The following is a 71653-nucleotide window of genomic DNA, read 5'->3' on the forward strand; positions in this document are numbered from 1 at the left end:
ATCAAGCCCTTCCCTGAAAAAGACGTCGTCTGGATGGCAGCATATTTTACTCCAAATCCCGTAAATATGGTTCAGCATTAATGGGGCCTTCACAGATGTGTGATTCACCAATGTCAAGTGCACTAATGTCCCCCTAAACCATCATGAATACTGGCTTTTAAACTGTGCCCTGACAACAAGCCTCAGAGGACACAGTGTCCATGATTTCCAAGAATAATTTCAAATTTTTATTCATCGAACAACAGGACACTTTTCCACTTCCCCCCAGTCCAGTTTAAATGGGCTCAGGCCCAGAGAAGGTGGCAGCGTTTCTGGATCCTGTTTATATTTGGTTTCTTCTCTGCGTTTTAGAGTTTTACAGCATTTGTGGATGCAGTGACGAACTGTGTTCACAGACAGTGGTTTTCAGAAGTGTTTCTGAGCCCATGCAGTGATTTCCACTACAGAATCATGTCTCTTTTTAACACAGTGCTCTCTGAGGGCTCAGCAAATACTGGATTTTGGCCTTGTGCTTTCCATAAAGAGATTTCTCTGAATTCTCTGCATCTTTTTGTGTTATGTACTGCATGATGAAATCCCCAAGATCTTCGGTTTTGAACACTGAGAAACATTCTTAAATTGTTGTATTATTTTCCTATGCAGTCATTCACACAGTGGTGAATTCCTCCTTTTTACTTCTGAAAGACTGCCTCGCTGAGATGCTCTTTTATATTCATTCATGTTATTGACTTCTTGTCGATTGATCTAATTAGTTGTGAGATGTTCCATCAGGTGTTTTTTTTTAATAAACTTTATTTTATTAAATATTAGCTGTAAAGTAAACTGAGTCTGTTCTACAGTTTCTCATTAGGCTGAATGAATAACCGACTCTAAATGTAGGTATTGTGATATAAACCGAGTCTGTTCTACAGTTTCTTGTTAGGCTGAATGAATAACCGACTCTAAATGTAGGTATTGTGATATAAACCGAGTCTGATCTACAGTTTCTCATTAGACTGAATGAATAACCGGCTCTAAATGTAGGTATTGTGATATAAACCGAGTCTGTTCTACAGTTTCTCATTAGACTGAATGAATAACCGACTCTAAATGTAGGTATTGTGATATAAACCGAGTCTGTTCTACAGTTTCTCGTTAGGCTGAATGAATAACCGACTCTAAATGTAGGTATTGTGATATAAACCGAGTCCGTTCTACAGTTTCTCATTAGACTGAATGAATAACCGACTCTAAATGTAGGTATTGTGATATAAACCGAGTCAGTTCTACAGTTTCTCATTAGGCGGAATGAATAACCGACTCTAAATGTAGGTATTTTGATATAAACCGAGTCTGTTCTACAGTTTCTCATTAGGCTGAATGAATAACCGGCTCTAAATGTAGGTGTTGTGATATAAACCGAGTCCGTTCTACAGTTTCTCGTAAGGCTGAATGAATAACCGACTCTAAATGTAGGTATTGTGATATAAACCGAGTCAGTTCTACAGTTTCTCATTAGGCTGAATGAATAACCGACTCTAAATGTAGGTATTGTGATATAAACTGAGTCTGTTCTACAGTTTCTCATTAGGCTGAATGAATAACCGACTCTAAATGTAGGTATTGTGATATAAACCGAGTCTGTTCTACAGTTTCTCATTAGGCTGAATGAATAACCGGCTCTAAATGTAGGTGTTGTGATATAAACCGAGTCCGTTCTACAGTTTCTCGTAAGGCTGAATGAATAACCGACTCTAAATGTAGGTATTTTGATATAAACCGAGTCCGTTCTACAGTTTCTCATTAGGCTGAATGAATAACCGACTCTAAATGTAGGTATTGTGATATAAACTGAGTCTGTTCTACAGTTTCTCATTAGGCTGAATGAATAACCGACTCTAAATGTAGGTATTGTGATATAAACTGAGTCTGTTCTACAGTTTCTCATTAGGCTGAATGAATAACCGACTCTAAATGTAGGTATTGTGATATAAACTGAGTCTGTTCTACAGTTTCTCGTTAGGCTGAATGAATAACCGACTCTAAATGTAGGTATTGTGATATAAACCGAGTCCATTCTACAGTTTCTCGTTAGGCTGAATGAATAACCGGCTCTAAATGTAGGTATTGTGATATAAACCGAGTCCGTTCTACAGTTTCTCATTAGGCTGAATGAATAACTGGCTCTAAATGTAGGTATTGTGATATAAACCGAGTCTGTTCTACAGTTTCTCATTAGGCTGAATGAATAACTGGCTCTAAATGTAGGTATTGTGATATAAACCGAGTCTGTTCTACAGTTTCTCGTTAGGCTGAATGAATAACCGACTCTAAATGTAGGTATTGTGATATAAACCGAGTCTGTTCTACAGTTTCTCATTAGGCTGAATGAATAACCGACTCTAAATGTAGGTATTTTGATATAAACCGAGTCTGTTCTACAGTTTCTCGTTAGGCTGAATGAATCACTGACTCTAAATGTAGGTATTGTGATATAAACCGAGTCTGTTCTACAGTTTCTCGTTAGGCTGAATGAATCACCGACTCTAAATGTAGGTATTGTGATATAAACCGAGTCCGTTCTACAGTTTCTCATTAGACTGAATGAATAACCGACTCTAAATGTAGGTATTGTGATATAAACCGAGTCAGTTCTACAGTTTCTCATTAGACTGAATGAACCTAATGAACCGACTCTAAAACTTTTGTGGGCGGTGTGAAGGCCGGTCACGCCCATCGACTTCAACAGGCCACGCCCACAGTGACATCCCGTCTAGAGCCGGTCTGTCCGGTCGCTGCAGTGGAGCGGACTGAGCGGTGCGCGCGAGCTGCGGTGATGTCGGGCTGTCGGCTGTGGAACCGCGAGCACGAGCTGCCGGTTTATCTGGCTAATCCCGTCACCTCCCACCAGCACAAATCCGCCGGCACGCGCTGCGCCGCCGAGGGGGCGCGAGACTCCAGCAACTGCAGCTCGAGCTCAGCCAGCAGAGACAGGAGCCGCGAGCGCGAGCCGAGCGGGGATGAGTCCACACGCGCGCGCAGTCACCATGCCTGCACAGAGGAGGCGCGCGACAACAACGGGCAGGTACCTAAACCCATTATCGTTTACTGTTTATGAGCTGATCCATAAAAATATTAATATAGAGATCAGACTGAGTATTAAAGCTATAACAACATTAATGTATAGATCAGACTGAGTATTAAATCTATAACAACATTAATATAGAGATCAGACCGAGTATTAAAGCTATAACAACAATAATATAGAGATCAGACCGAGTATTAAAGCTATAACAACAATAATATAGAGATCAGACTGAGTATTAAAGCTATAACAATATTAATATAGAGATCAGACCGAGTATTAAAGCTATAACAACATTACTATACAGATCAGACTGAGTAATAAAGCTATAACAACATTAATATAGAGATCAGACCGAGTAATAAAGTTATAACAACATTAGAGATCAGACTGAGTATTATACCTAAAATAACATTAATATAGAGATCAGACTGAGTATTAAAGCTATAACAACATTAATATATAGAGATCAGACCGAGTATTAAAGCTATAACAACATTAATATAGAGATCAGACCGAGTATTAAAGCTATAACAACATTAATATAGAGATCAGACCGAGTAATAAAGTTATAACAACATTAATATAGAGATCCGACCGAGTATTAAAGCTATAACAACATTAATATAGAGATCAGATTGAGTATTAAAGCTATAACAATATTAATATAGAGATCAGACCGAGTATTAAAGCTATAACAACATTAATATAGAGATCAGACCGAGTATTAAAGCTATAACAACATTAATATAGAGATCAGACCGAGTAATAAAGTTATAACAACATTAGAGATCAGACTGAGTAATAAAGCTATAAGAACATTAATATAGAGATCAGACCGAGTATTAAAGCTATAACAACATTAATATAGAGATCAGACCGAGTATTAAATCTATAACAACATTACTATACAGATCAGACCGAGTATTAAAGCTATAAGAACATTAATATAGAGATCAGACCGAGTATTAAAGCTATAACAACATTAATATAGAGATCAGACCGAGTATTAAATCTATAACAACATTACTATACAGATCAGACCGAGTATTAAAGCTATAACAACATTAATATAGAGATCAGACCGAGTATTAAAGCTATAACAACATTACTATACAGATCAGACCGAGTATTAAAGTTATAACAACATTAATATAGAGATCAGACTGAGTATTAAAGCTATAACAACATTAATATAGAGACCAGACTGAGTATTAAAGCTATAACAACATTAATATAGAGATTAGACTGAGTATTAAAGCTATAACAACATTAATATAGAGATCAGACCGAGTATTAAAGCTATAACAACATTACTATACAGATCAGACTGAGTATTAAACCTATAAGAACATTACTATACAGATCAGACTCAATATTGAACCTATAAAAAAACATTAATATAGAGATCAGATTGAGTATTAAAGCTATAACAACATTAATATAGAGATCAGACCGAGTATTAAAGCTATAACAACATTAATATAGAGATCAGACTGAGTATTAAAGCTATAACATTACTATACAGATCAGACAGAGTATTAAAGCTATAACAACATTAATATAGAGATCAGACTGAGTATTAAAGCTATAACAACATTAATATAGAGATCAGACTGAGTATTAAAGCTATAACATCATTAATATAGAGATCAGACCAAGTATTAAAGCTATAACTACATTACTATACAGATCAGACCGAGTATTAAAGCTATAAAAACATTAATATAGAGATCAGACTGAGTATTAAACCTATAAGAACATTACTCTACAGATCAGACTCAATATTGAACCTATAAAAAACATTAATATACAGATCAGACCGATAATATTGAAACTATAGAAAATATTAGTATGCAGATCAGACAGAGTATTGAACCTACAAAAAACATTAATATGCACATTACCCTGAATATTAAAAGAATGAAAACATTAATGTGCAGTTTGGACTGAATAATACACCAAAAATTACAGTAGTATGCAGATCGGACTGAATAATAAACCTATAAAAATATTAATATACAGATCTGGGGGCTTTTTCACTGTTTCTTCCTCTCAGAGCTCTTCGTTCTGACACTTCATTCTCATAATAATCTTCATTCAACACAACTCTTCTAACATCGAGATGATGCCAAGCCTGTAACAATAGCACAACTCTTTCTGTTCCTACACAGCACCCCTTACAACACATTCTCCACCAATCAGAAGAACCATTTTAACACGAAACAGGAACAGAACCCCTCCCTTTGCTAGAGAACCCTTTAAAGAACCACGTCTTAAGACTGTACAGAGAGGTATGATACAGTACGGCCATCATAACACTCATTACTGCTGAAGGTTGATACGTTTAGCTAATACTATCAATAATAGTAAGTCTACTTATTACCAAAGGCATGTGTATGCGTAATATTATCAACAGTAATAATAATAATGATGATAATTATAATGATAGTACTAATAATGTTGCTGTTTTTTATCTGCACTGTACTGTCTTCCTGTGTTTTGATCCACACTGATGTTCTGACCTACTTAAGCTCCTTGCTACTGCATTCACTGTTAATATTTAAAAAGCTCTAAAGTCAGTCACTGCGTAGGGATAAGAGATAAAAACAGCTGCCGTGAATGTGGTGGCGCGCTTAAATAATATATATGTTATTTATTTATTTGTTTGTTTATAAGAACCAGATGTTTCTAGGCGGAGGATGGATGCCACGTTGCATAACCCTCACAAATAAGACAAAGACATTTATAAAACGGATAGTTCTGGTCTTAAAATCTGATTGGCCGAGCTGCGTTCAAAGCCACTGTAAAACCCACAGTACACTTTACGTAACAACAGACCTGAATGTGTTTATATCGCTGCGCCACGGCACGAAAACCCCTTGTGCTGTTAATGGATAATCTTTGACTCTAAAGCTGCTGGCATGGGGCACCGACTGCCCCGATGAAGCAAGAGCCCGTTACTTATGTTTAAACTGAGGGGCTGACGACTTATTTTCTTACCTAGAACCAGGCTGGTCAGCTTTCGAACAGGCCAAAAGTCCCAAATGGCTCTGTATTCTCTAAATAGTGTTCTAGCTATAAAGGTTTAGAAGTTCTAGCCTCTGCAGCCAAACAGTGCCTCATTTATGGAGTGTGGACGTGTCCGAGTCCCAAATGACTGTCTCTTAGCTGTATTTCGCTCTGCTGGGCTGCAGGATCCAGTATTTAAACTCCTACGTAGTGCACTATGTAGGGAGCAGGGAGCCGTTTGAGAGAAGATTGGTGCTAAATAAAACTGGCGGTGGTGATGTGGAGACCAAGAAGAGCTCATAAAGTGAAGGTATTGCGTTAAACCGTGCTGCAACATCACATGTTTATTGTTATATGACAAAAAGTTCCGACATTCATGAAATGCCCACAGTGGACAACGATGGGTGACCAGACGTTCTCCTTATTCAGTGGTCCATGGTTGCTTGGTAATGACACCATGATCTAAAGGAACTGCATTTTTTGGTGGAACACTTGTTTAGATTGTTAGTAATAACGTTTCTCAATAAATAATTAAAATAATTATATTTTATGTTGGCCGCTGTTTTATAACAGCAGTTATCCACTCGAGGCCGTGCGTTACAGTGATTTAACTACAGGGAGGCGAGTTTCACTCCGCTTCACGTCGTGCCTAACACCACCCTTCCCCGTGGTTAAACCGCGGTAACGCACAGCCTCCAGGGGTTTATTGAAGTTATTAAATAGAAGTTATTATGAAATATTTAACAGAAAAATATATTTATCAGAAAAATGCACAATAATTAAATCTATTATCAGATGTCTGAGGGTCAGTGAGTCACTCGTCACCTTCATTCCAGCTTCCATTCTTTTCAGGAGACCCACTTTCAGCTCCTCAAAGAACCTGCAGACACACCTCCAAAGCTCAGTCTTAGAAGCTGGTTGATGATTTTCTGAAGTGATCAAACCCATTCAGCAGTGTTGAGGTCTGGACTCTGGGACGGTCAGTCCATCGTTCAGCTTCTTTGTGTGGTCAGTCTTGATCTTCTCAGCCATGTGTTTGGGGTCATTATCCTGCCGTAGGCTAAGAAGGTCCTGCATGATGATGGACTTCAATCCGAAACTGATCTCCAGCTCCAGATGTTGTTCTCCATCCTCAGACCTGCTCTGGTCCTCCTCCGATGTCGACTGAGGATCTGAAGACTCTTTCATGGCTTCGGCGGCGTCCGTGCTGCCTTCTGTTCCCTCCACAGATCTCAGATCTTCAGTCCATAAAGCCTTCTCCACATCTCAGACGGTCAGCCTGGTGTTCCACTGCAGATGTTCTCGTCTCCTTTTCTCAGTGAGGTTCTTCTTGATCAGCTACATGTCCTTTCTGACCCACAGCGCTGAGTGGTCTTCTCACAGTTGAAGGATGGACAGAAACACCTGTGGATGTTTTCAGATCTGAAGCAGCTTGATGTTCTCCTCTCTTTCAGAGATCAAAGCTTTCCGTGCTGTTTATCTGATGGGGGGCAGTTCTGGGGTCGACCAGGTCTTCCAGGTGGTTGTTAGGAGTCACGGTTTCTCTGGAGCTTTTAATCGGTTCCTTCATTCTGCGAGTGGAGTATCTGATATATGATCATCTCACAGAAATCTCCTAAAAAAGATTTTCAGTTGCCTGAAATTTTGAATGGAAATTAAACAAATAGGGGTCTCTCATTTTTTCAAGTGCTATAATAATAATAATAATAATAATAATAATAATACACTACTGCCTAAAACTAAAGTGCCACTGGTTCTGGTATGTGTGTGTATATACATTTTATATATGTTTGTATGTAAATGGAATGAGGGCGCGTGCGCTGCCTTTAAATCCCCAGATTTTTGTTTAAGGCGCGCGTGGGGGGCGGGATTAATCACTCAGACAGACCCTTTATCCGGCAGATGGCGCCGCAGAGAACCCCCCCCCCCCCCCCCCCCCCCCCCCACCTCCCCACCTCCCCACCCAATCAGCGCGTGCACGCGCGCCTCTGCTGTAATCCTCTCGCGCTGCCGCGGCTCATCATTGTTCCTCAGCATTTCGGCGTTCGGAGCGGAGCAGCATGTCCGGCGCGAGCTTCCAGGGCACGAGGAGCATTCCGCACCTCACGGTGAGACACGCACGCGCACTCCGCGTGGATTAAAGCCCCGAGCGTTAGCATAGCGCAGATTATCTCACATAATCCCGCCTTCGGCATAAAAACGGCGAAGAGCGGAGGCGCGAGCGCGCGCGAGGGAACCGAGCAGATCGCACGCGCCCGATAGGCTGAATGAATGTCTATAAAAGCCTTTAGCGCGCGCTTGACGCGTCACCGCGCAAGAATCTGTAAAAAAGGGGGCGGGGCAACGAAAGACAGGTGCAGGTACAATTAAAAAGGGGGAGGGGCAGAAACGATGACGCAAATCAGGGTTCATTCATTCACTCCTGTAATAATGACCAAGGGGTCCAGTTGCCATGGAAACATAACAGCGTGCAAGGCCACGACCACAGCAGCGTGGAGGAGCGCGTGCGTTTGGTTTCAGGCAGATTGATATCATTTAGGAAACATCGATGATGGAATATCGTTACAGTCACATCAAAGCTTCATAACCATCTATTCCCCTCAATCTCTCCCTCTCTCTCTCTCCCTCTCTCTCTCTCTCTCTCTCTCTCTCTAGCTGTCTGGCTATCACTCTCTCTCTCTCTCTATCTCTCTCGCTCTCTCTCTCTCTCTCCTTCTCTCTCTCCTTCTCTCTCTCTCTCTCACTCTCATTCTCTCTCCTTCTCTCTCTCCTTCTCTCTCTCTCTCTCCCTCTCTCTCTCTCTCCTTCTCTCTCTCTCTCTCTCCTTCTCTCTCTCCTTCTCTCTCTCTCTCTCACTCTCTCATTCTCTCTGTCTCTCTCTCTCACTCTCTCCATTCCTCCCTCCCTCTCTCTCTCACTGTCTCTCTGTCTCTCTCTCTCTCTCTCTCTCTCTCTCTCTCTCTCTCTCTCTCTATTCCTCTCTCTCTCTCTCTCTCTCTATTCCTCCCTCTCTCTCTCCCTCTCTCTCTCCCTCTCTCTCCCTCTCTCTCCCTCTCTCATTCTCTCTGTCTCTCTCTCTCACTCTCTCCATTCCTCCCTCCCTCTCTCTCTCACTCTCTCTCTGTCTCTCTCTCTCTCTCTATTCCTCCCTCCCTCTTGCTGTCTCTCTCTCTCTGTCTGTCTGTCTCTCACTCTCACTATTCCTCTCTCTCTCTCTGTATCTCTTTCTCTCTATTCCTCCCTCCCTCTCACTCTGTCTCTCTCTCTCTCTGTCTGTCTCTCTCTCACTCTCACTATTCCTCCCTCCCTCTCGCTCTGTCTCTCTCTCTCTCTCACTATTCCTCTCTCTCTCTCTGTCTCTCTCACTATTCCTCTCTCTCTCTGTATCTCTCTCTGTATCTCTCTCTCTCTCTCTCTCTCTCTCTCTCTCTCTCTCTCAGAGTGAGCGGCTGCTGATTAAAGGAGGACGAGTGGTGAACGATGACCAGTCGTTTTATGCTGATGTTTATGTGGAGGACGGAGTCATCAAGTAAGATTGTCACTGAGAGGCGGAACTTAGACGCTGCTAATTATTCATCTCATATAAATATGATTGAACACAGTTTATTCACTGACCATAAAAGCAGTATTTCACTGCACAGTGCTGGAGGTGGTGTTTATTAACTGCTCTGTGTGCTAATAGAGTTTTGCTTCATTAGCTGCTCTGTGTGCTAATATAGGTGATGTTATTTAACAGCTCTGTGTGCTAATATAGGTGGTGTTCTTTAACTGCTCTGTGTGCTAATATAGGCGGCGTTCTTTAACTGCTCTGTGTGCTAATGTAGGCGTTGTTCTTTAACTGCTCTGTGTGCTAATATAGGCAGCGTTCTTTAACTGGTCTGTGTGCTAATATAGGTGATGTTCTTTAACTGTTCTGTGCGCTAATATAGGTGGCGTTCTTTAACTGGTCTGTGTGCTAATATAGGTGGTGTTCTTTAACTGCTCTGTGCGCTAATATAGGTGGCGTTCTTTAACTGCTCTGTGCGCTAATATAGGTGGCGTTCTTTAACTGGTCTGTGTGCTAATATAGGTGGTGTTCTTTAACTGCTCTGTGTGCTAATATAGGTGGCGTTCTTTAACTGCTCTTTGTGCTAATATAGGTGGCGTTCTTTAACTGCTCTGTGTGCTAATATAGGTGATGTTCTTTAACTGCTCTGTGTGCTAATATAGGCAGCGTTCTTTAACTGCTCTGTGTGCTAATATAGGTGATGTTCTTTAACTGCTCTGTGTGCTAATATAGGTGATGTTCTTTAACTGCTCTGTGTGCTAATATAGGTGGCGTTCTTTAACTGCTCTGTGTGCTAATATAGGTGGCGTTCTTTAACTGCTCTGTGCGCTAATATAGGTGGCGTTCTTTAACTGGTCTGTGTGCTAATATAGGTGGCGTTCTTTAACTGGTCTGTGTGCTAATATAGGCGGCGTTCTTTAACTGCTCTGTGTGGTAATATAGGCGGCGTTCTTTAACTGCTCTGTGTGCTAATAGAGTTTTGCTTCATTAGCTGCTCTGTGTGCTAATATAGGTGGCGTTCTTTAACTGCTCTGTGTGCTAATATAGGTGATGTTCTTTAACTGCTCTGTGTGCTAATATAGGCGTTGTTCTTTAACTGCTCTGTGTGCTAATATAGGCGGCGTTCTTTAACTGCTCTGTGTGCTAATATAGGCGGCGTTCTTTAACTGCTCTGTGTGCTAATATAGGCGGCGTTCTTTAACTGCTCTGTGTGCTAATATAGGCGTTGTTCTTTAACTGCTCTGTGTGCTAATATAGGCGGCGTTCTTTAACTGCTCTGTGTGCTAATATAGGCGTTGTTCTTTAACTGCTCTGTGTGCTAATATAGGTGGCGTTCTTTAACTGCTCTTTTTGCTAATATAGGTGGCGTTCTTTAACTGCTCTGTGTGCTAATATAGGTGGTGTTCTTTAACTGCTCTGTGTGCTAATATAGGTGGCGTTCTTTAACTGCTCTGTGTGCTAATATAGGCGGCGTTCTTTAACTGCTCTGTGTGCTAATATAGGTGGCGTTCTTTAACTGCTCTTTGTGCTAATATAGGTGGCGTTCTTTAACTGCTCTGTGTGCTAATATAGGTGGCGTTCTTTAACTGCTCTGTGTGCTAATATAGGTGGCGCTCTTTAACTGCTCTGTGTGCTAATATAGGTGGCGTTCTTTAACTGCTCTGTGTGCTAATATAGGCGGCGTTCTTTAACTGCTCTGTGTGCTAATGTAGGCGGCGTTCTTTAACTGCTCTGTGTGCTAATGTAGGCGTTGTTCTTTAACTGCTCTGTGTGCTAATATAGGCGTTGTTCTTTAACTGCTCTGTGTGCTAATATAGGCGTTGTTCTTTAACTGCTCTGTGTGCTAATATAGGCGTTGTTCTTTAACTGCTCTGTGTGCTAATATAGGCGTTGTTCTTTAACTGCTCTGTGTGCTAATAGAGTTTTGCTTCATTAGCTGCTCTTTGTGCTAATATAGTTGGCGTTCTTTAACTGCTCTGTGTGCTAATATAGGTGGCGTTCTTTAACTGCTCTGTGTGCTAATATAGGTGGCGTTCTTTAACTGCTCTGTGTGCTAATATAGGTGGCGTTCTTTAACTGCTCTGTGTGCTAATATAGGTGGCGTTCTTTAACTGCTCTGTGTGCTAATATAGGTGCCGTTCTTTAACTGCTCTGTGTGCTAATTTAGGCGTTGTTCTTTAACTGCTCTGTGTGCTAATATAGGTGGCGTTCTTTAACTGCTCTGTGTGCTAATATAGGTGGCGTTCTTTAACTGCTCTGTGTGCTAATATAGGTGGCGTTCTTTAACTGCTCTGTGTGCTAATATAGGTGGCGTTCTTTAACTGCTCTGTGTGCTAATATAGGCGGCGTTCTTTAACTGCTCTGTGTGCTAATATAGGCGGCGTTCTTTAACTGCTCTGTGTGCTAATATAGGTGATGTTTTCCATCTCCCTTTTGGGCTAATAGAGAGAGTGCTCCTTAACGACTATCCAGTTGTAGGGAGAGGTAGAGTCAGTGTATTGTTGGGTTTCTCAGTTTAAGTTGTGTAAATAGTTTTTGGCTCACCTCATCTTCAAAATAGTTTTCTTCAGGTTCCTGTTGTGCTGATGTTACTTGAACATCCTTTGCAGACAGGTTGGAGAGAACCTTGTCGTCCCTGGTGGGGTGAGGGTGGTGGAGGCAGAGGGTCGCATGGTCATCCCCGGCGGCATCGACACCAACACCTGCCTGAACAAGGCTTACCTGGATAGCCCACCTGTGGATGACTTTTACCAGGGAACCAAAGCAGCACTGGCTGGAGGAACCACGATGATCAGTGAGTCAACACCAACACTATTACAATCCAATCACAATCCAGCACCCTAGTATAGCATGGCTTGTGCTGCACCGGGCTTAAGAAGGACGCCAGACTTTTTTAAAATCCTTTTCTCAGTTGAGCTTTTCAGCTGGACTCCTTAGTCTCTCGGGCTGCTGCTCATCCCTCTCTGCTCTTTTTAAAAGGCCCTCACACTGCCAGCCAGATCAGCATCAGCTGCCACTCATTAGGTGTAGTATGAGCATCTGAGTCGACAGGGAACCAGAGCTCGTTGCTTCGCCTCCCTGTCACCGCCCCCGCTCGGCAGCTTGGCCGCCCATGTCAAACATAAGGCAAATTAAAGTGGCCTCACTGCGGGACTGGAGGTGGTACCCAGGACCGGGGACTCCCTCCCTCACTCACTGTTCTCTCCAGGGTTTGTCCTCACTCTAAGTGCTCCGCCATCCTGCCGGCTCTCACGGCTGTCATCGGGGCCTGGGGATTGGCACCTGACACCCATTAAAATCCAAACTCCATCAATATCAGTATTATAATTCAGTTACAGTCCACATCACCAGTATAATTCACCAGTTTTAAGTAGGTCTTTGTAGCTGCAACTCTTTCATGTGTGCATGCTGTTTTATTAAGATGTGTGGTCTCAATCATTGAAGCCAATAATCCATTATGAGAAATTTCTTGGTGAAAACAGATCTTCTGTAGACATGTGGTATCTCTGTATCTCTATAATGTCCAGTGTTGCACTTCTTTTCACTCTGCAGTTGATCATGTGACCCCTCAGCCTGGAACCAGTCTTCTGCAGGTGTTCGAGCAGTGGCAAGAAGTAGCGGACAGGAAGTGCTGCTGTGATTACTCTCTGCATGTGGACATCCCTCAGTGGGACGAGGGTGTGAAGGATGAGCTGGAGGTGCTGGTCCAGGAAAAAGGTACTCATGCATTTAGTTTGAGTTAGTGTGCTGTTTTAAATTCAGCTGTGTCCTAATTCAAGAGCTGTATCCTTTGAAGGACGTGGTCTACAAAGGCGTGTGCTTCGAAGGCCGTGTAGACCCATGACTGAACTGAGATGCTTCTCTCTGGCTGCTCTTTGCTCCCTAAAACAAAACAAAATATTAGCATCAGTTTTGCTTCAGAGCACATTGGCTTTTTTTTAACACTTGCATCAATAGCTGGTTGATTCTCTTTAAACCCAATGCTTACATTTAAAGTGTCTCCTCAGCCATTGTTGCCTACTCTTCTGACTTTGCCATGTTCTTGAATCCTTGCCAGCATGCAATGAACCTCTGGATGTGTTGGATCCACCTGTTGGATCCTTCGTTGCCATGGAAACAAAAGACACATGTCTCGCCCCGCTATGAAGGAGCCATTGAAATGGAATAGGCTAGTCGTGCCACTGTGACACATTCGGCCTTTAAATGCAGTCTCTGAAGGAAGCAGCCCCTGATTTGGGATGCAGCATTCATCTAAATATCTCCCTAAGCATTTGTCCAATCTAGCTGTTTATTATTTAGTTACATTTATCTGAGTACACAAATTCAAAGTGGTCCATTTTTCACCAATCTGACTCTTTTTCCTGACCAGAGAATGAAATGCCTTCAAGCCAGGAATTTTGCACGCTAAGTTGTCCCGCCATTTTTGAGATAACAACAGCATTCTGGAAGGTTCGGTCTGATCGGGAATTGTGTGCTTGTATATAGCTTTTTGATCTAAAATACAGTTTTCGTACAATCTTCATTAAACTTTTCCCGTGGGGCCACGACTGTCTACTGTACTTCAGTTCAACTGAATGACAGCGTTTCGCATATACTATCTCAGAGCAGGCCCCTGAGCACAAATTCAGTGTTGTTCTGACCCACACTCCTCTGTGTGTCGTTTTCTCATCCCTCTTTGCTCCCTTAGAGTCCCATTCATTTTGGCCCAGCCCTATTATTTCCTTTGCCTAACAGGTACCAAAATGCATGTACTCACTCAGGGCAGATCAGCCAAGCTTTGATCCATGTCCACACTGATCTGCACTCCTCTATGTGTCGTTTTTCCAGCCCTCCTTCCTCATACAGACTCCCATAGATTTTCAATATGTAGCTAACATTTGGTAACTCCCTAAGAATGACCCAATAAACACCCTATACACCATGGCAACTGCCTAGCAACACGTTACTGACCACCTTGGATGCAATGGCAACTGCCTTGGAATCACTTGGAATTTCATAGCAGCCACCTAGCAACACTCTACCAACCACTTCAGATATCATAGCAACTGCCTAGCAAAACCTTAGCAAACAGTTGGAATATCATAGCAACCATGTACCAACCCCTGTAATACCATAGCAACCACCTAGCAAAACTCTAGCAATCACCATGGGTACCATAGCAACCACCTAGCAACACCTTTGCAACAATCTGTAATACCATAGCAACAACCTAGCAACACCTAAGCAAACACCTGGGATGCCATAGCAACCACCTAACAATACATTAGCAGTGATCTCAGATACTATAGCAACCGCCGAACAACACCTTAGCAGTCGCTGGGCATATCATCACAACCACTCAGCAACACCTTTGCAACAATCTGTAATATCATAGCAATAACCTAGCAACACCTAAGCAAAGCAACTGCCTAGCAACACCTTAGCTATGACCTCAGATACTATATCAACCACCTAGCAACACCTTAGCAATTACCTGGGATTCCATCAGAACTACCTGGGATACTATAACAACTGCCTAGCATTCACCTGGAATCCCACAGCAACTACCTATTAATACTCCTGGCAACACCTTAGCAACCATTCTCAAATCCCTTAAGCTGCTTAATCACTCCGGATTTTCTTTAGTAATGCACTATTCTAGTTAATTAAGTGCAGCCAGTTCTCACATTTTCACGGCTGATATACTAAACCATGCGCTGAACCACAGGATCAAGCTATCAGGTATATTATCTATAGATAACGTCAGATATAGCACCTTCTGTTCACACACAGATTTTTCCCCAAACATTTACGGAAAGAAAAACAGCTGGATGGAGAGTTTCTGTGGAGTCGGTCTGAAGGACGTTTTGTGCAGAGTGATCTGATGAGCGGTCAGCACTCTTCTGTGAACAGGCACAGCCAAGCTGATGCTGCAGGAGGAGTTTATGAAGCACCATCATTTGGTTGGAGAAATGTCTGAATTTAACTCCTTTTGGCGACGCTGAAACGGCCTTTAACCTTTTCTCCTCCCACATTTTCAGGAATCAACTCATTCCAGGTGTACATGGCCTACAAAGACTTATTCCAAATGACGGACACTCAGGTTAGCATGGCACACACTACAGATGCCACAGTCCACTCACCCTGCAATCTCAAAACAAACCGACTTTAAAATCGTCTCTCATTCTTTCTCTTCCTATGTCTCTCTCTCTCTCTCTCTCTCTCTCTCTCTCTCTCTCTCTCTCTCTCTCTCTCTCTCTCAGCTCTATGAGGCTTTTTCTTTCCTGAGCAATTTGGGTGCGGTGGTGTTGGTACATGCGGAGAATGGAGACCTAATAGCACAGGTGACAGCATGATTGAGTGAGTGGGTGAGTGAGTGATCAAGTAAGCGAGAGATTGAGTAAGTGAGTGATTGAGTGAGTGAACGAATGAATGGCTAATTGAGTGAGGTGAATAAACAAGTGATCAAGTGAAGAAATTAGTGATCAAGTGACCTAGTGAGTGTGAGTGAGTGAACAAATGAGTGATCAAGTGTTTGAGTGAGTGTGAACAAATTAGGGATCGGGTGGTTGAGTGAGTGATCGAGTGAGAGAGAGATCGAGTGAGTGAGTCAGTGAGTGAGTGAGTGAGTGATCAAGTGAGGGAATAAATAAGTGATCAGGTGAATGAATGAGTGATCAAGCAAGCGAGTGATTGAGTAAGTCTGTGAACGAGTGGTCGAGTGAGCGAACTAATGAATGTGTGAGTGAGTGATCAAATAAGTGTGTGGACTTTGAGTGAGTGAATGAGGGATCGAGTGAGTGAATGATCACGGGAGTGTGAGTGAATGGGTGAGTGAACAAATGAACGAGTGAACAAGTAAGTGGATAGGTGAATGAATGTGTGCGCTCAACTGATTGAGTGATCGAGTGAGTGATCGAGTGAGTGAGTGAATGTGTGCTTGAGTGAGTGAACAAATGAGTGAGTGAGTGATCGAGTGAGTGGGTGAATTAATGAGTGAGTGAGTGAGTGAGTCGAGAGATGATTTGTTCCAAGTCATTTTAGGTCATTTTTATTGATCCAATCATCATGAAAGTTGGAAACAATGTAAACTGGTGATATGATGTTTTGTTCTGACAGCAGCGATTCGTTCGTGACCGTAATTACGATGATATTAGATCATATAACTAAAGAAATGTTTGTGTTTCAGGAGCAAAAGAAGATTTTGGAGATGGGCATCACTGGGCCAGAGGGTCACCCACTTAGCCGCCCAGAGGAAGTAAGATTCACTGTCCATTTAGCTAATGAATCAATCACCTAGTCACCAGATGTGCCAATTAACATACTAATAATTGTTGAACACACTTGGCGTTTCTCCAGCTGCACAGACAGCTGTGATGAATCTAACGCTGCTCTGATTGGCTCTGATAGCTGGAGGCAGAGGCTGTGTTTCGGGCCATCACCATCGGCAACCGGGTCAACTGCCCTGTCTACATCACCCGTGTGATGAGCAAGAGTGCAGCCGACACACTAACCCAGGCACGCAGGAAAGGTGTGTGTGTGTGTGTGTGTGTGTGTGTGTGTGTGTGTGTGTGTGTGTGTGCTTGTGTTGCTAACAAGCAATGGAAGGTTATACCCACCAACTAGCATGATGCACACTGCATGCGTTTTCTTCAGATGCGTTCTGCCTTAAGTGGTGCCGGAGTTACTAGCTCCCTCTCTCTCCTGACTGGTTGTCCTCCTGACCGTCTCTCTCTCCAGGCTGTGTGGTGTTTGGAGAGCCGCTTACGGCAAGTTTGGCCACTGATGGCTCGCATTACTGGAACCGGAACTGGGCAAAGGCGGCGGCATGTGTGACCTCACCGCCTCTCAGCCCGGACCCCACCACCCCCCAACACCTGCACACACTGCTCGCATGGTGAGATGAAACACCTACACACACACACACCTAGACACAAACACCTTCACACACACTGGCACACCTAGACACACCAACACACACACTAACACACCCAACACCTACACACATACTAAAACACATACATACAGGAGCAACACCTACTCACAACAACCTACGCACACTCACCAACAAACCTACACACACTAACATCTACACACACACACACACCAACACCTACACACACATCAACAACACCTACAAACACACCAACCTACACATACACCAACACAAATACACACACTAACAACATACCTACACACACCCCAACACCTATACATCTACAAACACCAGCACACCTACAAACCTACATACAACCCCAATTCCAGTGAAGTTGGGACGTTGTGTAAAACGTAAATAAAAACAGAATACGATGATTTGCAAATCCTTTTCAACCTATATTCAGTTGAATACACTACAAAGACAAGATATTTAATGTTCAAACAGATAAACTTTATTGTTTTTTGCAAATATTCACTCATTTTGAATTTGATGCCTGCAACATGTTCCAAAGAAGTTGGGACAGGGGCAACAAAAGACTGGGAAAGTTGAGGAATGCTCAAAAAACACCTGTTTGGAACATTCCACAGGTGAACAGGTTCATTGGAAACAGGTGAGGGTCATGATTGGGTATAAAGGGAGCATCCCTGAAAGGCTCAGTTGTTCACAAGCAAGGACGGGCGAGGTTCACCACTTTGTGAACAACTGCGTGAGCAAATAGTCCAACAGTTTAAGAACAACGTTTCTCAACGTGCAACTGCAAGGAATTTAGGGATTTCGTCACCTACAGTCCATAATATCATCAAAAGATTCAGAGAATCTGGAGAAATCTCTGCAAGTAAGCAGCAAGGCAGAAAACCAGCACTGAATGCCCGTGACCTTCGAACCCTCAGGCGGCACTGCATTAAAAACCGGCATCATTCTGTAACGGATATTATCACATGGGCTCAGGAACACTCCAGAAAACCATCGTCAGTGAACACAGTTCGTCGCTCCATCTACAAGTGCAAGTTAAAACTCTGCCATGCAAAGCGAAAGCCAGATATCAACACCACCCAGAAACGCAGCCGGCTTCTCTGGGCCTGAGCTCATCTGAGATGGACTGACGCAGAGTGGAAAAGTGTCCTGTGGTCTGACGAGTCCACACTTCACACTGTTTTTGGAAATCATGGACGTCGTGTCCTCCGGGCCAAAGAGGAAAAGGATTGTTATCAGTGCAAAGTTCAAAAGCCAGCATCTCTGATGGTGTGATGGTGTGTTAGTGCCCATGGCAGGGGTAACTTGCACATCTGTGAAGGCACCATTAATGCTGAAAGGTACATACAGGTTTTGGAGCAACATCTGCTGCCATCCAAGCAACGTCTTTTTCAGGGATGTCCTGCTTATTTCAGCAAGACAATGCCAAGCCACATTCTGCACGTGTTACAACAGCGTGGCTTTGTAGTAAATGAGTGCGGGTACTAGACTGACCTGCCTGCAGTCCAGACCTGTCTCCCATTGAAAATGTGTGGCACATTATGAAGTGCAAAATACGACAACGGAGACCCCGGACTGTTGAGCTACTGAAGCTGTACATCAAGCAAGAATGGGAAAGAATTCCACCTACAAAGCTTCAACAATCAGTGTCCTCAGTTCCCAAATGCTTATTGAGTGTTGTTAAAAGGAAAGGTGATGTAACACAGTGGTAAACACGCCCCTGTCCCAACTTCTTTGGAACGTGTTGCAGGCATCAAATTCAAAATTAGTGAATATTTGCAAAAAACAATAAAGTTTATCCATTTGAACATTAAATATCTCATCTTTGTAGTGAATTCTATTCAATATAGGTTGAAAAGGATTTGCAGATCATCGTCTTTTGTTTTTATTTATGTTTTACACAACGTCCCAACTTCATTGGAATTGGGGTTGTACACTAACCACCTGCACACACACACACACACTAACATCACACCTACACACACACTAACAACCTGCACACATACAAACACACCTACACACACACACACAAACATACCTACACACACACACCAACATCTACACATCTACAAACACCAGCACACCTACAAAACCTAATCCTACATACACCAACACACCTGCACACACACCAACACATGCTAACAACATACCTACACACAATAACCTCCACACACTAACCTACACACACTAACAACATACCTACACACACCAGCACACCTACATACACTAACACACCAACACCCTGCACACACACAAACACACCTACATACACACCAACATACCTACACACACCAACATACCTACACACACCAACATACCTACACACACACACACTTGCAAACACACTAACTCACCCACACACACCAACATCTACACACATGCGTACATTCACATCAACACACCTAGACACACAAACCAACAACCTACACACACACCCACACACAATAACACACCTGCACCAGCGATCCATGCATCTTTCCCACATCTTGCATCCCTTTTTTATCTGAGAATGTAATGAAGACACAGTCCTGCTTTTACACAATGTCTGTAGAGCCCAGTGACATCATCCCCTGTAAATACTGCACACATCTGATGTTGTCATATGGGAGGTGGTTTTACCCAGTCTCCCCTCTCTCTGCCTCGGAGCCTTAGTTTCATTCATTTAGTTTAATTGAAATAATCTCACAGACCGAGGTATTTGGAGTTGCGTGAGTGTGAGTGTGTGTGCACTCCTACCTTTTTTTTTCTGGCCCAGTTTCCAGAAATAGAAAAAGGGTTTTGGCTCCTGTTTCCATGGTTACAGTGCAACCCCCCCCCCCACCCCCGCCCAACACAAAGGCTCCAAGGCAGACTGGATTGTGGGAGATGATGTCACTGCGATGAAATGTTTTCTCAGGAACACACATACACACATTTTTGTCATTCAGCAAGGTGTGTGTGTGTGTGTGTGTGTGTGATGAAGCTGAATTTGTGTTTGAAGGGTTTAAACTCACTGCCCCCTCATTCTGCTGCTGCTGAACGAGGACCCCTAGTGGACAGAGTGAGGAGAAACACCCCAGTCTTTACTAAAACACAGAACCAGATTAAAAATCGCACCATCAGATTTACTGTAACGTTAAAGTCCGTGTTTTCACTCCAGAGTGAAAATCCTTAATGCTTGTATATCTTTTTATAGTTTGTCTACGCACAAATTTGTGTGAAGTGAAGGAGTGAAAGATTTCTTGTGCTCCAGCCTCTGAGTTCTCTGACGGTTGACGCCCTCCTCTGTGTAGCCGCGTATTCAGCACTCGGTCGCTGCTGTACAACTTCGGCCGTCGCACTTCATTAATCAAAAACATTTCTAACAAGTTTTGCTGTTTGTAATGTTGCATTATGTTCTGTAGTCAAGCACAGTTTGACACACTACTGACATTACTGTGTTATATCTACTTGCACTGTTGAATCTTGTAGACTGTGGAAGCTGCTGTGGTCAGTTGTTCAGCTCAGTCCATCCCTGCATAAGCATAGAGAGGAGCATTATCTGGCACTGTAATAACACCGCACAAATACTGTATTAGCACATTATTCATAGTGTATTAACATGGTTGCAACACTGGTGGTCTGTGTGTGGTAGGGTGTGTGTGGTGGTATGTGTGTGGGGCTATATGAATACTGTGTGTGGGGTTTTAACATTGGTCTTTATGGTGGTACTGTATTAACACTGGCGGCCTATCTGTGCTGCATTTACAATGGTAGTCTGTGTGTGGACTTGTATTAACACTAATGGTCTGCATGTGTGGTGCTGTATTAAGATGGGTGGTCTATGTATGGTGGTCTGTATGTCGGGCTGTATTAATACTGTGGTGGTCTGTATGTTGGGCTGTATTAACACTGTGGTGGTCTGTGGTGGTTTCTGTCTTGCGCCGTATTAACACTCTATGTGGTGCCATGTTGACGCTGGTTGTCTATACGATGTGGTCTGTGTGTGGAGTTGTAAAAACACTGGTGGTCTGTGTGTGGTGCTATATTTACGCCGGTGGTCTGTGTGTGGTGGTGGGTATGTGGCACTGTATTATTATTAATATTTCTTTCTGATGTCATCTGTAATGGCGCTGTATCAACATTGTGGTGGTCTATGTGTGCGGTGCTATATTAACTGAGAAGGTCTTTGTGGTGGTCTGTGTGTGGTACTTTATGAATGCTGTGGTTTTCTGTGTTTGGTACTGTAGTAACACAGCTGGACTGTATGTGTGATGCTGTATTAACACTGGTGGTCTTTGTGTGGCACTGAATTAGTGTGGTGCTTTATTAACACTGTAGTGATCTTTTTGTGGTGGTGCTATATTAACACTGGAGGTCTGTGGGTGGGCAATATTAACCCTGTGGTAGTCTCTGTGTGTTGGTCTGTATGTGGTGCTGTTTTAACCCTGTGGTGGTCTGTTTCTGATGGTCTCTGTCTTGTGCCGTGGTAACACTGGTCCCTGTGTGGCACTGTATTAACACTGGGTTGTTCTTTGTGTGGTGGTCTCTGTGCGTGTGTAGTGGTGATCTGCAGGTGGTGGGCAGCGGTCACTGTGCATACAGCACTGCTCAGAAGGCCATCGGGAAAGATAACTTCACCTTGATTCCTGAAGGAACTAACGGATTGGAGGAGCGCATGGGCTTTGTCTGGGACCGAGCCGCGGTATGTGTGTGATATATACACACAGTATGGACAGTATGTGAAAGGTCAGTTCTGTTGTCTGACCGAGTGGCTATTTCTCTCTGATGGCTTCAGGCTTTGGGGAAAATGGATGAGAATCAGTTTGTGGCTGTTACGAGCACCAACGCTGCAAAAATATTCAACCTCTACCCCCGCAAGGGCCGGATCGCCGTCGGGTCAGACGCAGATATCGTCATTTGGGATCCAGATCGGATCAAAACCATCACCGCCAAACTCCAGCAATCTGTATGAACTTTAGAACCATTACAGTCTAATCATTTCATCAGTCTACAGTGCCAAATTAAAACGGTCACTGGCAAATTACATCAATTCTTTATCAGAATAGATTTACAGTCTAACTGGTCTAATCAATCAATCTAAATCAAGTCTAATCGGTCTCCCTGTCTCTCTCTCTCTCTAGGCTCTGGAGTATAATATTTTTGAGGGGATGGAGTGTAGAGGTGTCCCAGTGTTGGTGGTCAGTCAAGGCCGGGTGGTGTATGAGGATGATAAACTAAATGTCCAGCAGGGAACTGGACGCTTCATCCCAAGGAAACCGTTCCCGGACCATGCCTACCAGCGCATCAACACCCGAAACAAGGTCAGAGGCCTAAATCACACATTAACTCTGAAAACAACCTTATACACCTCCACCACGGTCAACAATGGAACAAGCCTACACACTTTACTCACACATCAGCGCTGAAACAAGCTTATATACCGCAATCAGACATCAGCGCTAAAACAAGCTTATATACCACAATCAGACATGAGCACTGAAACAAGCTTATATACCGCAATCCGACATCAGCGATGAAACAAGCTTATATACTGCAATCCGACATCAGTGCTAAAACAAGCTTATATACCACAATCAGACATCAGCGCTGAAACAAGCTTATATACCGCAATCCGACATCAGCGCTGAAACAAGCTTATATTCCTCAATCAGACATCAGCAGTAAAACAAGCTTATATACCGCAATCAGACATCAGCGCTGAAACAAGCTTATATACCTCAATCAGACATCAGTGCTAAAACAAGCTTATATACCACAATCAGACATCAGCACTGAAACAAGCTTATATACCGCAATCCGACATCAGCGCTGAAACAAGCTTATATACCGCAATCAGACATCAGCGCTGAAACAAGCTTATATACCTCAATCAGACATCAGCAGTAAAACAATCTTATATACCTCAATCAGACATCAGCTCTGAAACAAGCTTATATATCTCAATCAGACATGAGCACTAAAACAAGCTTATATAATTCAGTCAGACATCAGCAGTAAAACAAGCTTATATACCGCAATCAGACATCAGCGCTGAAACAAGCTTATATAATTCAATCATACATCAACGCTGAAACAAGCTTATATACTGCAATCAGACATCAGCGCTGAAACAAGCTTATATACCTCAATCAGACATCAGTGCTGAAACAAGCTTATATAATTCAATCAGACATCAGCTCTGAAACAAGCTTATATAATTCAGTCAGACATCAGCAGTGTAAAACAAGCTAATATACCGCAATCAGACATCAGCGCTAAAACAAGCTTATATACCTCAATCAGACATCAGCGCTGAAACAAGCTTATATACCGCAATCAGACATCAGCACTGAAACAAGCTTATATACCGCAATCAGACATCAGCAGTAAAACGAGCTAATATACCGCAATCAGACATGAGCACTAAAACAAGCTTATATACTGTAATCAGACATGCGCACTAAAACAAGCTTATATAATTCAGTCAGACATCAGCAGTAAAACAAGATAATATACCTCAATCAGACATCAACGCTAAAACAAGCTTATATACCACAATCAGACATCAGCGCTGAAACAAGCTTATATACTGTAATCAGACATGAGCACTAAAACAAGCTTATATAATTCAGTCAGACATCAGCAGTAAAACAAGCTAATATACCGCAATCAGACATGAGCACTTAAACAAGCTTATATACCTCAATCAGACATCAGCAGTAAAACAAGCTTATATACCTCAATCAGACATCAGCTCTGAAACAAGCTTATATATCTCAATCAGACATGAGCACTAAAACAAGCTTATATAATTCAGTCAGACATCAGCGCTGAAACAAGCTTATATACCGCAATCAGACATCAGCGCTGAAACAAGCTTATATAATTCAATCAGACATCAGCGCTGAAACAAGCTTATATACCTCAATCAGACATCAGTGCTGAAACAAGCTTATATAATTCAGTCAGACATCAGCAGTGTAAAACAAGCTAATATACCGCAATCAGACATGAGCACTAAAACAAACTTATATACCGCAATCAGACATCAGCGCTAAAACAAGCTTATATACCACAATCAGACATCAGCGCTGAAACAAGCTTATATAATTCAATCATACATCAGCGCTGAAATAAGCTTATATAATTCAGTCAGACATCAGCAGTAAAACAAGCTAATATACCGCAATCAGACATGAGCACTTAAACAAGCTTATATACCTCATTCAGACATCAGCAGTAAAACAAGCTTATATACCTCAATCAGACATCAGCTCTGAAACAAGCTTATATATCTCAATCAGACATGAGCACTAAAACAAGCTTATATAATTCAGTCAGACATCAGCGCTGAAACAAGCTTATATACCGCAATCAGACATCAGCGCTGAAACAAGCTTATATAATTCAATCAGACATCAACGCTGAAACAAGCTTATATACCTCAATCAGACATCAGTGTTGAAACAAGCTTATATAATTCAGTCAGACATCAGCAGTGTAAAACAAGCTAATATACCGCAATCAGACATGAGCACTAAAACAAACTTATATACCGCAATCAGACATCAGCGCTAAAACAAGCTTATATACCACAATCAGACATCAGCGCTGAAACAAGCTTATATAATTCAATCATACATCAGCGCTGAAACAAGCTTATATACCTCAATCAGACATCAGCGCTGAAACAAGCTTATATATCGCAATCAGACATGAGCACTAAAACAAACTTATATACCGCAATCAGACATCAGCGCTGAAACAAGCTTATATACCTCAATCAGACATCAGCAGTAAAACAAGCTAATATACCGCAATCACACACGAGCACTAAAACAAGCTTATATACCTCAATCAGACATCAGCACTGAAACAAGCTTATATACCGCAATCAGACATCAGCACTGAAACAAGCTTATATACCGCAATCAGACATCAGCAGTAAAACAAGCTAATATACCGCAATCAGACATGAGCACTAAAACAAGCTTATATACTGTAATCAGACATGCGCACTAAAACAAGCTTATATAATTCAGTCAGACATCAGCAGTAAAACAAGATAATATACCGCAATCAGACATGAGCACTAAAACAAGCTTATATACCGCAATCAGACATCAACGCTAAAACAAGCTTATATACCACAATCAGACATCAGCGCTGAAACAAGCTTATATACTGTAATCAGACATGAGCACTAAAACAAGCTTATATAATTCAGTCAGACATCAGCAGTAAAACAAGCTAATATATCGCAATCAGACATGAGCACTAAAACAAGCTTATATACCTCAATCAGACATCAGCGCTAAAACAAGGTTATATACCGCAATCAGACATCAGCACTGAAACAAGCTTATATACCTCAATCAGACATCAGCGCTGAAACAAGCTTATATACCGGAATCAGACATCAGCGCTGAAACAAGCTTATATATCTCAATCAGACATGAGCACTAAAACAAGCTTATATACCGCAATCAGACATGAGCACTAAAACAAGCTTATATAATTCAGTCAGACATCAGCAGTAAAACAAGCTAAAATACCACAATCAGACATCAGCGCTGAAACAAGCTTATATACCGCAATCAGACATCAGCGCTGAAACAAGCTTATATACCGCAATCAAACATGAGCACTAAAACAAGCTTATATACCGCAATCAGACATCAGCGCTGAAACAAGCTTATATACCTCAATCAGACATCAGCAGTAAAACAAGCTTATATACCTCAATCAGACATCAGCTCTGAAACAAGCTTATATATCTCAATCAGACATGAGCACTAAAACAAGCTTATATAATTCAGTCAGACATCAGCAGTAAAACAAGCTTATATACCGCAATCAGACATCAGCGCTGAAACAAGCTTATATAATTCAATCATACATCAGCGCTGAAACAAGCTTATATACTGCAATCAGACATCAGCGCTGAAACAAGCTTATATACCTCAATCAGACATCAGTGCTGAAACAAGCTTATATAATTCAATCAGACATCAGCTCTGAAACAAGCTTATATAATTCAGTCAGACATCAGCAGTGTAAAACAAGCTAATATACCGCAATCAGACATGAGCACTAAAACAAACTTATATACCGCAATCAGACATCAGCGCTAAAACAAGCTTATATACCTCAATCAGACATCAGCGCTGAAACAAGCTTATATACCTCAATCAGACATCAGTGCTGAAACAAGCTTATATAATTCAATCAGACATCAGCTCTGAAACAAGCTTATATAATTCAGTCAGACATCAGCAGTAAAACAAGCTAATATATCGCAATCAGACATGAACACTAAAACAAACTTATATACCGCAATCAGACATCAGCGCTAAAACAAGCTTATATACCGCAATCAGACATCAGCGCTGAAACAAGCTTATATACCGCAATCAGACATCAGCACTAAAACAAGCTAATATACCTCAATCAGACATCAGCGCTAAAACAACCTTATATACCGCAATCAGACATGAGCACTAAAACAAGCTCATATAATTGTCAGACATCAGCAGTAAAACAAGCTAATATACCGCAATCAGACATGAGCACTAAAACAAGCTTATATACCTCAATCAGACATCAGCGCTAAAACAAGCTTATATACCGCACTCAGACATCAGCGCTAAAACAAGCTAATATACCGCAATCAGACATCAGCGCTGAAACAAGCTTATATACCGCAATCAGACATCAGCGCTGAAACAAGCTTATATACCGCAATCAGACATCAGCGCTGAAACAAGCTTATATACCTCATTCAGACATCAGCGCTGAAACAAGCTTACACAGCTCAGTCACACATCAACACTGAAACAAGCTTACACAGCTCAGTCACAGTGAACACCGAAACAAGCTTACACAGCTCAACCACAGTCACAACTGAAACAAGCTTACACAGCTCAATCACAGTCAACACTGAAACAAGCTTACACAGCTCAACCACAGTCAACACTGAAACAAGCTTACACAGCTCAGTCACAGTCAACATCGAAACAAGCTTACACAGCTCAGTCACAGTCAACACTGAAACAAGCTTACACAGCTCAGTCACAGTCAACACCGAAACAAGCTTACACAGCTCAGTCACAGTCAACACTGAAACAAGCTTACACAGCTCAGTCACACATCAACACTGAAACAAGCTTACACAGCTCAGTCACAGTCAACACTGAAACAAGCTTACACAGCTCAGTCACACATCAACACAAACAAGCTTACACAGCTCAGTCAAAGTCAACACTGAAAAAGCTTACACAGCTCAGTCACAGTCACAACTGAAACAAGCTTACACAGCTCAAGCACAGTCAACACTGAAACAAGCTTACACAGCTCAGTCACAGTCAACACTGAAACAAGCTTACACAGCTCAGTCACAGTCAACACTGAAACAAGCTTACACAGCTCAGTCACACATCAACACAAACAAGCTTACACAGCTCAGTCAAAGTCAACACTGAAACAAGCTTACACAGCTCAGTCACAGTCAACACCGAAACAAACTTACACAGCTCAACCACAGTCAACACTGAAACAAGCTTACACAGCTCAATCACAGTCAACACTGAAACAAGCTTACACAGCTCAGTCACACATCAACACTGAAACAAGCTTACACAGCTCAGTCACAGTCAACACTGAAACAAGCTTGCACAGATCAATCACACATCAACACTGAAACAAGCTTACACAGCTCAACCACAGTCAACACTGAAACAAGCTTACACAGCTCAGTCACACATCAACACTGAAACAAGCTTACACAGCTCAGTCACAGTCAACACTGAAACAAGCTTGCACAGCTCAATCACACATCAACACTGAAACAAGCTTACACAGCTCAAGCACAGTCAACACTGCAACAAGCTTACACAGCTCAATCACAGTCAACACTGAAACAAGCTTGCACAGCTCAATCACACATCAACACTGAAACAAGCTTACACAGCTCAACCACAGTCAATACTGAAACAAGCTTACACAGCTCAGTCACAGTCAACACTGAAACAAGCTTACACAGCTCAATCACAGTCAACACTGAAACAAGCTTACACAGCTCAATCACAGTCAACACTGAAACAAGCTTACACAGCTCAGTCACAGTCAACACTGAAACAAGCTTGCACAGCTCAGTCACAGTCAACACTGAAACAAGCTTACACAGCTCAACCACAGTCAACACTGAAACAAGCTTACACAGCTCAATCACAGTCAACACTGAAACAAGCTTACACAGCTCAGTCACAGTCAACACTGAAACAAGCTTACACAGCTCAGTCACAGTCAACACTGAAACAAGCTTATAAGCTTGTGATTTTAAATTTGTGGTTTTAAATTTAATGATTGGTATTATGTGGATGATGAATTGTAATTTTTTTATTGGGTTTTTATGTGGGATTTTATTTCATTCTGATTTGATGTTTCATAGGTGATTTTTTAATTTTTTGATTGCCGTTCTGTAGGTAATTTTTAAATTTAATATTTTGTAGGTAACTTTTCATTTTTATCTCTTTTGTTTTATAGTTTTTTGTGTGTTTTTAAGTCATTTTTAAACTTCATTTATTTTTCTTTATAAACATTGTTTATTTCTTTAGGTGATTGGCAGACAGGCCGTGTCTCGAGGTGTGTATGATGGTCCTGTGTACGATGTGCCGTCCACACCCAAATACATAACCCCCGCCCCCTCCGCCAAGACCTCGCCTACCACCCAGCAGCCTCCACCAATCAGAAACCTGCACCAGTCCAACTTCAGCTTGTCAGGTGAGTCAGTCAGGTTAGTTCAGCAAGTGTAGCAAGTTGTCCTGCATTAGCACAGCGAGACGAGATGCTCCTGTTAAAGAACCACTACTGATACCTTTAGAGTAATGTCAGCATTCTAAAACAGCATGTTAGATAGAAAATAATCTAATTCTTAGACCTAAATTCAGTTTTATTCTGATTTTGGAGTTGAAACTAGAAGCTTCTAGTTTATGGCAGAGTTGAAAAATGTAAAGATGCTTTGTAAAGTGTAGTGTTTCTGTAATGATGTCAGTTTCTGTAATGTTTCTCTAATAATTCTTTACCATTTCTGTAATGATTCTATAGCGTTTCTATAATGATTCTGTAATGTATCGGTAATGATTCTTTACCGTTACTGTAATGATTCTATAGCATTTCTATAATGATTCTGTAACGTATCGGTAATGATTCTTTACCGTTACTGTAATGATTCTATAGCGTTTCTATAATGATTCTGTAATGTATCGGTAATGATTCTTTAGCGTTACTGTAATGATTCTATAGCATTTCTATCATGATTCTGTAATGTATCGGTAATGATTCTTTACCGTTACTGTAATGATTCTATAGCGTTTCTATAATGATTCTGTAATGTATCGGCAATGATTCTTTACTGTTTCTGTAATGATTCTATAGCGTTTCTATAATCATTCGGTAATGTATCGGTAGTGATTCTTTACCGTTTCTGTAATGATTCTATAGCATTTCTATAATGATTCTGTAATGTATCGGTAATGATTCTTTACCGTTACTGTAATGATTCTATAGCGTTTCTATAACGATTCTGTAATGTATTGGTAATGATTCTTTACTGTTTCTGTAATGATTCTATAGCGTTTCTATAATGATTCTGTAATGTTTTTATAGAAAATCTGTAAACTCAGTCGATTTTAGAGCCAGAACAGTTTAATTATTTGTTTTTAAGTGCAGCTTTGTTAATGCTGTAAACTGTAAATTAATATTTGAAGGACCCTTATTTTGCTTTGTTTTGTTTGGAATCTAGGAGCGCAAGTGGATGATAACGTTCCCCGACGTTCCGGCCATCGTATCATAGCACCCCCTGGTGGCCGTTCCAACATCACCAGCCTCGGCTGAGTCTGAGGCCTTAAATGACACAGTCTCTCGTTCCGAATGTGTTTTCTGTTCACCTTTAAATTGTGTACAATCCTCTGCAGCACAATCACTGTGTAGATCATCATCATCGCGGAAATGGAGACGTTCCTGTCCATGTGGTTTGATGTATAAAGTGTTATATAGTGTCTAATAACGATCCTAAAGCCGTGGAGAACCCGGCAGCCTGCTGTTACTGATGTTTCTACAAACTGGTGCTCCCTCTAGTGGACAACTGCACAATTAGCGGTCACACTACAGGACATTTTTTTTATTGATTCATTTATTTATTCATTAATTTATTCATAAGATAAAGGGTAGAGAAGCCCATTTCAGCTTGTGGAGGAGTAAACAAAGCATTCTCTGTTGAAATATTGATCTCAAAACAGTGACTTATCTATGAGTTTCTCTCCTCTAGCTTGCTGGAGTGGGTTCCATATGAAGGAGTAAATATTATTGAGTGCAGTTTTTTAATGTCCATGACCTTCTGGTCATTTTCACTCAGTGAAACTTTCACCCACTGTGTTCTCTGTGCACTGAAATATTCTGCAATATTAATATTACTTATTAATCAGAATTATAATGGATAATTATAGATAATACTTAATGTCAGAGCAAGTCTTAGTGTGGTTGGAGCTGGCAATGCACTGCATGAATCCACGTTTAGATGGCGAATTCTTCCTGCCGATATATTTCTGCATTAATTCACTCAGCAATCTGTTCATATTCTGATTTGATGGTCGTGTGGTGAGTTCAGTATTGTTAGTGTTGTTCAGTAGAGTTGCACTAACTGTGCAACTGTGGATGTGTACTGTAATGGAAACAGCGCCCCCTTCCTGTTAAACGCTCCACTTCTTATTAAACACTCGGCACTTCCCGACTAGATTCTATTCCTTTTCTACTTTAACTGTATTTACCTTGAATCGGTTTCGCATTCATACACCATCGTACGTCACCACAGGTCTAGACCAGCCGTTCTTAAATCAGAACGCCCTAAAGCTAATGCTAACTCTACTTTAATAGAATTCACATCAGACTGCTGTGTAAATGTCAGTGGTGAAGAGTTTGGTCTTCAGTTTAGGCCAGAAACGTCAGCCCATCCTCGAATTTCTACTAGCACCCTAGTGGGATTTTAGTCATATGTTAGCATTAAGCTAATAACAATTCACGTCATATTCTGGCCTAGACTAATCGTAAACAATTAAAGCTTGTAAAAGTAACTTTATGTTTTATCTTAAGTGTGTAAAAGATGTTATCATATATCTGACCTTGTTTGTATAAGTTTTACAGTGACTTTTTCAGTAGAGCGTCCTGATATAGAACCGCTGCCACTGTTTTGCATTCCTAACAACCACCCGAAACACCACTTAGACTATGCCTCATATTAACAGTCTATCTAGAACCCCCAGAAATACTAGTGATTTTTTTTTTTTTTTTTTTTTTTTTAGTTTTGCCAAAGCTTAATTGGCTGATTTGCTTCTTAATTGTGTTGGTTCTTAGCCCAAGTCCTTCCGTCCAGCTCCTGAAGTCCTAACCAATAGGAGAGCTTGCTTGGCTGAATGCACCTCGATACCACCGAGAAAACTGTCCAGATTGGATCATCAAGATTTTAACCATTTTATTTAGGTCCAGAATGTAATGTTGAAACGAAAGCATTACTGCACAATTCAAACTTTATTGAGGTGCCATAGAAGAACCTCTTTAGGTTCTTTCAAAACCCTTGCAATAGAAGGATCTTTAAAGAACCGTCTTTGTTCATGAGCTGTGCTAGTCTGACAAACCTGTTTCGAGTTTAGATAATCGCCACGTAATGCATACGTTCTAAAAGGTTCTTTGAACTGTATGCCTGAGCCAAGAACCTTCACACTTATGGTTCCTACAGAGTTTATCCCTCAGCTTGATACTGAGAGAAATGTTCTGCTTTGACCCAGAACAGAATTTGGTCATGTTCACCACTTCTTTATATTCAGTGTAACTCCAGGATGGTTTCTAGAATAATGTAATAAAGGAAATATTGGTGTGGTATTGATCATGTGATGGCGCTGTTTGTGTTAATACTGTGAGTGTTGGAGTTCTGCACTGATCTGATAATAAAACAGTATTAAAATACATTAAACTCATTCTATATCATTACTTTCTTCACAGACACAAATCTAAAACACTCCAGCTTCATAGGTACTTATATAGACTTAAGTGAGGCTCTATAGAAACGTTATTAGTCCGAGTTTGGTGGGGACACTGGCTTCTTGTTTTAGCTTCGTTTTGTGCAGGACTGAAGATTCTACTGACCACGGCAATAAATTCACTTTGTGATTGTGAAATAAAAAAGAATTTTCAGCTTTTTGATCATTTGTGAAGAATATAATTTAGATTTAAAACCTCAGGTTATGTCATCATTCCCATAGCACTCATTGAAGTACCTCCATTCAAATGATGCAGTGTTAAGTTTAAGTGATACTTATTAGTCCCACCATCGAGGAAATTTCACCTCCGCATTTAATGTGTCTGTGAAGTGAAACACCACATATACACTAGTGAGCACACTTGCCATGGCGCCCAGGGAGAAGTACATTTATGGCATTTGGCTGACGGTCTTATCCAGAACGGCTTACAATTTGATTGTTTTACACAGGTAGGTGAAGGTAGTGTTAGGAGTCTTGCCCAAGGACTCTTATTGGTGTAGTGTAGGGTGCTTACCCAGGCAGGGGATTGAACCCCAGTCTGTAGCGTAGAAGGCAGAGGTGTTAACCACCACACTATACCAACACTTGTCTTGTTCAAGGACACGTCAGTCACATACTGTCGGTGCTGGGGATCGAACTGGCAACCTTCCTGTCACAGGGCCAGTTCCCTAACCTCCAACCCACGATTGCCAACTTGTGGAGAAGCTTCAAGCTACTACATTTAAATAACTGATGAGTGAAGTGTGATCATGCCTCATATAAACACCTTTAAGCCCAGCATCATGCCAAATTCCAATTTATAGTGGAATGTTATTTGCAGTAAGTTTCTTTTGGCTGAAAATGACCAACAAGTGATAAAATATGAGCATTTTTTTGCTAGAAATGTTAAACCAAAATATTTCAAATGTCCATTTTACACTTAGCAAAAAGTCTATGGTCAAGTTTACTCATTCCTCTTGAAATTGGCACAAATTGAGAAAATGTTTATACCTGTAATAGTGGAGGCAAGGAGGCGGGATGCAAGCGTGAGTTGCTTTTATTCAAATCAGATTGAACAGAGTCCAGGAACTGAGGGTGTCGTAGAGGGTGGTAGAACAGACCAGTCCATGATGGCCCAAAAAACCCAAACACAATCAACAGAAAGAACATGAGCAAACACAGGGGTCTAAATGCACTGAGGGAAAATGAGAAACACCTGGAACTAATGAGGGGCGGAGCACAGGCAGGTGGAGCAGATAACAAGGGGGCAGGACCAGGGAGGAGACACAGAACAACAACAGCAGCACATGGCACAAGAAAACAAAGGCACATGGCTACCATAGAGGGGAAGAAACACACACAGAGGGACAATGGGGAATCCGTGACAATGGGCCATTCATAAGCAAATCACTGTTGTCAGAACAGAACCTTGTGTCTCCAATCTGGTAACTTTACAGGAGAAGGAAAAAAGTACTTGATTTTTAATGTAAGCCAATGGAACCCGACTTTTTTCCAAGTATGTTTTGGTCATTTATTCTGGTCCATTCATCATGAAATTCACACACAATGTAAAGAGGGACAGGAGGCCTTCTCAAAATATGTCAAAAAGTGAAAAAGGACAAAAATGGAGATACAAGGTTTTTGTCCGGCATCAGTGATATGCATATGTAAACTGTATACAATTCCAAATGGTCCTGGTCATTTCTACCATGTTCGAGAGCATCCTAATCAGCAATAAAGTAAGTACAGCTGATACAGTAGTTCTATAGTATGTTATAATGAAAGCAGAATCAAAAAGCAGAAGGAGTTCCACGCTGGGCTGTAGGGTGTGGTAAGAAGACAAAAATGACCCCAGTGCTGGCAGAATGGAGAAGTCAAGAAGAAAAGATCAGCATCAAGACCACCAAGATAAATCAGAGCAATTTTGGCACCAACATCTTAAAGCAGATTCCGTGGACGCCCACCAAGAAAGACTCCAGTTTTCCAGGACAGGCCCAGAAAAGCTCATCTAGAATGTCAGATAAAGATGGTGGACGAGTCGAGAGTCTGACCTCAGGGTGACCGGCTGCAGGACAAAGAGAGATCAGAACCAAATTATAATTAGAAACAATTGTTTTATACAAGTATTTAAGAAGAATTTACAAGGAAGCACATTCAACCTTTCAATCAAGCATAATACTAACTGTCCATCATCTACTATGAATTATTCATTATCTACTATTAATTATTCATCATATACTATGAATTATTCAGTATGTGTTATGAATTATTCATAATCTACTATGAATTATTCATTTTCTACTACAAATTATTCACCAGCAACTATGAATTATTCAGTAGCTACTATGAATTATTCATCATCTTCTATGAATTATTCATTATGTACTATTAATTATTCATCATCTACTAAGAATTATTAATTTTCTACTATGAATTATTCATTATCTGCTAGGACGTATTCAGTACCCTGTATCCACAATGAATTATTGTTTTTGCAGTACGATTAATTCAATAAAGTAATGAGGTTAATTAGTCTGTGAATGTAAATGATTAATCTAATGTAAATGTTGACAGTGTGGTCAGTATTTCTGAGTTTGTCCAGCAGAAGTTTCTCCAGAGGGTCATACAACAGATACAGAAGACACAGCAGATACAATATAGTGCACATACCTGGCCATGATCTTCTCGATGACCTTCTTGACCCATGGAGCTGTGGTGTCCAGACAGATCTCCTTACCGGTGTTCTTTAGCGTCGCTCTGGGGAGCAAACAGGGTAAACATCACATACAGCGAAACTTTACGCTCTGCAGCTGAATAATAATAATAATGATGATAATAATAATAATAATAATAATAATAATACTAAAGCACTATTCAGTAGATTGGTTGACTCACATGATCTCTGTCTCTTTGCAGTGGAGATTCGGGGGGAAGAGTTCCACGCTCTCTATCAGTCTGCCGATCCGTTTGCTCTCGGTTCCACTGCAGCGGCACCGTGGGTCCACACCCAGACCTGGAACACCAGCCAATCGGCTTCATCAGTCTCAGGCCCATCATCAACATGAGTATCATAAACTGTCCATATGCAGAAACTCGCCTACACAAACAGCCTGCTTTAAAATCATCCGAGCTGCAGCCAATCAGAACAGAGCTCATTTACATATATCATATACCCAGAGGCTGTAAAAGATCACATATAAATAAATGATGACCGTTTTAGGTCCTTTAAACCAACTGCTCCCCAGGCACCATGGACAGGGCATACTTTCAATATGCGGGTCATCAGTGAACTTTCTCATGCTGGTTGTAGTTTGTTATGTGTGGGTAACACAATAAATTTTAGTTGATCATCTAATTGCCAATATAGTGACTACAGAGCCTGTTGCCTAAACTAAGCAGCTACTGACAAGGTAGGAGTGTCTAGTAGAGTGGACAGTGAGTGGACACGTGTTTAAAAACTCCACTCGTACCAGCGCAACACACAGTAACATGCCACCACCATGTCAGTGTTACTGAGGTGCTGAGAATGACCCACCACCCAAATAGTACCTGCTCTGTGAGGGTCCATGGGGGTAACTGAAGAACAGGGTAACAGAGTATCAGAGAAACAGATGGACTACAGTCTGTAACTGTAGAACTACAAAGTGCAGCTATACAGTAAGTGGAGCTGATAAAGTGGACAGTGAGTGTAGAAACAAGGAGGTGGTCATTATGTTATGCCTGACTGGTGTATGTTAGCCTACAACATGTGTGCTGCAGACCTGAACATCTCAAAGTCAAATGTATCCTGGGCTGTGTAGCAGCTGGAAGAGGGATAGACAAAGCGAGTGGTAAAGTCTACGGCCGAGCCCAGCTGGTCTGAGGTCAGCTGAGAAAGCTACGCCACTTTTTTCCACACCGAATCTCTTTAAACGCTACCGAATCCTTATGAAGCTACCAAGAACCTGGTGTCCATGATGCATGTCCATTAGCCTCAGTGGTGAAGTGTGCGTCTCAGTGGAGCTCACCTTCGGTCAGAGGGAAGACGGTCAAAAGTAAACACACCATCACGATTCTGCTGTCCATCCTGATGGAAAATCTTCAGACGCCGGAGACGATGAAGGCAGTGAAGGTGGAGGAGTCGGAGTGCAGCCTCTGCAGGGTCTGGAGATTCAGCTGCTGCTGTCTGTGCTCTGAGCTGCTGCGTGCCTCTTTAATTGCTCAGAGTTTTGGCTGTGAGTCAGATGCAGTTTCGCAACTAAACTCTGGGAAACTCTTAGCTAACCTTACAGCAGATCTTCAGCCAGGAACACATCAGGACCAGGAAGTTACTGAGAGCTGAAATTAGCTGGAAGTCAACTGCAGAACTTCAAGGTTAAGTTCAAGTTCAGGTTAAATACATTAGTGCCACATCAGTTAATACTTGACAGAGAGGAAAGACTGCATAATAAAGCTGCAGTTTTCATGATTTTGCAGAAGTGAGTTGTTGTGAGCTAATAACAATTCACGTCATATTCTGGCCTAGACTAATCGTAAACAATTAAAGCTTGTAAAAGTAACTTTATGTTTTATCTTAAGTGTGTAAAAGATGTTATCATATATCTGACCTTGTTTGTATAAGTTTTACAGTGACTTTTTCAGTAGAGCGTCCTGATATAGAACCGCTGCCACTGTTTTGCATTCCTAACAACCACCCGAAACACCACTTAGACTATGCCTCATATTAACAGTCTATCTAGAACCCCCAGAAATACTAGTGATTTTTTTTTTTTTTTTTTTTTTTTTCTTTAGTTTTGCCAAAGCTTAATTGGCTGATTTGCTTCTTAATTGTGTTGGTTCTTAGCCCAAGTCCTTCCGTCCAGCTCCTGAAGTCCTAACCAATAGGAGAGCTTGCTTAGCTGAATGCACCTCGATACCACCGAGAAAACTGTCCAGATTGGATCATCAAGATTTTAACCGTTTTATTTAGGTCCAGAATGTAATGTTGAAACGAAAGCATTACTGCACAATTCAAACTTTATTGAGGTGGCATAGAAGAACCTCTTTAGGTTCTTTCAAAACCCTTGCAATAGAAGGATCTTTAAAGAACCGTCTTTGTTCATGAGCTGTGCTAGTCTGACAAACCTGTTTCGAGTTTAGATAATCGCCACGTAATGCATACGTTCTAAAAGGTTCTTTGAACTGTATGCCTGAGCCAAGAACCTTCACACTTATGGTTCCTACAGAGTTTATCCCTCAGCTTTATACTGAGAGAAATGTTCTGCTTTGACCCAGAACAGAATTTGGTCATGTTCAGCACTTCTTTATATTCAGTGTAACTCCAGGATGGTTTCTAGAATAATGTAATAAAGGAAATATTGGTGTGGTATTGATCATGTGATGGCGCTGTTTGTGTTAATACTGTGAGTGTTGGAGTTCTGCACTGATCTGATAATAAAACAGTATTAAAATACATTAAACTCATTCTATATCATTACTTTCTTCACAGACACAAATCTAAAACACTCCAGCTTCATAGGTACTTATATAGACTTAAGTGAGGCTCTATAGAAACGTTATTAGTCCGAGTTTGGTGGGGACACTGGCTTCTTGTTTTAGCTTCGTTTTGTGCAGGACTGAAGATTCTACTGACCACGGCAATAAATTCACTTTGTGATTGTGAAATAAAAAAGAATTTTCAGCTTTTTGATCATTTGTGAAGAATATAATTTAGATTTAAAACCTCAGGTTATGTCATCATTCCCATAGCACTCATTGAAGTACCTCCATTCAAATGATGCAGTGTTAAGTTTAAGTGATACTTATTAGTCCCACCATCGAGGAAATTTCACCTCCGCATTTAATGTGTCTGTGAAGTGAAACACCACATATACACTAGTGAGCACACTTGCCATGGCGCCCAGGGAGAAGTACATTTATGGCATTTGGCTGACGGTCTTATCCAGAACGGCTTACAATTTGATTGTTTTACACAGGTAGGTGAAGGTAGTGTTAGGAGTCTTGCCCAAGGACTCTTATTGGTGTAGTGTAGGGTGCTTACCCAGGCAGGGGATTGAACCCCAGTCTGTAGCGTAGAAGGCAGAGGTGTTAACCACCACACTATACCAACACTTGTCTTGTTCAAGGACACGTCAGTCACATACTGTCGGTGCTGGGGATCGAACTGGCAACCTTCCTGTCACAGGGCCAGTTCCCTAACCTCCAACCCACGATTGCCAACTTGTGGAGAAGCTTCAAGCTACTACATTTAAATAACTGATGAGTGAAGTGTGATCATGCCTCATATAAACACCTTTAAGCCCAGCATCATGCCAAATTCCAATTTATAGTGGAATGTTATTTGCAGTAAGTTTCTTTTGGCTGAAAATGACCAACAAGTGATAAAATATGAGCATTTTTTTGCTAGAAATGTTAAACCAAAATATTTCAAATGTCCATTTTACACTTAGCAAAAAGTCTATGGTCAAGTTTACTCATTCCTCTTGAAATTGGCACAAATTGAGAAAATGTTTATACCTGTAATAGTGGAGGCAAGGAGGCGGGATGCAAGCGTGAGTTGCTTTTATTCAAATCAGATTGAACAGAGTCCAGGAACTGAGGGTGTCGTAGAGGGTGGTAGAACAGACCAGTCCATGATGGCCCAAAAAACCCAAACACAATCAACAGAAAGAACATGAGCAAACACAGGGGTCTAAATGCACTGAGGGAAAATGAGAAACACCTGGAACTAATGAGGGGCGGAGCACAGGCAGGTGGAGCAGATAACAAGGGGGCAGGACCAGGGAGGAGACACAGAACAACAACAGCAGCACATGGCACAAGAAAACAAAGGCACATGGCTACAATAGAGGGGAAGAAACACACACAGAGGGACAATGGGGAATCCGTGACAATGGGCCATTCATAAGCAAATCACTGTTGTCAGAACAGAACCTTGTGTCTCCAATCTGGTAACTTTACAGGAGAAGGAAAAAACGTACTTGATTTTTAATGTAAGCCAATGGAACCCGACTTTTTTCCAAGTATGTTTTGGTCATTTATTCTGGTCCATTCATCATGAAATTCACACACAATGTAAAGAGGGACAGGAGGCCTTCTCAAAATATGTCAAAAAGTGAAAAAGGACAAAAATGGAGATACAAGGTTTTTGTCCGGCATCAGTGATATGCATATGTACACTGTATACAATTCCAAATGGTCCTGGTCATTTCTACCATGTTCGAGAGCATCCTAATCAGCAATAAAGTAAGTACAGCTCATACAGTAGTTCTATAGTATGTTATAATGAAAGCAGAATCAAAAAGCAGAAGGAGTTCCACGCTGGGCTGTAGGGTGTGGTAAGAAGACAAAAATGACCCCAGTGCTGGCAGAATGGAGAAGTCAAGAAGAAAAGATCAGCATCAAGACCACCAAGATAAATCAGAGCAATTTTGGCACCAACATCTTAAAGCAGATTCCGTGGACGCCCACCAAGAAAGACTCCAGTTTTCCAGGACAGGCCCAGAAAAGCTCATCTAGAACGTCAGGTAAAGATGGTGGACGAGTCGAGAGTCTGACCTCAGGGTGACCGGCTGCAGGACAAAGAGAGTTCAGAACCAAATTATAATTAGAAACAATTGTTTTATACAAGTATTTAAGAAGAATTTACAAGGAAGCACATTCAACCTTTCAATCAAGCATAATACTAACTGTCCATCATCTACTATGAATTATTCATTATCTACTATTAATTATTCATCATATACTATGAATTATTCAGTATGTGTTATGAATTATTCATAATCTACTATGAATTATTCATTTTCTACTACGAATTATTCACCAGCAACTATGAATTATTCAGTAGCTACTATGAAATATTCATCATCTTCTATGAATTATTCATTATGTAAAAAAATAATGAGGTTTATTAGTTTGTGAATGTAAATGATTAATCTAATGTAAATGTTGACAGTGTGGTCAGTATTTCTGAGTTTGTCCAGCAGAAGTTTCTCCAGAGGGTCATACAACAGATACAGAAGACACAGCAGATATAGTACAGTGCACATACCTGGGCATGATCTTCTCGATGACCTTCATGACCCACGGAGCTGTGGCGTCCAGACAGATCTCCTTACCGGTGTTCTTTAGCGTCGCTCTGGGGACCAAACAGGGTAAAGATCACATACAGCGAAACTTTACGCTCTGCAGCTGAATAATCATAATAATGATGATAATAATAATAATAATAATAATACTAAAGCACTATTCAGTAGATTGGTTGACTCACATGATCTCTGTCTCTTTGCAGTGGGGATTCGGGGGGAAGAGTTCCACGCTCTCTATCAGTCTGCCGATCCGTTTGCTCTCGAATGTTTTGCAGCGGCACTCCAGATCAGGAGGACCCATACCTGGAACACCAGCCAATCGGCTTCATCAGTCTCCGGCCCATCATCATCATGAGTATTATAAACTGTCCATATGCAGAAACTCGCCTACACAAACAGCCTGCTTTAAAATCATCCGAGCTGCAGCAAATCAGAACAGAGCTCATTTACATATATCATATACCCAGAGGCTGTAAAAGATCACATATAAATAAATGATGACCGTTTTAGGTCCTTTAAACCCCTAACCCCCAACTGCTCCCCAGGCACCATGGACAGGGCATACATTCAATATGCTGGTCAGCAGTGAACTTTCTCATGCTGGTTGTAGTTTGTTATGTGTGGGTAACACAATAAATTTTAGTTGATCATCTAATTGCCAATATAGTGACTACAGAGCCTGTTGCCTAAACTAAGCAGCTACTGACAAGGTAGGAGTGTCTAGTAGAGTGGACAGTGAGTGGACACGTGTTTAAAAACTCCACTCGTACCAGCGCAACACACAGTAACATGCCACCACCATGTCAGTGTTACTGAGGTGCTGAGAATGACCCACCACCCAAATAGTACCTGCTCTGTGAGGGTCCATGGAGGTCCTGACCACTGAAGAACAGGGTAACAGAGTATCAGAGAAACAGATGGACTACAGTCGGTAACTGTAAAACTACTATACAGCTATACAGTAAGTGGAGCTGATAAAGTGGTCAGTGAGTGTAGAAACAAGGAGGTGGTCATTATGTTATGCCTGACTGGTGCATGTTAGCCTACAACATGTGTGCTGCAGACCTGAACATCTCAAAGTCAAATGTATCCTGGGCTGTGTAGCAGCTGGAAGTGGGATAGACAAAGCGAGTGGTAAAGTCTACGGCCGAGCCCAGCTGGTCTGAGGTCAGCTGAGAAAGTTACGCCACTTTTTTCCACACCGAATCTCTTTAAACGCTACCGAATCCTTATGAAGCTACCAAGAACCTGGTGTCCATGATGCATGTCCATTAGCCTCAGTGGTGAAGTGTGCGTCTCAGTGGAGCTCACCTTCGGTCAGAGGGAAGACGGTCAAAAGTAAACACACCATCACGATTCTGCTGTCCATCCTGATGGAAACTCTTCAGACGCCGGAGACGATGAAGGCAGTGAAGGTGGTGGAGTCGGAGTGCAGCCTCTGCAGGGTCTGGAGATTCAGCTGCTGCTGTCTGTGCTCTGAGCTGCTGCGTCCCTCTTTAAATGCTCAGAGTTTTGGCTGTGAGTCAGATGCAGTTTCGCAACTCCACTCTGGGAAACTCTTAGCTAACCTTACAGCAGATCTTCAGCCAGGAACACATCAGGACCAGAAAGTTGCAGAGGAAAGCCTTTGATGCTAATAACTGCGTAATAAAGCTGCAGTTTTCATGATTTTGCAGAAGTGAGTTGTTGTGAAATAAGTGGAGTTTTTTTTTAACGTTACTCTGTCACACTGGGGAGCCTAATTACATTCAGTTCAGTTCAACGGAGCTCAGTTTAAGTCAGTTCAGTTCAGTTTAATTCAGTTCTGTTTAATTCAGCTGAGTTCAGTTTATTTTGGGTATGTTTAACTGAATTCAGTTTAATTCAGTTTGGTCCAATTTAAATCACGTTAGTTTAATTGAATTCAATTTGTCAGTTCAGTTTAATTCATGTTAGTTTCATGGAATTCAGTTTAATTCAGTACAGTTTAATTCAATTCAGTTCAGTTTAATTCACTTTAGTGTCAAGGAGTTTAGTTTAATTCAGTCCAGTTTAATTCATGTTAGCTTCCTTGAATTTAGTTTAATTCAGTTCAGTTTAATTCAATTCAGCTCAGTTTAATTCATGTTAGTTTCGTTGAATTTAGCTTCATTCAGTTCAGTTTAATTCACTTTAGTTTCATTGAATTAAATTGAATTCAGTTTAATTCAATTCAGTTCAGTCCAGTTTAATTCACATTCGTTTAATTGAATTCAGTTTAAATCAGTTCAGTTTAATTCATGTTAATTTCATTGAATTCAGTTTAATTTAGTACAGTTTAATTCACGTTAGTTTAACTGAAATCAGTTTAATTCAGTTCAGTTCCATTTAGTTCAATACAATTAAATACTGTCAATGCAAATACAGCCCCATTTCCAAAAAAGTTGGGATGCTGTGCAGAATGTAAATAAAAATAGCATGCAATGATATGCAAATCATGTAAAACATATTTTATACTACAAAGACAACATATCAAATGTTGAAACTGAGAAAATGTTTTTTGAAAAATATATGTCCATATGTCCAGCAACATGTTCCAAAACATATGGGATGTGGGCATGTTTACTACTAAGCTACATAACCTCTTCTTTTAACAACACTCTGTAAGTGTCTGGGAACTGAGGAGACGCTGCTGTAGATTTGAAAGTGATTTTTTTCCCCATTCTTGTTTAATACAGGATTTCAGCTGCTCATCAGTTTGGGGCTTCATTTGTTACATTTCATAATGTGCCAAGTGTTCTCAGTGGTGGCCGGTCTGGACTGCAGGCAGGTCAGTTTAGCACCTGGACTCTTTTAATATGGAGCAGTGCTGCTGTAATATATGCAGAATGTGGTTTTACATCGTCTTTGCTGAAATAATCAAGACCTTCTCTGAAAAAGACATCGTCTGGATGGCAGCAGATGCTCCAAAACATATTTATATCATTCAGCATTAATGGTACCTTCACAGATGAGCACATCACCTACGCCATGTGCACTAATGCCCCCCTAAACCATCATGAATACTGGCTTTAGAACTGAGCACTGATACAAGCTAAGTGGTCTTCAGCCCGGACACAGGACACAGTATCCATGATTTCCTAAAAGAATGTGAAATGTTGATTCGTCGGACCGCCGGACACTTTTCCACTTTCCGCCACAGCGGAAACATTATTTAAACACGTTATTATATAACATTATTATTATATACATTATATAAACACATGTTGAGAAACATTATTCATGAACTTAGCACTATTTGATCATTCAGTTTTTCACCAGAGTGTTGAACACCTCCTTTATACCACCAGGTGTCAGCCTTTCATTGCCTCCTGTCCCAACTTTTTTGGAATGTGTTGTTTTCAAAAAAACAACTTCCCTCATCTCCTTTGTGTTCCTCCATCAAGAGCTGCTTTCATTTGTAGTTACTGACTCCTCTGAATTTTCTGTTATTTTGGGACTGCCTTGACTCAAGAAACAATCTCTAGATCTCCTGGCCTAAGAAAGAGATCACAGCTTGATCAAAATATTGTGTGGCTCATTGCCTCACTTCCTCTGTTCTTAAGATCACAGTCATCCCCTCAGAGTACACTGATCTTCCAGTGGTTTTCAGTAAAAAGAATGCCACCAAACTTCCTCCTCATCACCCCTATGATTGTTCTATAAAAGGTTCTACTTTCCCTAAGGCTTGTGTCTACCCACTGACACAAGAGGAGGAGAATGCTAAGTGGGAATTTATTGAAGATGCTCTGGCTCAAGGCTTTATTCATCCATCATCGACCTCGGCTACATCTGTATTTTTCTTTGTGAAAAAGGAGGATGGAGGCCTTGGCCTTTCTATAGATTATAGGTCCTTCAATAACTTCACCAAAAAAATTGCATATCTACTACCTCTTATCGATGTGGCTGTAGAACACATTTCTTTACCAAGTTGGACCTTCAAAGTGCTTACAAATGAACAAGGAGGGTGAAGATGGCTTTTATCACCACTAAGGGGCACTATGAGTACTTGGTGATGTCTGTCTAATGCCCCATCCCACTCATTCATTAATGACATACTCCGAGACTTGGCCAATTTGTAATTGCTTACAGTGGGTTGCAAAAGTATTCATACCCCTTGAACTTTTCCATATTTTGTCACATTACAACCACAAACATAAATATATTTCACTGGAATTTAATGTGAAAGACCAACACAAAGTGGTATACAATTGTGAAGTGGAAAGAAAATCATACATGAATCAAAACATTTTTTACAAATAAAAAACTAATAAGTGCGACGTGCAAAAGTATTCAGCCCCCCTGAGTCAATACTTTGTGGAGCCACCTTTTGCTGCAATTACAGCTGCAAGTCTTTTAGGGTATGTCTCCACCAGCTTTGCACATCTAGTGACTGAAATTCTTGCCCATTCCTCCTTGCAAAACAGCTCAAGCTCAGTCAGATTGGATGGAGAGCGTTTGTGAACAGCAGTTTTGAGATCTTGCCACAAATTCTCAATTGGGTTTAGGTCTGGACTCTGACTGGGCCATTCTAACACATGAATATTCTTTTTTTTAAACCACTCCATTGTAGCTCTGGCTTTATGTTTAGGGTCGTTGTCCTGCTGGAAGGTGAACCTCCGCCCCAGTCTCAAATCTTTTGCTGACTCCAACAGGTTTTCTTCCAAGATTGCCCTGTATTTGGCTCCATCCATCTTCCCATCAACTTTGACCAACTTCCCGGTCCCTGCTGAAGAGAAGCACCCCCAGAGCATGATGCTGCCACCACCATATTTGACAGTGGGGATGGTGTTTTCAGAGTGATGTGCAGTGTTATTTCTCCGCCACGCATAGCGTTTTGCATTGTGGCCAAAAAGTTCTATTTTGGTCTCGTCTGACCAAAGCACCTTCTTCCACATTTTTGCTGTGTCCTCAACATGGCTTCTGGCAAACTGCAAACGGGACTTCTTATGGTTTTCTTTTAACAATGGCTTTCTCCTTGCCACTCTTCCATAAAGACCACATTTGTGTAGTGCACGACTAATTGTTGTCCTGTGGACAGTTTCCCCCACCTGAGCTGTGGCTCTCTGCATTTCATCCAGAGTCACCATGGGCCTCTTGGCTGCCTCTCTGATCAGTGATCTCCTTGTTCGGCCTGTAAGTTTAGGTGGACGGCCTTGTCTTGGCAGGTTTACTGTGGTGCCATACTCTTTCCATTTCCGGATGATGGATTGAACAGTGCTCCGTGAGATGTTCAAAGCTTGGGAAATCTTTTTATAACCTAAGCCTGCTTTAAACTTCTCCAAAACCATATTCCTAACCTGTCTGGTGTGTTCTTTGGACTTCATGATGCTGTTTGCTCCCCAATATTCTCTTAACCAACATCTGAGGCCGTCACGGAGCAGCTGTATTTGTACTGAGATTAGATTACACACAGGTGGACCCTTTTGAGTCATTAGCAGTCATCAGGCAACTTCTGAATGCAATTGGTTGCACTCAGGGAAAAGGGGGCTGATTACTTTTGCACGTCGCACTTATTAGTTTTTTATTTGTAAAAAATGTTTTGATTCATGTATAATTTTCTTTCCACTTCACAATTGTATACCACTTTGTGTTGGTCTTTCACATTAAATTCCAGTGAAATATATTTATGTTTGTGGTTGTAATGTGACAAAATATGGAAAAGTTCAAGGGGTATGAATACTTTTGCAACCCACTGTATATAGATGACATATTAATTTACTCTTATGTCCATCAGGTCCTGCAACACTTGTTGGAGAATGAATTGTATGTCAAAGGAGAAAAATGTGAATTTCATTTGCCGAGAGGGTCAATCGTAGGTTGCATTATTAGCTCTCGGGGAGCAGAGATGGATGACCAAAAGGTTGATGCTGTAGTGAACTGGTCCACTCCAGCCTCTGTTATAGACGTACATAAATTCTTGGGTTTTGCCAACTTTTCCCAGGACTATCTCAGAAATTTCTGTACTGTGGCAGCCCCCTCACTGCATTGTTAGAAGGTCCGTCCAAAAGACCAGCCTGGAATTCTGCCACTGGAACCAACTGTCACAAACCCAAGGTGAGAAACTTCATGTGATCATTTATTAGCTGTCAAATTAGCATTAGAGGAATAGAGACATTGGTTGGAGGGAGGAATCCCTTCTTAGTGTTCAAGAATCATAAGAGTCTTGAATCCCTCCACTCAGCCAAACGTTTAAATCCCTGATTCCATCTGCAACACTTACATCTGGACGCTTTAACACTTCAGCAGGTCAGGAAGATCTTAGGAGCTTTTAAAGTCATAAACAGGAGTTTGAGTTCCACTGAGCTTCCAGCCTTATATCGGCAAACAACGTATAAATGAGGTTACTTAAAAACATTATTAGTCTGAGTCTGGTGGGGACGCTGGTTGTATCTTTATTGTTTTGTGCAGGACTCTGTCCACTGGAGAGAGTCTGCTACTGCTACTGACCACAACAATAAGTTCATTTTGTGATTGTGAAATAAACTCCTAAAGAACTGACCAACGGTGTTTTGGTCATTTGTGAAAAATGTAGACTTAAACCTTCAGTTTATGTTGTTGTTCCTGTAACCGTCATTTTTAAGTACCGCCAATATAAAGACACTTAGAAATTGAAATAATTGTGATGACAAATCCAGTTTAATTACGTCTCGCATATATACAGCACCAAATTAATCAACCCCACACCAAAATATTGTTCATACTGAATTTCATTTGAAAAATAGGTTTCTTTTGGCTGACGATGAAGTAAACAGGTGATAAAACATAATAATGGATAAAACATAATAATGGATAAAAAAAATCCATGTCCAAAGTTATTCATACCCCTTGAAATTGGCACAACATATTGAGAAAATATGTTTATACCATTCATAAGCTTATACATGAGCTTGTATGCAATTCTAAATGGTCCTGGTCATTTCTACCATGTTCTAGAGCATCTTAATCGGCTATAAAGTAAGTACAGCTGATTTCCACTCCAGGGTGTATGTAGGGTGCGGCAGAAAGACAAAAACCACGCCTGCGCTGGCAGCAATGAAGAGGTCAAGAAGAAAAGATCAGCATCACAACAACCAAGATAAATGTGAGTAATTTTGGCACCAACATGTCAAAGCAGATTACTTGGATGCCCACCAAGGACTCCAGTTCTCCAGAACAGGCCCAGAAAAGCTCATCTAGAACTTCAGGAAATGACGGTGAATGAGTAGAGAGCACTGCCTGACCTCAGGGTGACTGGCTGCAGGACAAACAGAGCGCAAAACTGAATTAGCAACCTCATGTAAATACATCACAAAATAATAGAAATGATTATTTTTAATAAATATTTGAGGAAGCACCTCTCAAAAATACATAATACTAATTATTCAGTATCTACTATGATTTATTCATTATGTACTATGATTTATTCAGTATCAGCTATGAATTATTCATTATCTACTATGATTTATTCAGTATCTACTATGATTTATTCATTATCCACCATGATTTATTCAGTATCTACTATGATTTATTCAGTATCTACTACGAATTATTCATTATCCACTGTAAGTTATTCATTTTCTACTCGAAATTAATCAGTATCTATTATGAATTATTCAGTATTGCTATGATTTATTCATTATATATTACAAATTATTCAGTGCACACCATGAATTCTTCATTAACCTGCATCCACAATGAATTATTCATTATACAGTATGGTTTATTCAGTATACTGTATGAATTATTCATTATACAATATGAATTATTCATTATGCAGTGTGAATTATTCACTATGCTGTATGAAAGTGTGAGGGTGCTGAACTAAAGTGCAGTAAGGATGCTAATTAGTATGTTAAAGTTGACAGTATGGTCAGTATTTGTGAGTTTGACCAGCAGAAATTTCTCCAGATACAGAAGACACAGCAGATACAGGCCAGTGCACATACTTGACCATAATCTTCTCGATGACCCTCATGACCCACAGAGCTTTAGTGTCCAGACAGATCTCCCGTCCCGTGTTCTTTAGCTTCGCTCTTAGGACCAAACACACAGGAGGGAAAATGTCACAGTCAGCTGTACTTTACGCTCTGCAGCTTAATAATAATAATAATAATAATAATAATACTAAAGCAGTGTTCAGTAGATCTGTTGACTCACATGATCTCCATCTCTTGGCAGTGGGGGTTCGGGGGGAAGAACTTCACTGTCTTGATCAGTTTGCCGATCCGTCTGCTCTCGGTTCCACTGCAGTGGCACCGCGGTTCCACACCCAGACCACACACATTCACACACACTGCAACACCAGCCAATCAGCCCAATCATCATCATCTTCATCATCATCATCATCAGGATCATAAACTGTCCATATACAGAAACTCAACTACAGCCTGTTTTAAAATCATCTGAGCTGCAGCCAATCAGAACAGAGCTCATTTACATACATCAGTCACAGTAACAGATGCAGCATGTTTTAAAATCATCAGAGATGCAACCAATCAGAACAGAGCTCATTTACATACACATACGTCTTAGTCTCAGTAACTGTAGTAGCCTGTTTTAAAGTGATTGGTTTGTGAAAAGAGTTCACACTAAAACGTGTTATTATTATTATCATTGTTACTAATAGTGGTATAAATGATGAATGTCCATTAGCGTCAGTGGTGAAGTGCATGTCTCAGTGGAGCTCACCTTCGGTCAGAGTGAAGATGGTCAAAAGTAAACACACCCCCACGACTCTGCTGTCCATCCTGATGGAAACTCTTCAGACGCTGGAGATGATGAAGGCAGTGAAGGTGGTGGAGTCGGAGTGCAGCCTCTGCAGGGTCTGGAGATTCAGCTGCTATGAGCTCTCCTTAAACTCTGCCTCTTTAATAGCTCTGACTCTTGGCATTGAGTCAGGTGCAATTTCGTAACTCCACTCTGAGAAACTGAACTCAGACCACACAGAGACACTCACACACACACACACACACACACTCACACACACACGTTCTAAGCCGCTTCTCCTTCTTGGTTGTAGGGGTTACTGGAGCCTATCCTAGAGGTCATCGGGCGAAAGGAAGAATAAACCCTGGACAGGTCACCAGTCCATCACAGGGCAGACAGGCAGACACACACATTCTCTTGAACTCAGACCAGATTTTTTTCAGTCATGATCAGTCGGGATGTTTCAAAAGTGATTGACATTATCTGGACTTGTTCTACAGGTTTATTACGTTATTACAGCTTAGCATTCATGAACTACGGGTGCTTCAGTGGAAGCTGGCTGCGCTATTCATAGCCTTCAGAAGCGTGTAATAAAACACAGCAGGATACTGACCAATTCAGGGGTTAACCCCCTGAACTCTGAGGGTCTGTATGGTGGTCCGCACTCTCACTACTGCACAACTTTAATACTTCATTGTCAAATCAGCAGATGCTTGACTGAGAGGTGCTGCACAAATACGTCGATCAGGCGTAACGTTCTGACCACCTCCTTGTTTCTGCGCTCATTGTCCACTTTATCAGCTCCACTTACTGTATAGCTGCCCTCTGTAGTTCTACAGTTACAGACTGTAGTCCATCTGTTTCTCTGATACTCTGTTACCCTGTTCTTCAGTGGTCAGGACCCCCATGGACCCTCACAGAGCAGGTACTATTTGGATGGTGGGTCATTCTCAGCACTGCACTGGTGGTGTGTTAGTGTGTGTTGTGCTGGTATGAGTGGATCAGATGCAGCAGTGCTGCTGGAGTGTTTAAACACTGTGTCCACTCTCTGTCCACTCTGTTAGACACTCCTACCTTTTCGTTCCACCTTGAAGGTGTAAAGTCAGAGACGACAGCTCATCTGCTGCTGCACAGTTTGTGTTGGTCATCCTCTAGTCCTTCATCAGTGGACTAGGACACTGCCCACAGGACATTTTTGGCTGGATGTTTTTGATCAGTGGACTATTCTCAGTCGAGCAGCGACACTGAGGTGTTTAAGAGGTCCAGCAGCACTGGGTGTGAGCTGTCCTCACGATAAACACAACTGCTCCTTAATGATTGCCCAATAACACTTTTGATGATTGTGCGTGAGTGCCAAATGATTTATCATCATTATTAACCACAAACTGCAGTCCAAACGGTCAACGTTTGAGCCATTTCTTGTGCAGGTCACAGTTCATGCGCCACCAAAAAGACACAAACAGGAAGAGAAAGTTCAGCAGGCTTTACAGGGGAGTAGAGAAGGCACAGTGTGTGTGGAAGTGGGTGTCTGATTACTCAGAACAAGGAAGCAGAACTCATACGCTATCAGATAAAAGCTGAGAGCAGAGAAATTTTAACAGTCAAACCTTATTTATGATTATATAAATTAATTCTGAAGAAAAAAAAAACAACAGACAATAATACTAGAAATAATACTCCAGACACTGTTCTGAGGAGGAAGTGGACACTCGGGGGTGGAGAGGCGGGTCTCAGTATCAGTGAAACTACTGCTTTCTCTTCCTCACACACTCATCCTCATTCCTCTTTCCAGGACTGCATATAATTTTCAGGTGGTACGATATAAGTGGTGTTCACTGTTGATCAGACACAAATACCATGAACTGCATTGCTATATAGTTCAAAAGCCAGTATTCCTGATGGTTTGGGAGGGGGGCATGGGTGACGTGCTCATCTCTGAAGGCCCCATTAATGCTGAACCATATTTATGGGTTTTGGAGCAACACCTGCTGCCTTCGAGACGACGTCTTTTTCAGGGGAGGCCGTGATCGTTTCAGCAAGACGATGTAAAACCACATTCGGCCTGTATTACAGCAGCATTGCTCTGAATTAAGAGTCCAGATGCTAAACTGACCTGCCTGCCATCCAGTCCTGTCACCCACTGAAAACATTTGGCATATTATGAAATGAAAAATATAACAAATGAGCCGCTGAAACTGACGAGCAGCTGAAATCCTGTATCAAGTAAGACCAGGAAAATATTTCACTTTCAAAACTGCAGCAGTGTCTGCTCAGTTCCCCAACACTTACAGAGTGTAAGTGTAAACAGGCCCCCGTCCCAACTTTTTTGAACTTGTTGTTGACATCAATACATACACTATATTTCCAAAAGTAGTCAGTCATCTGGCTTCACATGCATATGAACTTGAGTGAATTAATCCATAGGGTTTAATATGATGTCGGCTCAGCCTTTGCAGCTATAACAGCTTCAGCTCTTCTGGGAAGGCTTTCCACAAGGGTTAGGGGTGTTATTCATTATACAATATGAATTATTCATTATGCTGTATGAAAGTGTGAGGGTGCTGAACTAAACTGCAGTAAGGATGCTAATTAGTATGTTAATGTTGACAGTATGGTCAGTATTTGTAAGTTTGACCAGCAGAAATTTCTCCAGATACAGAAGACACAGCAGATACAGGCCAGTGCACATACTTGACCATAATCTTCTCGATGACCCTCATGACCCACAGAGCTTTAGTGTCCAGACAGATCTCCCGTCCCGTGTTCTTTAGCTTTGCTCTTAGGACCAAGCACACAGGAGGGAAAATGTCACAGTCAGCTGTACTTTACGCTCTGCAGCTTAATAATAATAATAAAGTCGATGACGATGAAGGCAGTGAAGGTGGTGGAGTCGGAGTGCAGCCTCTGCAGGGTCTGGAGATTCAGCTGCTATGAGCTCTCCTTAAACTCTGCCTCTTTAATAGCTCTGACTCTTGGCATTGAGTCAGGCGCAATTTCGTAACTCCACTCTGAGAAACTGAACTCAGACCACACACACACACACACACACACACACACACACACACAAACACACACGTTCTAAGCCGCTTCTCCTTCTTGGTTGTAGGGGTTACTGGAGCCTATCCTAGAGGTCATCGGGCGAAAGGAAGAATAAACCCTGGACAGGTCACCAGTCCATCACAGGGCAGACAGGCAGACACACACATTCTCTTGAACTCAGACCAGATTTTTTTCAGTCATGATCAGTCGGGATGTTTCAAAAGTGATTGACATTATCTGGACTTGTTCTACAGGTTTATTACGTTATTACAGCTTAGCATTCATGAACTACGGGTGCTTCAGTGGAAGCTGGCTGCGCTATTCATAGCCTTCAGAAGCGTGTAATAAAACACAGCAGGATACTGACCAATTCAGGGGTTAACCCCCTGAACTCTGAGGGTCTGTATGGTGGTCCGCACTCTCACTACTGCACAACTTTAATACTTCATTGTCAAATCAGCAGATGCTTGACTGAGAGGTGCTGCACAAATACGTCGATCAGGCGTAACGTTCTGACCACCTCCTTGTTTCTGCGCTCATTGTCCACTTTATCAGCTCCACTTACTGTATAGCTGCCCTCTGTAGTTCTACAGTTACAGACTGTAGTCCATCTGTTTCTCTGATACTCTGCTACCCTGTTCTTCAGTGGTCAGGACCCCCATGGACCCTCACAGAGCAGGTACTATTTGGATGGTGGGTCATTCTCAGCACTGCACTGGTGGTGTGTTAGTGTGTGTTGTGCTGGTATGAGTGGATCAGATGCAGCAGTGCTGCTGGAGTGTTTAAACACTGTGTCCACTCTCTGTCCACTCTGTTAGACACTCCTACCTTTTCGTTCCACCTTGAAGGTGTAAAGTCAGAGACGACAGCTCATCTGCTGCTGTACAGTTTGTGTTGGTCATCCTCTAGTCCTTCATCAGTGGACTAGGACACTGCCCACAGGACATTGTTGGCTGGATGTTTTTGATCAGTGGACTATTCTCAGTCGAGCAGCGACACTGAGGTGTTTAAGAAGTCCAGCAGCACTGGGTGTGAGCTGTCCTCACGATAAACACAACTGCTCCTTAATGATTGCCCAATAACACTTTTGATGATTGTGCGCGAGTGCCAAATGATTTATCATCATTATTAACCACAAACTGCTGTCCAAACGGTCAACGTTTGAGCCGTTTCTTGTGCAGGTCACAGTTCATGCGCCACCAAAAAGACACAAACAGGAAGAGAAAGTTCAGCAGGCTTTACAGGGGAGTAGAGAAGGCACAGTGTGTGTGGAAGTGGGTGTCTGATTACTCAGAACAAGGAAGCAGAACTCATACGCTATCAGATAAAAGCTGAGAGCAGAGAAATTTTAACAGTCAAACCTTATTTATGATTATATAAATTCATTCTGAAGAAAAAAAAAACAACAGACAATAATACTAGAAATAATACTCCAGACACTGTTCTGAGGAGGAAGTGGACACTCGGGGGTGGAGAGGCGGGTCTCAGTATCAGTGAAACTACTGCTTTCTCTTCCTCACACACTCATCCTCATTCCTCTTTCCAGGACTGCATATAATTTTCAGGTGGTACGATATAAGTGGTGTTCACTGTTGATCAGACCCAAATACCATGAACTGCATTGCCATATAGTTCAAAAGCCAGTATTCCTGATGGTTTGGGAGGGGGGCATGGGTGACGTGCTCATCTCTGAAGGCCCCATTAATGCTGAACCATATTTATGGGTTTTGGAGCAACACCTGCTGCCTTCGAGACGACGTCTTTTTCAGGGGAGGCCGTGATCGTTTCAGCAAGACGATGTAAAACCACATTCGGCCTGTATTACAGCAGCATTGCTCTGAATTAAGAGTCCAGATGCTAAACTGACCTGCCTGCCATCCAGTCCTGTCACCCACTGAAAACATTTGGCATATTATGAAATGAAAAATATAACAAATGAGCCGCTGAAACTGACGAGCAGCTGAAATCCTGTATCAAGTAAGACCAGGAAAATATTTCACTTTCAAAACTGCAGCAGTGTCTGCTCAGTTCCCCAACACTTACAGAGTGTAAGTGTAAACAGGCCCCCGTCCCAACTTTTTTGAACTTGTTGTTGACATCAATACATACACTATATTTCCAAAAGTAGTCAGTCATCTGGCTTCACATGCATATGAACTTGAGTGAATTAATCCATAGGGTTTAATATGATGTCGGCTCAGCCTTTGCAGCTATAACAGCTTCAGCTCTTCTGGGAAGGCTTTCCACAAGGGTTAGGGGTGTTATTCATTATACAATATGAATTATTCATTATGCTGTATGAAAGTGTGAGGGTGCTGAACTAAACTGCAGTAAGGATGCTAATTAGTATGTTAATGTTGACAGTATGGTCAGTATTTGTAAGTTTGACCAGCAGAAATTTCTCCAGATACAGAAGACACAGCAGATACAGGCCAGTGCACATACTTGACCATAATCTTCTCGATGACCCTCATGACCCACAGAGCTTTAGTGTCCAGACAGATCTCCCGTCCCGTGTTCTTTAGCTTTGCTCTTAGGACCAAGCACACAGGAGGGAAAATGTCACAGTCAGCTGTACTTTACGCTCTGCAGCTTAATAATAATAATAAAGTCGATGACGATGAAGGCAGTGAAGGTGGTGGAGTCGGAGTGCAGCCTCTGCAGGGTCTGGAGATTCAGCTGCTATGAGCTCTCCTTAAACTCTGCCTCTTTAATAGCTCTGACTCTTGGCATTGAGTCAGGCGCAATTTCGTAACTCCACTCTGAGAAACTGAACTCAGACCACACACACACACACACACACACACACACACACACACACAAACACACACGTTCTAAGCCGCTTCTCCTTCTTGGTTGTAGGGGTTACTGGAGCCTATCCTAGAGGTCATCGGGCGAAAGGAAGAATAAACCCTGGACAGGTCACCAGTCCATCACAGGGCAGACAGGCAGACACACACATTCTCTTGAACTCAGACCAGATTTTTTTCAGTCATGATCAGTCGGGATGTTTCAAAAGTGATTGACATTATCTGGACTTGGTCTACAGGTTTATTACGTTATTACAGCTTAGCATTCATGAACTACGGGTGCTTCAGTGGAAGCTGGCTGCGCTATTCATAGCCTTCAGAAGCGTGTAATAAAACACAGCAGGATCCTGACCAATTCAGGGGTTAAGCCCCTGAACTCTGAGGGTCTGTATGGTGGTCCGCACTCTCACTACTGCACAACTTTAATACTTAATTTTCAAATCAGCAGATGCTTGACTGAGAGGTGCTGCACAAATACGTCGATCAGGCGTAACGTTCTGACCACCTCCTTGTTTCTGCGCTCATTGTCCACTTTATCAGCTCCACTTACTGTATAGCTGCCCTCTGTAGTTCTACAGTTACAGACTGTAGTCCATCTGTTTCTCTGATACTCTGTTACCCTGTTCTTCAGTGGTCAGGACCCCCATGGACCCTCACAGAGCAGGTACTATTTGGATGGTGGGTCATTCTCAGCACTGCAGTAACACTGACGTGATGGTGGTGTGTTAGTGTGTGTTGTGCTGGTATGAGTGGATCAGACGCAGCAGTGCTGCTGGAGTGTTTAAACACTGTGTCCACTCTCTGTCCACTCTATTAGACACTCCTACCTTTTCGGTCCACCTTGAAGGTGTAAAGTCAGAGACGACAGCTCATCTGCTGCTGCAGAGTTTGTATTGGTCATCCTCTAGTCCTTCATCAGTGGACTAGGACACTGCCCACAGGACGCCGCCCACAGGACATTTTTGGCTGGATGTTTTTGATCAGTGGACTATTCTCAGTCGAGCAGCGACACTGAGGTGTTTAAGAGGTCCAGCAGCACTGGGTGTGAGCTGTCCTCACGATAAACACAACTGCTCCTTAATGATTGCCCAATAACACTTTTGATGATTGTGCGTGAGTGCCAAATGATTTATCATCATTATTAACCACAAACTGCAGTCCAAACGGTCAACGTTTGAGCCGTTTCTTGTGCAGGTCACAGTTCATGCGCCACCAAAAAGACACAAACAGGAAGAGAAAGTTCAGCTGGCTTTACAGGGGAGTAGAGAAGGCACAGTGTGTGTGGAAGTGGGTGTCTGATTACTCAGAACAAGGAAGCAGAACTCATACGCTATCAGATAAAAGCTGAGAGCAGAGAAATTTTAACAGTCAAACCTTATTTATGATTATATAAATTAATTCTGAAGAAAAAAAACAACAGACAATAATACTAGAAATAATACTCCAGACACTGTTCTGAGGAGGATGTGGACACTCGGGGGTGGAGAGGCGGGTCTCAGTATCAGTGAAACTACTGCTTTCTCTTCCTCACACACTCATCCTCATTCCTCTTTCCAGGACTGCATATAATTTTCAGGTGGTACGATATAAGTGGTGTTCACTGTTGATCAGACACAAATACCATGAACTGCATTGCTATATAGTTCAAAAGCCAGTATTCCTGATGGTTTGGGAGGGGGGCATGGGTGACGTGCTCATCTCTGAAGGCCCCATTAATGCTGAACCATATTTATGGGTTTTGGAGCAACACCTGCTGCCTTCTGCTGTGTGGAAGTGGGTGTGGTAGACAGAGTATCTGCGGGTGACTGATTACTTAGAACTCATACGCTATCAGATAAAAGCTGAGAGCAGAGAAATTTTAACAGTCAAACCTTATTTATGATTATATAAATTAATTCTGAAGAAAAAAAAAACAGACAATAATACTAGAAATACCAGACGACGTCTTTTTCAGGGGAGGCCGTGATTGTTTCAGCAAGATGATGTAAAACCACATTCGGCCTGTATTACAGCAGCATTGCTCTGAATTAAAAGAGTCCAGATGCTAAACTGACCTGCCTGCCATCCAGTCCTGTCACCCACTGAAAACATTTGGCATATTATGAAATGAAAAATATAACAAATGAGCCGCTGAAACTGACGAGCAGCTGAAATCCTGTATCAAGTAAGACCAGGAAAATATTTCACTTTCAAAACTGCAGCAGTGTCTGCTCAGTTCCCCAACACTTACAGAGTGTAAGTGTAAACAGGCCCCCGTCCCAACTTTTTTGAACTTGTTGTTGACATCAATACATACACTATATTTCCAAAAGTAGTCGGTCATCTGGCTTCACATGCATATGAACTTGAGTGACGTCCCATTCTTAATCCATAGGGTTTAATATGATGTCGGCTCAGCCTTTGCAGCTATAACAGCTTCAGCTCTTCTGGGAAGGTTTTCCACAAGATTTGGGGGGGTGTTTATGGGAATTTTCACCCATTCTTCCAGAAGAGCATTTGTGAGGTCAGACACTGATGTTGGACGAGAAGGTCTGGCTCACAGTCTCCGCTCTAATTCATCCCAAAGGTGTTCTATGGGGTTGAGGTCAGGACTCTGTGCAGGCCAGTCAAGTTCTTCCACACCAAACTGGCTCATCCACGTCTTTATGGACCTGCTTTGTGCACTGGTGTGCAGTCTTGTTGGAACAGGAAGGGGCCGTCCCCAAACCGTTCCCACAAAGTTGGGAGCATCAAATTGTCCAAAATCTCTTGGTGCTGAAGCTTTAAGAGTTCCTTTCACTGGAACTAAGTAAAATGTGAACTGTAAACTGTGAAAAATGATCAGATTGTAAGTCGCTCTGCATAAGAGCATCAGCCAAATGCCTTAAATGTAAATGTAGTGATTGACTCTGCAGAAAGTTGGCAACCTCTGCACACTATGCGCCTCAGCATCCTCTGTCATGTTATGTGGCCGACCACTTCGTGGCTGAGTTACTGTCACTTCCTCACAGTCAGCAGAGTGACAGTAGAGTGGCAGACAGTCTGCAGAGCAGTGTGTCAAGCGAATGATGCTCATCAAAATGACAGACAATCAATAAAGTGACTGTCAATAAAGTGACAGACAACAGAGTGGCCAGCAGTAGAGTGGCACATAGTCACTAAAGTAACAGTCAAAACAAATGACACCCAGTACAGTGGCAGTCGTTAGAGCGGCAGTTAGGAGAATGGTAGTCTGTAAAGTGGCAGTCTGTAAACATGCAGACAGTCAGATGAGGAACAGATAGCCAGCATAATGACAGTCAGTAGAGTGACAGTCAGGACAGTGAAAGACACTCAGTAGACTGGCAGACAGTCAGTAGAGTGACAGTCGGGATAATACATATAAGTCAGGATTTATATGGTCAGATTATGTGGGCCAACATTAAGGCTGTAGTGATTAAAATGTTTAAAAACAGAGAATTAATTTAAACACTCATCACATTTTTACTTTAATGAAGTTCAGATTAAATCTAAATAAATGGGGTAGTGTGTCCTCAGTGGTGTGTGTGTATATGCTTCTGTGTGTGTATGCTTGTGTGTGTCTGTGAGTGTGTGTGTGTGTGTGTGTGTGTGTGTGTGTGTGTGTGTGTAATCACTAGTAGTGTTTATTAGTGTGTGTATAATCATTAGTAGTGTTTATTAGAGTGTGTGTGTGTGTGTGTGTGTGTGCGTGTACACGTGTGAGTGGTCATCTACTGAGTCATCAGTAGTATGTATAAGTGGGAGTGTGAGTTCACTCAGCTGTGCAGAGCTGAAATACATGTCGTGCTACATCACTCATGCATTTACTGATAAGAGTTCACCAGGAATTCTGTTTATTGTTAAAACGATCGTAAATGACTTATATACATACACATTCACTCCCAAACTAATAAAAGGTTATATAATAAAAGCAGTGGTGGACAAAGCACACAAACCATGCACTGGAGTTAAAGTAGCGATACCCAAGGTAAAATATTACTGCAGTAAAGGTAGAAGTTCCTCCCTTTAGACCTCCACTTGAGTTAAAATTAGCACAAAACCCTGAAAGCAAACAGTTTCCATACAAACAAAGCTTAAGCTTAATAAAAACTGGCTTTAAACTCAGGATCACAGATGAGCTCCTTTACTATGTTGATCTGTAGGCCTCTGTTCATAAACATAAACCAGCCCAAACTCTTTTAATATAAAATGAAATGGTGTTTGTAGAAATTCAGAAAAAAGCCGCGTCAGTCTCGACTGCATATGTGGACATATTTCTATATTGTGCTCTATTTACACAAAGTTAGGTTAGTTCATCATTTATGTTGAACAGACTCTCCCAAACCTTTACGCTGCTGCGCTGACGTTGAACCGCGTGCTGCACTGGGTCGGTATGACCAACAGGTCAAAACCAGCTCTAAACAAAGTGACCGCTTGGCCCTGATTGGTGCTCTGGCTTTGCGTTTCTTTCGTTTTGACGTGTTACGATTTATACACACAGAAACCAAAAGGCGTGGTTGGTTAGTGTAGTGGGTAGTGGTTGGTGTAGTGTAGTGGGTAACACCTCTGCCTTCTACACTGTAGACTGGGGTTCAATCCCCACCTGGGCAAGCACCCTACACAACACCAATAAGAGTCCTTGGGCAAGACTCCTAACACCGCCTTGGCCTGCCTATGTAAAATGATCAAATTGTAAGTCACTCTGGATAAGAGCGTCAGCCAAATGCCATAAATGTAAATGTAAATGAACGACAGATTTCTCAAAATGTAGGAGGAAAAAGTTGGATATTAGACTCTGAAATGTAGTGGAGTGAAAGGAAAAAGTTGCCCAGAACGGAGAAACTTCAGTACAGATAAACCAAATATACTAAAGTACAGAAACTAATTACATTTACTCAGTTACTGAGTTACTCAGTTACTGTCCACCACTGCAAATAAATACTACTAACATCTACACACAAACTGATAAACATCCTCATAAGAAATACTGAGAACTTCACACAGAGGCACACACACGATCAGGGTGCCAAATTGGACAGATTCCCCAATTCATCTCATTTAACATTTTAGGGCAATTTGCAACAAAAACAATTATTTGCCAGTGACTTTTTTTATTTGCCTTGTTCTAACCCAATTTAGAAACAGATACAACTGTTTGCAACTGTCAGATGCAATATCTGCCCTTAACACCAGAGCTCAGCCTCACCTGAGGTTTGAACGTTTTGACCTGCAGCTAATCTACGTCCATTCATTAGGACTCACACCTCCAGATGCTTTCTGCGAAGTATTGCTGGTTCATCTACGTACTGAACATTGTGTTTCTAGGTTTACTGGCTTTATGGTTTACTCAGACACTAAATACCCTTGACAAAGTGCTCCATGGGGTCCACAGTCTTCAAACCCCACTTCTTCCATCTTCTCCTGTACCCTTACCTGCTCTCATTTCACCACAACCTCCAGTACAGCTGTGACCATCTGCCTCCCACACTTCCCCCTCCCCACTATTAGTCTGGCCTTTCCTGACAAGTGTGTCGGCCCCCCCCGGTGTGTGATTTGGTTTTCTCATGCCCCTGACACTTTCCCCACACATTCAACTAGTGCTAACCATACACTGGACGACTTTGACAAGACTAAAGCCTGACACCCTCTCACATCTAAAGACAGTTTGGTCACAGACTATGAAACCTTGCAGTGTCACTATTCCCAAGACTGCAACTAGATTTTTGAGATTATTCCCCATCATGCACCTGGTGGAAGTTCACAAGCAGATAAACACTTTCCTTCCACTGTACAGTGGTACAGATGGGAGGACACGTTGGCTGGGTGTGTGAAGATCTGAGGCTCAGCCCCGTTCACTGTAGAGCTGTATACTCTGGCAGGTCATCACCCAGAACTTTATTATTTAGCCTGTAAAATGTGCAGCTACTTTTAAGTTGATGTAAAGATTTACACGTCAACACAACATGCAGCGACTCAGCAGCAAACTTATGATAATATTAAACACGGTTGATTTTGTGGCAGCGTCAAGATGAGAAAAAGACTGACTTAAGAGCACCGTCTTGACCACCTTACACTAAACGATCGAGATGACGCGAGCGCAACTCTAACAAGACTCTCATGAATTTATTCCGATATTGGAAATTTGTCGGCGACAGTGAACTCGCTTGAGAAGTCGTTCGGTGTGAGGTCGGAATAAGATTGCCACTGTCACATCCCTGATCCTGTGTTTAGCTCTCTCCTGGACCACGGCTATGTGGCGAGCCAAAGTTCTCAATGTACTCAGACTTTAGACATGTATTTAGGGAGGTTTTTGATCCCGTCAGTGGCAAAGATCTATATTTCAAACGAGGTAACAAGACAGCTGCTGAGCACGCCTTGATCTTCCATGCACTCACTGCCAAAGCTTTATGGGACGAGAAATCATTAAAAACTCTCTACCACCAAAGCCTTAACGAAGTTGTAGTTTATTTCAGTGGCGTTGCTGTGAAAGTGAAGGAAGAAACTCTTTGGTGACACCGAAAGAAGTTTATTTGCATTTAGAGATCGAAGTCAGGATCAAGCTTTCGCGAACCAGCTTGCAGAGAAACGTGTCAAATGTTCTCTGCCCCAAAGATTTGAGTCCATGCATTTATACCCCAGTTTTTGACATATAGTCCGCATCTGGTTCCTATTATAATAGCTTCATCTTATTCTAAAGCGAGGGGCTCGTCTCTCCCCGGGACCTAGAGCCCCGAGCTCGGGCTCCGTCAACGCACACTCTTTTCAGCCAGGGCTCCGTTGAAACATATGGAGCCTTCTCATAGTACTTTCAGACAGCAAACAGCTACATGTATATTAGAACCCAATATCATATATAACATTTTATCAAGCCTGATACACTTCAAAGTATCTCAGACAGAGCTAGGATGCAAGGATAGATAACAATCTTTCTAATTTCATACAGCTATCTATCAGTTTGGACAATCTTATTTGTTCCAGACACCTCTAGCTCCTCTCCAAGCCTCTCTCTTGGTCCCTCTACCTTCTGGAGTGCAACTCACTCCAGAACAATGGTGACACATGCATGAAGGGCTTTGCCTCTACTATGGCCATCACGGACACTTCAGAAGTGACTGCCCCGCTCTCCCTACAAGCCCCAAAGGGTGAGAGTGAGACTCTGTACTCTCCTATTAGACGTGGCAAATTGACTATGGATAACTCCAATTTGGAGTTCTTAACATCGCTCTCTCAGCTCTTATTAACTTAATATTAGTTGTTAATTAACTCAGGAGCTGCCAGGAACTTTACTGACCAGGATATAGCCACCAAACGTCATTCCCCTCATACCCATATGTCTGGGCCATTCCCTCCCATTGCTCTTGGGTTCCCTTGGCTGTCCATTCACAACCCCACACTGTATTGGTATAGCAGAGAATTTACATCCATAGAAAGCCCTGACACTGAAATCAATGTATTCCTTCCTGCAGAGTATACGGTTTTCTTCAGTTTTCCGAAAATGTAAGGCGTCAGCACTTCCCCCTCACAAAGACATAGACTGTGCCATTCATCTTCTTCCTGGTACAATGCCCCCCAAGCACCCTCAAGCTGGTTACCCTGTAAGAAGCTTAGACCCAGATATACTAATCCTTACACTGTTTTGCAGAGAATTAATCCTGACCCTCATCATCTTCAATTGGCCTGACATTACCACATCTCACCATCTTTCCATGTCTCTCCCCTGAAAGCCCCCCCCCCTGCCTGAAGAACATTGCTGAGTCCCTGTGGATGACATCCTCAATCCCTCACTCATTAATAAATTTCCCATCGAGATCGCCCAATTCCTGGCCCCCCGGGGCATCCTTGTCACGGATCTGATGTGTCTGCTGAAGCTGGAGCTGCTGGGTTGGGGTTCTTCTGTCAGGTTCAATATCCACTCTTGACACCAAAGGTCAGCCTTAGTTCTGAACTGTTTTAGTAACGTCTTGATTTCCATCACCTGCAGTTCCATTTGTAAGGACTCACACCTCCACATGCTCTCTGCAAAGTATTGCCTGTTCGTCTGCATACTAAGCCTTGTACTTCTACGTTACCTGGATTTATAGTTTATCTGGACACTAATGTGTACTCTTGGACTTTGCTTTTTTGGTGTTTTGTGAGCTGTCCTGGTTTTAGACTATTCTGGACTGCTCTTTCTCTCTTTCTTTCAACTCTGCTTCTGATTTTGTGGATTTTGGACAGGAAAATTCAAACATGTCGGGAGAGCCTTTATTATAGCAACAGAGCAAAATAATATTAATCATCAGCTTCATAATAAAACAACAATCATTTAACCCACAAAAAGTTTGGGAATTTTTTTTTCAACTCTGTTATTAAATGGAAGCATGTATTTCTTAATGTTATGAAATGTTCTTGATAATATTGAACAGAACATTTAACATTGAGAAGAGTTTATTCTAGTTTATGTCGGTGCTGCACTGTCCTGCCCGTTTACTGTGTCTAATGTCTGTTTATTTATCGTATTTATTTTATTGTTTCTAGATTAATGTTTTGTTTGTACACTGTGTCTGTACGTTCACTCTTTGTACTTTTTGTTCCTTGTTGTTTTTTACATTTAACAGCATTTGGCTGACGCTCTTATCCAGAGCGACTTACAATTTGATCATTTTACACAATTGGCCTGACTGCATGTCTTTTGGACTGTGGGAGGAAACCGGAGAACCCGGAGGAAACCCACACAGACACGGGGAGAACATGCAAACTCCACACAGAGAGGACCCCGGTCACCCGGCCGGGGAATCGAACCCAGGCCCTCCTTGCTGTGAGGCGACAGCGCTACCCACCACGCCACCGTGCCACCCCACGAGGCGTCCTGGAGGAACGTAATTTCACTCCACCGTGTACTTAAACATAGACGGAATGACATTAAAAGCCTTTTGACGTGACTTGAAGGGGTGAACTTCTGAGCTCACAGAAAGGAGCTGTGCCAGATGACAGTTTATGACTGAGGTCCACTCTTGTTTGTATATGGGGGGTTGTGTAAGATGCCCTATGGAGAGATCCAGCAAGCGAGCCCTGTAAGGAGAGAACAGTCTGGCAAGAGTCGGACCAGAGTGGGTTTTAAAGAAAGACGTCATAGGCATTTCGTTCAAAGGTTACGAAGAAACGATGTAAGATTTGGACGTGATGGGGACGACAGTGCTAAGGAACTGTTTAAATGGGGTGGGGTGATTATCTCCTCATCCCAGAGGGGAATATTAAGGGATGTTTCGAGACGATATTCACATTGTGGTTGATCAGGAACCAAATTTGCCATTTGATGCTCAATAAAGCGAAGGCCTTTTCCTTCATTCCACGAGAACTCAGCTGAAGTCTTTTTCATTCCTTTTTATCCTTTTTTGTTTTTATTGATCCTTTTAATTATTGAAGATTTTAGATTACAGACACTTATTAGAGCAATAGTATAGATAACATTTTTTTTTTTTTTTTAACCTGTCATGTCTGGCAATTTTTGTAATCGGAATGGTAATCCGAATGCACTGATGTACCAAACATATTTGGTTTCACAAGAAAAGCTCTATAGGTTACTAAAGCCTATTCTTGTTAAAGTTTGTATTTTATTTGTTTGGCCAGGCCTGACAGGCAATATAGGAGAGAAAAAAGAGGACAGGAAAGAAGGAGAAGAAGGGAGGGGAAAAAATATATATATATTAAAAAAAAAAATTATATATTTTTGTTTAAAAATTTAATAAATAAATAAATAAATAAAAAAGAAAGAGAGAAAAAATAAATAAAATAAGTAACTAAACAGACAACTAAATAAACAAAACAAAAAAGAAAGAGAGAAGAAATAAATAAAATAAGTAACTAAACAGACAACTAAATAAACAAAACAAAAAAAAAGGAGGAAAAAAATTATATAGATATACATACATACACATATTCACATATTTATACATATGCATATACACCCACACACAATTCTACTATTTGCAGCAATGTGTATATGTGTGTATACGTGTCCACGTGTCGTGTCATGGAATGTGCTCAATAATGAGGGCAAGAAGCCGCAACCATGCCCCCGTGGTCCAGAGACAGATAGGGAAGGACCCGGGGGACCCGGACCATCCACAGCCCATTAGGAACTCAGGAGACCTGAGGCCACACGCTCCGACGGCCACCGCCCGCACACCCCAGAGGACGAAGAATGGAGGCACCAGACGGAGCGCCCACAGACAAAGGGCAAGAGACCAGAGAGCCAGAGGCAATGAGCAGCCTCTGAGTACATATAATATTAGATATATGAGTATAGATAATATTAGAGTTACTTATAAATGTCCAGACCCTGGGCAAAAAGAGACAATCTGATATATTATACAATATTCTATTATTATTATTATTATTATTATTATTATTATTATTATTACAACCACAGTATCACATCCGCAAAGTGTCAGACCACGTAAAGTTACAGGGCGGGTTGCAGAGTGTTGAGGCATAGCGCATAAAAGTCGGCAATGCTCTGCTGATCAATAACTGCAGAGCTCAAACCTCTTCTGGCATCAACCTCAGCACAAAAACTGCGCCAGGAGCTTCATGGCATGGGTTTTCATGGCAGAGCAGCTTCATGCAGGCAGCACAATGGCAAGCGTCCAATAGAGGGGTGTAAAGCGCCGCTACTGGACTCTGGAGCAGTGAAGACATTCTCTGGAGTGATGAATCAGCTTCACCCCTTAGTTCCAGTGAAGGGAAATGTTGATGCTTCACCGCCAAGACATTTTGAACAACTAAAAGCTTCCAACTTTATGCAAACAGTTTGGGGATGAACCTTTTCTGTTCCAGTACGATCCAAACCCCCAGCTCAGATGTTGCTACATAGAAGTTTCTAACGTGAACGCCCAGACCAGGGGTGGCCAACCAAAAACCAAAGCATTCTTTGTTTTCCACAATCCGTTTCAAATCTGGCTTGTATTCAGCTGTTGCTACTCGAAGCGGTTCTTTCACATGTGTATCAGTAAGAACAGAGCGATGCTTTGATTTCACGTTTCAGGGTGGAAAATACTAATTCACAAGCATCAGTTGAGCCGAACATTGACAGGAGCTTCGATGCAGCTTGTTTTACGCTGGGATACTTCTCCACGGGCACGATTTTCCATAATTCCAGGCTTCCTTCACTCAGAACAGACCTGAGTCAGTCATCTTCAAAAACATGAATCATCTCCATTTGAGATGTAGCTTCATCTGTCACCAATGGGGGTTTCAAACAGTCTGAATCAGCAGCAAAAGGGTTAACAAGGAATGTCATTTGCGGTCTTTTCAGCTGTAGATCATGGAATCTGTCCTCAAAGTTCTGTCGCAAACTTTCAAGAAGTGCTGCATAGTGTGCAGTTCTCCCTTTTAGGACCTGAGCTGCTTGGGCACTTGCATTTGACACAGACTGGGAATGTGTTAGTTCTCCCTTTTTAAGACGAGTTTTAAACAGCTTGCAAATACTGACTGCACTAGATCAGGTAGCATCTTCAATTTCCCCTGGAGAAAAAATGGGATAACGACGTTTAGCATATCAAACAGAACGGCTTCCCTTTACACTCAATATTAAAAAATACAAATCCTCCCACTCTGGTGAGGTTTTGTGTTCATCTTCATATTTTCGTTTGGCTTTACATTTCCCTGACGCTAGCCATGTTTCGGTGGTTGGATGGCTAGTAGCCTGGCTCAGCTTGTGGTTCTGCTGCGACGTTCTCCTTGCAGGGGGAGGGGGGGGTGTAGCATCACCGAGGCGACAGACTTTGGCTTCTTCCATTATTTTCCAGAAAATATTTTATATATATATATATATATTTGTAAACAGAAGAGCCGCACAAAGATCTTGCTGCACTCAGCAAGTCATGTGAGTTTTCAGTCACATCTACCTGTAGTTCTGTTCCATTCTATTTACTTTTCTATCCATTTTCATTTTTGTGTTTCCATTCATTTTTTTGTGCAAATGTTTTTTAATGATTTGAATTGATCAGCGCTTTGAGCCCCTTTTATTGTAGTTGATAAGAATGTGTTTCAACACCAGCTTCAGTTCATCTTTCTGGGAGGATTATGATCTTTTTCATGGTGCATTCAAATTTGTTTTTATTGCTCTATAGCAGCTCAAGGTAGAGCTGATAGACCATCCCCAGCGCACCACACTACACTTTACCTTAAACAACACCCAGTAAAAGATGATCCATATGAACAGAAATATTTTTAAAAAATAATAAAAACAGGAACATTTTCATTTATGTTTTTTTTTATTAAAAAAAATAAACATTGTGTGCATATTGAATCGGAAGATGCACTTTATGACATTATTAATACAGAAAAATATGTACATAACACTTCATATGCATAAATATTTTAATACCTTTCATTCATTCTGGCTTTTCTGTAAATTATAAATAAAATACATACATAAATACTGATATAAATAGTCCAGTTTACAAATGTTGGCCTTCTTATTGGTCTTTAGCAGAGCTGGAGGAAGAACAACCACCAGATACTATTCCAGAAAAATGATCAGGAGAACCTCAGGAAACGACAACTTCAGGGTGACCGGCTGCAGGACAAACAGAGTTCAGAACAAAATTAACAACCTCATATTAATACATCGCAAAATAATAGATGCAATTATCTTTTAAGAAGTACTTGAGAAGAAACCACGAGGATTTTGATTCAACCTCTCAATAATGCATAATATTAATTACTGATGAAGAATTAGACAGTATATAATAGAAATGATCCTGCATCCAACTGGAATTCTTTATTATCTACTATGAATTACTATAAATCCATTATAAATTATTCAGTATTATGAATTTTTCAGAATCTACTATAAATATTCATTGTCTGTTATAAATTATTCAGTATATACTATTAATAATTTAGTATCTACTCTGAATTATTCAGTATATACTATGAATGATGTAGTAATGAGGTTAATTAGTTTGTGAATGAAAATGATTAATCTAAAGTAAATGTTGACAGTGTGGTCAGTATTTCTGAGTTTGTCCAGCAGAAGTTTCTCCAGAGGGTCATACAACAGATACAGAAGACACAGCAGATTCAAGGTACATACCTGGCCATGATCTTCTCGATGACCTTCTTGACCCACGGAGCTGTGGTGTCCAGACAGATCTCCTGACCAGTGTTCTTTAGTGTCGCTCTGAGGACCAAACAGGGTAAACATCACATACAGCGAAACTTTACGCTCTGCAGCTGAATAATAATAATAATGATGATAATAATAATAATAATAATAATAATAATAATAAAGCACTATTCAATAGATCTGTTGACTCACATGATCTCTGTCTCTTTGCAGTGGGGATTCGGGGGGAAGAGTTCCACGCTCTCTATCAGTCTGCCGATCCGTTTGCTCTCGGTTCCACTGCAGCGGCACCGTGGTTCCACACCCATACCTGGAATACTCATACCTGGAACACCAGCCAATCGGCTTCATTAGTCTCAGGCCCAATCATCATCATCATCATCATCATCATCATCATCAGTATTATCAGTATTAAACTGTCCATATGCAGAAACTCAACTGGACAAGTAGCCTGTTTTAAAAACATCAAAGCTGCAGCCAATCAGAACAGAGCTCATTTACATATATCAGTCTCGGTAACCATGTTTCAGTGTGAGATACAGAGAGGCTGTAGGACCGTTTTAGGTCCTTTAAACCCCACAGACGTTATAATTCATCCTAGGTTTAATGACTCTTACAGTACCCTTATCTCACGCTACCACTGTCTGTGTGAGGTCAGCAGTCAGCGGTCACTTCTACCAAATGCATTAAACAAAATCCTCTAATAATTCACCAGCAGCAACTCATTAGAAGTGCATCAGCAGTGCATGCATTTGCTTAAAGCGGCCTCCAGTCTGTAAAGTTATTATCACCACTAGTGCTGGCTTTGCTAACCCATTTGTGTCGGTGGTGAAGTGCGCGTCTCAGTGGAGCTCACCTTCGGTCAGAGGGAAGACGGCCAAAAGTAAACACACCCCCAGGATTCTGCTGTTCATCCTGATGGACACTGTGGAGACACTGAAGTAGTGGTGGAGGTGGTGCGGGCGGAGTGAAGACTCTGGAGTCTGGAGTTTCAGTGGCTGCTGTGAGCTGCTGTGAGCTGCTGGGGCCCTATTTAAGTGCGCCGAGCTCTGGCTCTGTGTCAGAGGGCGTTTCGTAACTCTGGGAAACTCTCTGCTTAACTAACTCTTCAGGATCAGCGCTCATAGAAAGTGACTGAGTGCTGAGTTCAGCTGGAATTTCACCTCCGGATTACAGAGAGATTAGTGCATGTTTCCTGCTTTTGCTTCCTCATAGCAAATATTCAGACTCGCAATCTGTCTTATTAAACATGCAATCAGGAATTTATTGCATTAACAAACCCCTTCAAATTCCACACTCCATGGTTTTGTGGACATTGCTCACGGCCGTTGTTTACCAGCACTTGTGTCATCAATCAGTCGGGCACGAAACGGTCAACACCAAACAATAACCAACGTCTGATAAAACAGTTTCCTGCGCAGAAGTCATGCGCCGCTAGTCAGCCAAACCACAATCAGGGGGAGAGAGCTCCACAGCATGTGTGGACAAGTGTGCGCGGGTGTGGGGGGTGTGCAGGTGTGGTGGGGAGAGTGCCTCCAGGTTAATGATCAGATTGAGCAACAGTCCTTATCAGATCAGCCCTGGGCGCAGAGGAACATTCCAAATTAAATAGGAGATGATTCTATTGTTGCTGTTCATACAGGAGACATCAGAGTTAGTTTACTTAAGTTCTGTTTGATTTAAGCCGCTTATCCTTGTGCTGGAGCCTATGCCAGCGGTCATCGGGTGGACGGCGGGACACACCCTGGACAGGCCGCTAGTCTGTCGCAGATGGACAGATTTACATGTTCACACACACACACATTCATACCTGGGGACATTTAGCATGTCCAACTGGCCTGACTGCATGTCTTTGTGGGAGGGAACCCAGGCAGACACAGGGGGAACATGCACACTCCACACAGAGAGGACCCTGGTTGACTGGCCTGGGAATCGAACCCAGGCACTTCATTTTCATCCAGATGAGTATAATCTTGCAATGTGATTCAGTTCAGTTTAATTCAGGTAGTTTATTTTAGTTCAGGTCAATTTATTTCAGCTCAGTTTATTCAGTTCTGATTAGTTCAGTTTAATTCAGATCAGTTTAATTCAGGTTAGTTTATTTTAGTTCAGGTCAATTTATTTCAGCTCAGTTTATTCAGTTCTGATTAGTTCAGTTTAATTCAGATCAGTTTAATTCAGGTTAGTTTATTTTAGTTCAGGTCAATTTATTTCAGCTCAGTTTATTCAGTTCTGGTTAGTTCAGTTTAATTCAGATCAGTTTAATTCAGGTTAGTTTATTTTAGTTCAGGTCAATTTATTTCAGCTCAGTTTATTCAGTTCTGGTTAGTTCAGTTTAATTCAGATCAGTTTAATTCAGGTTAGTTTATTTTAGTTCAGGTCAATTTATTTCAGCTCAGTTTATTCAGTTCTGATTAGTTCAGTTTAATTCAGATCAGTTTAATTCAGGTTAGTTTATTTTAGTTCCATTCCATTTATTTCAGCTGTTTTTTTCAGTTCAGTTTATTCAGTTCTGTTTAGTTCAACTCAATTCAGTTCCTTTTAATTCATCTCAATTAAAATTTGAACCATCATTTATAAATGACTGTAAAAGTAATAGCACCCGATCTGCTGTAGAGTTAACAGGCCTGGTAAACTGATCTAAATGATCATATTTTCTTTATCAACCTCAAACTAAACTCTAATCAGGGAAACAGCGCCACCTATAAATGTTACTGCTCATATTAGTGAGAGGGCCAGCTTTGGACCTAAAGAGCTTCAGTATGAGACTTTAGTGACAAAGAAAACCGGAAATCATAAATTACATCAAATAAAGCAAGCAAGATGCTTTAGAACTGAATGTGATTGATCACAACTGAATTTGATTAAATTGAATTAAACTACTGAACTGAAGTGAATAGAATTAAATTGAACTGAACAAGACTAAATTGGATTGAATTGAACTGAACTGCATGGAATTAACCTGAACTGAATTCAACTGAACTGAACTGAACCAAATTAAATTAAATTGATCTGAACTGAATTAATCCAGCACCTCCATGACCCAGGAGGAGAGGTGGCTTAGAAGATTCTTTTGGTAAAACTGAACAAAATTTAATAAGAAACAGTTTTTACACCCACATTCAGACAGACGGACTAATATATAGACAAATTAGAAAGATAGACAGTTAAAGAAAAATTCTCAGAGTGATGTTTTGTAACAGTTAGAGTCGTTTTAGGAAATGCACCAACATCAGAGCACCAACATCAACATCATCATCATCATCCTCTTCCTCATCGTGTTTGTTGACGAATGATTGTATTTCCATTGTGGGTGAGCTGGACGAAGGACATCATTCAAACATTTATTTTTCATTAACATTTTATTAAAAGTTTAAAATCACTGTAATGTACTGCTGTTACTGAACAACCTCC

At 41.5% G+C, this 71653-nt stretch overlaps 5 protein-coding genes across 6 annotated transcripts; 1 reads left to right on the plus strand and 4 right to left on the minus strand.

Moving 5' to 3' along the window:
• Window positions 1-2764: 2764 nt before the first annotated feature.
• crmp1 (collapsin response mediator protein 1) lies at window positions 2765-32493 on the plus strand. Of its 2 annotated transcripts, none has more exons than XM_037532928.1 (14): window positions 2765-3064; window positions 9517-9605; window positions 12233-12417; window positions 13176-13340; window positions 15644-15705; window positions 15866-15946; window positions 16792-16860; window positions 17013-17133; window positions 17343-17499; window positions 22036-22177; window positions 22271-22441; window positions 22617-22796; window positions 29091-29256; window positions 30278-32493. In XM_037532928.1, exons 1-14 carry the CDS (start codon window positions 2816-2818, stop codon window positions 30367-30369), a joined length of 1929 nt encoding a protein of 642 aa, XP_037388825.1. In that variant the 5' UTR covers window positions 2765-2815; the 3' UTR covers window positions 30370-32493. The 2 variants fall into 2 exon arrangements, with proteins under 2 accessions (XP_037388825.1, XP_037388826.1); XM_037532929.1 differs by lacking the exon at window positions 2765-3064 and adding an exon at window positions 8056-8184.
• A 1092-nt stretch (window positions 32494-33585) lies between these two features.
• Window positions 33586-36831, minus strand: LOC108413192 (interleukin-8-like). Its single transcript, XM_037532938.1, has 4 exons — window positions 36554-36831; window positions 35442-35559; window positions 35217-35303; window positions 33586-34611 (listed from the first exon to the last, which is right to left on the minus strand). The coding sequence occupies exons 1-4, from the start codon at window positions 36609-36611 to the stop codon at window positions 34599-34601; spliced, it is 276 nt and encodes a 91-aa protein (XP_037388835.1). The 5' UTR covers window positions 36612-36831; the 3' UTR covers window positions 33586-34598.
• A 2238-nt stretch (window positions 36832-39069) lies between these two features.
• On the minus strand, window positions 39070-42122 carry LOC119262049 (interleukin-8-like). Its single transcript, XM_037532937.1, has 4 exons — window positions 41924-42122; window positions 40795-40915; window positions 40576-40662; window positions 39070-40096 (listed from the first exon to the last, which is right to left on the minus strand). Exons 1-4 carry the CDS (start codon window positions 41979-41981, stop codon window positions 40084-40086), a joined length of 279 nt encoding a protein of 92 aa, XP_037388834.1. The 5' UTR covers window positions 41982-42122; the 3' UTR covers window positions 39070-40083.
• Window positions 42123-47226: 5104 nt separating this feature from the next.
• Window positions 47227-49441, minus strand: LOC108413196 (growth-regulated alpha protein-like). Its single transcript, XM_017685587.2, has 4 exons — window positions 49280-49441; window positions 48749-48884; window positions 48538-48624; window positions 47227-47846 (listed from the first exon to the last, which is right to left on the minus strand). Exons 1-4 carry the CDS (start codon window positions 49335-49337, stop codon window positions 47834-47836), a joined length of 294 nt encoding a protein of 97 aa, XP_017541076.1. The 5' UTR covers window positions 49338-49441; the 3' UTR covers window positions 47227-47833.
• Window positions 49442-67363: 17922 nt separating this feature from the next.
• cxcl8a (chemokine (C-X-C motif) ligand 8a) lies at window positions 67364-69520 on the minus strand. The gene is made up of 4 exons (XM_017685589.2): window positions 69096-69520; window positions 68432-68564; window positions 68207-68293; window positions 67364-67687 (listed from the first exon to the last, which is right to left on the minus strand). The coding sequence occupies exons 1-4, from the start codon at window positions 69151-69153 to the stop codon at window positions 67675-67677; spliced, it is 291 nt and encodes a 96-aa protein (XP_017541078.1). The 5' UTR covers window positions 69154-69520; the 3' UTR covers window positions 67364-67674.
• Window positions 69521-71653: the final 2133 nt, after the last annotated feature.

This window comes from Pygocentrus nattereri, chromosome 22, assembly GCF_015220715.1.
Source record: "Pygocentrus nattereri isolate fPygNat1 chromosome 22, fPygNat1.pri, whole genome shotgun sequence".
Lineage (NCBI taxonomy): Eukaryota > Metazoa > Chordata > Actinopteri > Characiformes > Serrasalmidae > Pygocentrus > Pygocentrus nattereri.

Coding starts and splice junctions, on each gene's coding strand:
- crmp1 (XM_037532928.1), top strand. CDS start 2,816: ATGTCGGGCTGTCGGCTGTGGAACCGCGAGCACGAGCTGCCGGTTTAT. Junction 17,500..22,035: donor CTGCACACACTGCTCGCATG/GTGAGATGAAAC, acceptor GTGCGTGTGTAG/TGGTGATCTGCAGGTGGTGG. Junction 22,442..22,616: donor CCGCCAAACTCCAGCAATCT/GTATGAACTTTA, acceptor CTCTCTCTCTAG/GCTCTGGAGTATAATATTTT.
- LOC108413192 (XM_037532938.1), bottom strand. CDS start 36,611: ATGGACAGCAGAATCGTGATGGTGTGTTTACTTTTGACCGTCTTCCCT. Junction 35,560..36,553: donor CGTCTTCCCTCTGACCGAAG/GTGAGCTCCACT, acceptor CTGGTGTTCCAG/GTCTGGGTGTGGACCCACGG. Junction 35,304..35,441: donor TGCAAAGAGACAGAGATCAT/GTGAGTCAACCA, acceptor TTTGCTCCCCAG/AGCGACGCTAAAGAACACCG.
- LOC119262049 (XM_037532937.1), bottom strand. CDS start 41,981: ATGGACAGCAGAATCGTGATGGTGTGTTTACTTTTGACCGTCTTCCCT. Junction 40,916..41,923: donor CGTCTTCCCTCTGACCGAAG/GTGAGCTCCACT, acceptor CTGGTGTTCCAG/GTATGGGTCCTCCTGATCTG. Junction 40,663..40,794: donor TGCAAAGAGACAGAGATCAT/GTGAGTCAACCA, acceptor TTTGGTCCCCAG/AGCGACGCTAAAGAACACCG.
- LOC108413196 (XM_017685587.2), bottom strand. CDS start 49,337: ATGGACAGCAGAGTCGTGGGGGTGTGTTTACTTTTGACCATCTTCACT. Junction 48,885..49,279: donor CATCTTCACTCTGACCGAAG/GTGAGCTCCACT, acceptor CTGGTGTTGCAG/TGTGTGTGAATGTGTGTGGT. Junction 48,625..48,748: donor TGCCAAGAGATGGAGATCAT/GTGAGTCAACAG, acceptor TTTGGTCCTAAG/AGCGAAGCTAAAGAACACGG.
- cxcl8a (XM_017685589.2), bottom strand. CDS start 69,153: ATGAACAGCAGAATCCTGGGGGTGTGTTTACTTTTGGCCGTCTTCCCT. Junction 68,565..69,095: donor CGTCTTCCCTCTGACCGAAG/GTGAGCTCCACT, acceptor CTGGTGTTCCAG/GTATGAGTATTCCAGGTATG. Junction 68,294..68,431: donor TGCAAAGAGACAGAGATCAT/GTGAGTCAACAG, acceptor TTTGGTCCTCAG/AGCGACACTAAAGAACACTG.